Source organism: Cucumis sativus, unplaced genomic scaffold (assembly GCF_000004075.3).
Source record: "Cucumis sativus cultivar 9930 unplaced genomic scaffold, Cucumber_9930_V3 scaffold31, whole genome shotgun sequence".
In the NCBI taxonomy this organism is placed as follows: Eukaryota; Viridiplantae; Streptophyta; class Magnoliopsida; order Cucurbitales; family Cucurbitaceae; genus Cucumis; species Cucumis sativus.
In genome coordinates, this window is record NW_022279546.1 from 657,122 (window position 1) to 729,210 (window position 72,089).

At 34.1% G+C, this 72,089-nt stretch overlaps 5 long non-coding RNA genes across 6 annotated transcripts; 1 reads left to right on the top strand and 4 right to left on the bottom strand.

Annotated features, from left to right (window-relative positions):
* Positions 1-9,738: 9,738 nt before the first annotated feature.
* On the bottom strand, positions 9,739-13,079 carry LOC116405790. Its single transcript, XR_004218890.1, has 3 exons — positions 13,024-13,079; positions 10,251-10,386; positions 9,739-10,179 (listed from the first exon to the last, which is right to left on the bottom strand). It is a non-coding gene; the product is annotated as an uncharacterized LOC116405790 (long non-coding RNA).
* A 20,416-nt stretch (positions 13,080-33,495) lies between these two features.
* On the bottom strand, positions 33,496-34,997 carry LOC116405810. 2 transcript variants are annotated; one of them, XR_004218908.1, is made up of 4 exons: positions 34,887-34,997; positions 34,627-34,689; positions 33,716-33,788; positions 33,496-33,642 (listed from the first exon to the last, which is right to left on the bottom strand). It is a non-coding gene; the product is annotated as an uncharacterized LOC116405810 (long non-coding RNA). The 2 variants fall into 2 exon arrangements; XR_004218907.1 differs by lacking the exons at positions 33,496-33,642; positions 33,716-33,788 and adding an exon at positions 34,071-34,198.
* A 28-nt stretch (positions 34,998-35,025) lies between these two features.
* On the bottom strand, positions 35,026-35,956 carry LOC116405813. Its single transcript, XR_004218911.1, has 3 exons — positions 35,609-35,956; positions 35,261-35,536; positions 35,026-35,176 (listed from the first exon to the last, which is right to left on the bottom strand). It is a non-coding gene; the product is annotated as an uncharacterized LOC116405813 (long non-coding RNA).
* A 2,725-nt stretch (positions 35,957-38,681) lies between these two features.
* LOC116405812 lies at positions 38,682-39,806 on the top strand. Its single transcript, XR_004218910.1, has 3 exons — positions 38,682-38,814; positions 39,469-39,538; positions 39,620-39,806. It is a non-coding gene; the product is annotated as an uncharacterized LOC116405812 (long non-coding RNA).
* An 8,705-nt stretch (positions 39,807-48,511) lies between these two features.
* On the bottom strand, positions 48,512-56,159 carry LOC116405811. The gene is made up of 6 exons (XR_004218909.1): positions 55,975-56,159; positions 50,370-50,433; positions 50,120-50,262; positions 49,854-50,016; positions 49,600-49,747; positions 48,512-48,659 (listed from the first exon to the last, which is right to left on the bottom strand). It is a non-coding gene; the product is annotated as an uncharacterized LOC116405811 (long non-coding RNA).
* Positions 56,160-72,089: the final 15,930 nt, after the last annotated feature.

Here is a 72,089-nt window from a genome sequence, read left to right on the forward strand (position 1 = left end):
TTGTACAGCAATGATGTTCAATTCACGTCTTTTGCAGCGGTGCCCTAGACTAAACTTCTCGTCACATCTAAAACACAAACCTTTTTCCTTCTTAATCCGCACTTCGTTGTCAGTCATTCGGCGGTATGGTCAGACAACGTACTCTTCGCGCCCGATTCCTGCGATGAAGTAATCGTCGTGGACGAGTACGACGAATTTCGGCTAGGGTTAATCGTAATCGTTCGTGATGTAGCGACCCGATCTGAGGCCTTTGACCCAGTTTGACTTCTCGACCTGCTTGGCCCACTATTTGACATTTTAATTGATAAATTAGGGTTTCCACTTGCCCCATGAATTCTCTTCAATTGAACCACTCGATCATCTTCTCAATTATTTGGGCCATTAACATTTTAGCCTCTAGGCCCACTGGATTCAATTTTTAGATCTCACTTTGGATCTCTTCCTTCAGCCCAGACACAAACTTACTTTCTAGGGCTGCATCACTCATATCTTTAAGGCCGACCGAAAATTGTTCAAATCGCCGCCGGTAATCCCTCACGGTGGTCTCCTGCTGTAATTTCATCAACCTTGCGTGTTTATCTCCTTGGTCGGACGCTTTGAATCTGGCCCACAGAAGCTATCGGAATTCTGTCCAGCTGCCGATTTTCTTTCTATCCTCCTTCCATTGATACCAGTCCAAAGCTTCCCCCTCCAAGCACAGGACCGCCGCATCCAACTTATCTCTCTCCGTCAGATATTCACCACAAAATAGCGCTCCACACGTTGTAGCTATCCATCCACATTCTCTTCTTCCTCCCCTTTAAATATCGACACCTCCAGTTTTCGTAGCCTCATGTCAAAAAGGGGTATCTCACGGATATTTGGTGCACATGGTACTCCAACTCCCTCATCCACCACCGGGTTAGTTTTTTGTTCACTTTTTTCTTCTTGAACTTGTTCCTCATTCATTATTCCCTTTCCCTTGTCCGTAATCATTCTTTCACTAGACGTGGATCCTTTTGAAGCACTTCCCATCACTCCCATCCTGTGTATTAACAATTTCATATCCTCACTCAATTTTTACAGATTGTGTGGAATAAATTAATTAAAGTTGTTTCTACCAAAGAAAACAAAAATAATAAATAAAATTATATGTTTTTCAGATTTTATTTTATGTTTCTAAAAGTTGGATGTATTCTGATCATAACCTTTTTGACATATTGTAAAAGGCATTGATAAATTAAATTAAAAAAAAAAGCATTTACAAAAATTGTTGAAATTCTTTTAAACATTTAGGTGTAAAAATGAAACAAATAGATTAATGCGATGGAAAAATGGTTAAAAATAGTAAAATAGAAAGAAAAAAAAAATGAAAAAAAGAATGTCTCCTCATGTTTGTATAAACATTAACTATATATTTTCTATATAGATTTGGACTTTTTTGTTTAAGAATCTATTTAGATTCTTTCAACTCTAAAAAGTTTCAATTAACTTTATAATATGCTTATTTAGTTGTTTATCTTTAATATTTTTTAAAGTAAGGTTAATATGTTATAACTATTAGTCAAAAACTTTAATTCAGTCAACATTATTTATTTAATAAATCTATATAGTAAATACCCTATTAATATTGTTTATGCCATAAGCTACATTATTGGAATTTTATCCTAAGTTTGAGAAGAAGAAAAATAAAATCAAAAGTTATAACATAATCTCTATTTCTTCATTCTTCTCTAATTTGGAATTTGTTATAACTTCAACTATTCTCATTAGGATGTATTTGTGAGTAATAGTGGGAGTAGTAATTTTAGAAAAAAGATTTTAAGTAAAATTGATTTCTGAAAAATGATTTTCAAATGTTTAAAATTAATTTTGTTCCAAAAATGATTTTAGAATTACCGAATTATATTTATGTATCATATAAAATCAATATTTCAGGAATATTTGATCGGTATGGAGGTGGCAAATATATAATTGTATATTTAAAGTAGAGAAAGAAAATTAAAGATTGAAGAGAACATAGTCTCTTTCAAAATAATAATAATAATACAAGGACCAATAAATAATATTGAAAAATAATTTTTTTAAAAAAATTATTAAATTATTATAAATATTATACTCGTAAGTATGGTCAGTGTCCATAGCCACATGTCCACCCTTAACTATGTAATTCACCTCATGCTTGTCAAATTACCTATAAATAGTTGGATTTTGTCAATTTTAATGGACACCGAGGAATTCCAATAACGTGGAGAAAGTGTGAAATTTTGAGATTTTTCATCTTTATCTTTGTTATTTTCTTGTTGAATATTGTATTTCTGAGATAGGTGTTCCAATTAGTTTTTACAACAAAATCAATATCACATTTTTTTTAGAGATATCCACACATGAGTAGCATAACATAAAATTATAAAATTATGTTTCCAAATATAACAACTTAAATAAAAACAAAAAAAGATGATAATTAAATTTATGTTATGTTTGTAAGGGAATAAAGTACTAGCATTTTGTTTTAAATTATAAAATTACTAAAATAATTATTTACAATTACACCAAAATATTATATTTTTTCTTTATCAGTGACAGACTATGACAGAGTTAGCGATCGTGTCACAGAAAGTAGTCTATTGTTCATCGACTGTTATATTTTGATATATTTGTAAAAAAGTTGTTCATTTTGTCATATTTGAAAACAACTCTTTTAGGAGAAAAATTAATGAAATAAAACATTGGAGCATTTTCAAAGGTTCAAAATGTAGGAAAGTTTTCAAACACAAATATTTACGGTCCGTGTAACAAAAACAAAAAGTTCATAAAGTCGGTAAAATATTTTCATAAATTTCAAGTTTGTCTTTGATATTACGGACAATTTGTCATTTTTCTTTCTTATTCTTTGCAATATCCATATTTTCTTTTAGATTTCTTCGACTCTTTTTCCAAATTTTCTTCTACATTATTCATATTCTTTTCTTCTATTTTTTTCATCTTCTCTTTCTTCTAGATCCTCTTCCAAAACATCAAAGTCGTATGAATATCATTTTTATATGATCTAAACAATCTCTTACCTAGTCAACAAAATCGTATTTAGCATGGTCAACACAATCGTTTAGGTTTTAAATCATTTTTCCATCGTTTAAAAAAAAACTATAAAATCATGTGGATATGATCTAAATGATTGTTTACATAGTCAACACGATCATAAAGTGTGGTCAACACATTCGTTTAGATTTGAAGCATTTTTATGTTCGTTAGAAAAAACTATACGATTGTATATCATTTTCTACGTGATTGCATATCATGATCGTAGAAGAAAAATTACACGCGAGTATGTGACTGACCAATTAATCACGTGTTTGACTGGGATATTTTTTGTATTTTCTATTGTGGGCTTGCAAGCTTTTTTCGTTTTTAAAATTGTCCAATACAGTGTAATATTTTGCTAGTTTATTAGATTTTTTAAAAAAGAAAACCTATTTAAAATTTCATATGTGGATGGTAATTGAAAAAAAAAAAAAGTTAAGAATTCACTAAATTAGACTTTTATCTATGATTGTTACTTGAAAATTAGAAAATGACGAGGTCAATTATATAATTTACTCTAAACCCTATAAAATCCTACAAAAACCGATTATTTTGGCAAGAAAAATTTTCAAATAAAAACATGATTTGAAATCATTTCAAATTTTAAAATCCTTCTCTTTTATGTGATAACAAACAACGAAATTTATTTGAAATCTGTTATAAAATAAAATCACTCAGAATTTTGAGGCTTCAAACAAAGCTTTAAAGAGATGTTGACTGTGCATAGTTAAGTTAGGTTGGTAATTATTATTTGGAAAGTTAGAATGTCTGTGTTTGGATCTTTGGAGTAGTGAGTTGAGCTAAGTTAAAAGTTTGTGTAAAGTTATGTTGACGTATATGTGGTGCGTTTTTTCTAAAACATAATTGAGTTTGTATTGAGTTTTTTTTTTTTTTTCCTCCAAATGTACACTACTTTTTCTATAAAAAAAAATTACTAAAAAATGCTTTTTTTTCTTCTATTCCTTCAAATCTAACAAAACTTCTACCAAGTAAACATATATCATACTTTGACACCTTATATTTCAATAAAATGAACATTTTTCTCTACTCCCTAACCTTCAATTTTGAACTCTCAGTTAATTTTAACTCCATCATAAATGTTAGCTAAAAAGAGAACAATTCCTATCTTGTTTCGTTGTTTGTCCACTAGTTGGAGGAAATGTGCAAACGTCTATTTACGTGTTCACAAAAAATAGAGTTATCACTAACGGTCTCATTATAGGTGGCCTTCATCGAAGTTGGTCTCTTGATTATATGTTAGTGTTGGTTGCCAGAGATGGTTGTCATTGAAGTTGATCATCCAAAGTGATATTCATCGAAGTTTGTGGTTAGAGGTGGTTATTGGAGCCTAGAGTTGGTTTTCGGAGTTGGTCACCTAAAGGTGGCTGCTCAAAATATGTCAATGGAGTTGCTTGTGCAAAGGTAGTCATTAGAGTTAGTCACTAGGATTTTCGTCGGAGGTGGTTAGCGGAGCCCCAAGTTGGTTGATGAAATTGGCGACACGAAGGTAGAAGTCGAAGTATGTCACTGAAATTGCTTGTGTGAAGGTGATCATCAAAGTTGGTCATATAAGCTCAAAGTTGTCGGAGTATGTCACCAAAGTGTGGTAGTGGTAATTGTTAATGGAGGCCAATGGGGGAAACCATTTAAAACATTGAATGGACGAAGAATTGGAGAGAGTTGGAGTAAGTTGGTAAAATAACCAACTCAATTCCATCAACAAAATAATTTGACAAAATTAGCAAATTTAATTTTGTAAATATTTTATCAATTGCTATTTTTAAAGGCATCGAAAGCAAAATAATTGATTTTGAATAATATAAATTATTTTAAATGATATAACACTATAAATATTGTCAAATGAATAGAAGTATTAAATGAAAATGTTCCTAAATTTGTAAAAGTTTTGAAATCCAACCTCTCAAGATTGTTTAATGACAATTTTATTGTTGTCTTATGATAAATAACCTTATAATATATTTATTCTAAATGCAAATATAGCTATAAAGTTTTACACCCTTATTTGAAATTTTTGCATATATCACCTCAAATAAAATATCTCATACTTTTTTAAAACCAATTAAAAACGTTAACGATCGTATCACTATCTAAAATTATCACTTTTAACTTTAAATGCTTTTTTTTTCTTCTTTTTTGCTTTTTTTTTTTTTTCAAGTATAGAGCATCAAGTGATAAACATATATATAACATAAATAAAACGTAGAACATCAAGTATTGAACAGTGAGCATTAAAGCATCGAGTGAGTATCTAGTATCTAGTATCTAAAATATAAGATAGAGAATATAATATAAAGCATAGAACATAAAGTATCGAGCATTAAGTACAATAGATCGTGCATCAATTAGCGTTTTTCAATTATAAGTGTACTGCAAATTTATAAGGATGAATTAGTAAATTCAGTTCATTTTTGAGTCACTTCTAAAACTCTAGTCATTTTTATTAGATAGGCATTCAAATGATGTTACATCCATATGAATCACTCCTCATATTCGTCTTCCATGAATTATTTTATAAAAAAAGAAAAAAAAAGCATTAAGCATTAACAACTACTCTAAATTGAAATGTTGATACTTCTATTTCTATTAAAAGCAATGATTGCAACACTAATAAAAATGGGTTTATGAGAGCTTAAAGAAGAAGTGTGTTAGATGATTATAGATAAAAGGTAAGATTAAAGTTGGATAGTTCAAAAATGAAATGGACAAAAAGTTAGGAGTGGAGGAGATATTATATATTTTGTTGTACCAACATATTATTTGTCCTTTTGGCTCCCCATTCTAATAGCAATGATGCCAAAGCTATACTTTCAAACTTGAGCTATACTTTCAAACTTGTACTAAAGTCAATTTGTATGGACTTGTGCATTCATGACTTCATCAATCACAACAATTACTTCCCTTTTCTTTTCTTTTTCTTTTGTCTAATAGAGATGTTTATAGGTGAGGATAGTGATTTCTTATCCTTTATCTCTCTTTTGTTAAATTATAAGTTTGACCAAAACCATTACATCCCATATCTATATATGATTATAAATATCATCTTTCACCTTTATATGAAATAGGTTTTTTAACTTTTCAACAATGTCTAACATAGCATTGACACAATATTGAACATTGTTTTCAAAGTTAACATATAATTGAACTTTGTGTTTTATATGTCAATATTAAGTAACTCTCTCTTTCTCTAAATTTAGCCGCATTTTTAATTCAATTATTTATTTATTTACATTGTTATTATTTCTACCTTTCTTTTATGAATTTTGTTAGTGTTGTAAATTTAATTGCATTTATTGTCAAATAGTGATGAGAATGGTAACAGTAACAAGAAGCAATGGTAATTTAATCTTCATATATTGAATTGGATGAGCTTTGTGAGATGATGATGAGAAAGGCACATCAATAAAGGCTGCCTTTTTCTTTGTGTATTGCCCATCACATACTTCCCATAATTGGTCCCCTCAACCTCAACCTCAACCTCCCAACTTCCCAACTTCCCTTTTTTTTTTTCTCTCTTTTTTCTAACAACTTGTACAAATCCTTTTTCTCTACCTTTTATCATTTCAATTCTTTTACCTTTTTCTTTTTTTTCCCTTTTCCCAAAACAAATTCTATTTCCCTTTCTCTAAACCTTGCTTGGTTTAGGGTAACATGAAGCACTAATATAATATATCAATATAAATAAGAAGAGGGAGATGAAAGACGAAAGGGTATTGACGTCGAGTCCATATCAGTTTCAAGAGTAGTTTGGCTTTTACCATGATATACCTAATGATATAGAGGAAATGTCACTTGTGATTACACCAAATAACACATTATATCGGTGGAGATATGCACGAGGTGCAAATCTTTATTTGGGTTGTTCTTGCTTGCCCATACGTTAGAGTCTTGCAAGCATGTGACAACACGATTTAGAAATTGGTGGACAACAAAGCACAAGACATATTTTAAGGATAATAGACACCATTTGGTGAGCACCCAAACTACTCAAGAATTGAGGGAGTAACCTAGGTGGTAAACATATTCATTTGGTTAAAGCAATGGCTCCTACCCTCCAAAAGGAGGCCAAGGAGCTTAGAGATGAAAGTGATGGTAGCAGAAGTGATCGTCATTGCAAGAGACCTTCGAAGAAAGCAAAGGCATTAGGTGATGATTTCTATGGAAAGGGTTTGAGTGCTCTGAAAATTCCTAAAGTTTCGACACTACTAGTTCACATATTTTTCTTTTCTTGTATTATTATTATTATTATTATTATTATTATTATTGTTATTATTATTATTATTATTATTATTATTATTATTATTCTGTTAGTGGATGATTTATTCATTACTTATTTCTATAGTCACCTTTAGATGATCATCTTCAAGAGCTTGAGCAATGCAACGATGAATCTTTGACACGGCCTCATGTTGTGGATTTGGCCATTAAAGAAGTTGGTACCTAAAAACTACTAGTTGCTGAACAAGCTGAACAATCATGTGCTCTCCTCGAGGAGAATCGACGTGGTAAGATGAAAGTGAATGAAAAAAATGTTAAAAATTTGAATCCTCCATCTAAAGGAAATGTCTGCCCCAAAGAAACTTCAGAGAATGTCATATCCACACATGCTCTTCTCCAGATTTCTGAGTTGTCTTTAAACACTTCCAAGAAGCAGATGGTAGGACACCCTGTGCCTTCTCATGGGTTGGTGAAAAGATAGTTTCAAACATACTTCAGAAAACGGCTTTATGCATGTGAGAGGACATTCAAGACAAGATCATGTGCACTCTTTTTAAATATATCTCAAGATTTAGACAAAATATAACGACGATACTTTCGAGAATTGCGAAGATCTATGCAGACAACCTAACTCCTTGTTGAAGAATATTTAAACAACTATTTTAAGAGGGTAGACAATTTCAATGTTGTACAATCTTAGTATTTTGCGTAGTTGTCGTCGACAGACAAAGCTCATCAATTAGACAAGAAGCCTTAACTTTGATAAACCAATTACGAAAAGATGCCAAAGTTATTCAAGAGAGGGTTGCACAATTGGCTTTGGAAAAGATGGAACTAGAAAGCAGACTTCAAAGTATAAATACTGAGTCTAAACAGCTATCTATCTTATCTTGTGAGAAGAACGAAGACATAGACAAGAAAGAACTAGAAGTTGCAAAGATCCAGAATGAAGTCAACACTCCGGCTATCAAAGAAGAAGCCATCGAGGCTCTAGCTACAGTTCATAAGAGTATGGAGGCTACACACGAGGAATTTAAGAGCTTCACGTGGAAGATTTGACTTTGCTCCCCTTCCCTTTTTTTTATTCGTTTTCTTTTTTTAATTTCAGTAAATACAAAACTTTGCTTTAATGATAATGAAAATTTCTTATTTTATGTTGCTTACATACCATTTACTATGAGATTAAGTCATAATGTCGATTACTAAACTTTTTTCTTGCACATATAACTGAACTTAAAGTTAACATTAAGCTGCCTACGTACCATTTTTATAACATTGAGATCAAATAGTTTGATTGGGTTTTTTTTTTTTTATCACTCACCTTTTAAGCTCGTGTGGGTTTGGAGATTATGCAGTTTAAGCTCTTGCGATAAAGAGCTTTTTACATAATGACGTTACACATAAAATGTCTTGAGAATCCTATCATTGATTGGGGCAACTTTTAATCTATCTCGATCAACAATCTTGTATACTTCATTTGTGTAAACTTCTTTGACAATGTAGGGTCTATTTCATTTCATTTAGGTGTGAACTTATTCCCTATATACCTTATCGTGATTATCGATCTTCTTATAGCAAGGGATTCCTTGATGACAATCCCAACTTTAGGAAACTCCATCAATTGCTGGGATTCCTTGATGACAATCCCAACTTTAGGAAACTCCATCAATTGCTTAAGAATGCTCTACGCAATGACAGAACCTTGATTCTGCTCCTGGATGATTTCCCTTGAACACTGTGGGTACAGGTCCTAGTCCTGTGTAACCGTCGCTTGCAATAGAAGATGTGCAAGTGTCGCTTTTACAAGATTTGGATTAAGCTTTCTTTATTGTCATTGGTTTGCTTGTAGATTTAGATGATGAGAGAGAGATAAGAGGTAGAGATATCCCATCGAACGTGTCAATTTGACCAAACAATATTTCTAATATTTGATCCTTTAATTTTCTCTCGATTGAATGTCTATATGTTTGATTTGAGGAAGCTACAACACATAATGTTTTTCTTCAATCTTGGAGGGTGGTCGATGAGAGTCTTCTTGTTCTTAGGAGAATTCTCTTTAAACCCTATGGAGTAAAAATTTCTATCTCCACAGATGAGGAGGACTCTTCTATTTATAGTCCTCTTATGGGCTTGGACTTTGTTGATCCATGGATCAGACTCATGGATCCAATCACATATATTTTTGTCATATTTAGCTCTCCAACTAAGTTAACCTTATTACATAAATTTTTGTCATATTTAGCTCTTAGGCTAAAATTGTACAAATAAATAATATTTAATTGAACCTAAAATAGTTAACTTTAACTTGAACCAACGATGAAAATGCGTGGCATCATCTTTATGTCAACACATGTCAACTTTTAATTAGTCCTAAATTCAATTATTTGTACTTTTTCGTGATTGGTCCAAAAATTCTTAAACCAAATATCATATCCAACATCATATTTGAAAAGGCAACAAAATCTAAAATTACACACCTGTTTGTAGCTCACTTTTCAAAACCCTATACTCAAAAGATAAATATGATTGAATAATTGATAATTTTCTATCCAGGAAGAATAAATTAGTAACAAATAACAATTAAATGGTAATTCTATACCAAGGACATTGAACTTAACAAAACTATTTGCAAATAAATGTCTATAATCTAAGGTGTGAAACCATTGTTATCTTAGACAAGATGGGGGTTTCATATGCTACAAAAAGAGGGATACCACCATATGGGCGAGCCATGGCTGAAGAAGTTTAACCCAGTTCTGACCACCATGCCAGAGAGATCTCCTCCAAGTTGTTGCCTAGACTTCAAACTCTGTATCCCGATTCCATGCTGCGAAAGAACTCCGTTTTCTCTACTGCTAATCCTATCTGACTATTCGACTATTCCTGCAACAGCAACAAACATCAAGACTGATCTTGTCCGCGGAAGTTTGTTAGATAGAGGGAGGTGTCCATACATGAAAAAACTTAACGAAACTCATCGTGGAAATCATAATCGTCCTCATCATCTTCGTTGAAAATGGCACTGTAAAATACGTAAGGATGATCGATCATTTCTGCCAAGGTGAGACGTCCATCTTTATCTGCATCAGCCTGTAAAATAAAGACAGAATGAAGATGTTAATCAACAGATGTAGTTGCTGATAGAACTAAGTCATGCACAGCGGAAAAAGAATCGAATTTCTACCCTAATTACCACAATTAACATGTAACCATAAACTAATCAAATTAGGGTTTTAAGAAGTATTACCTTTGAAGCTTTCAAAAGGTTTGATGTCTTCTTACCAATTCTACCCGAGACCACCACTAGTACTCAACTGCTATCCTCTAGACAAAGAACCGGGTTGTGGGACCCAATTTTGGTGTAGAAAATAATGGAGATAAAATGAGATTGGAAGTTTTTTTTTTTCTTTGTTGAGATGATGAAAATGATAAAAGAGGCAAAAGTCCTTCAACATTTGAAAACACCTCTATTTATAGCCTAATTGCATGCAAAAATGCATGCAATTCATTTGCCAAATCTCAACACCTAATATTCCACTAACAATTAGTGGAACTTAGTGGGCTAGGTGTCTATATCTCATATAGCCACATATCCCACTAAGAGATAGTGGGATTATCCAACAAAATGTTGGATTTTCCCACTAACTTAGTCCAAGGGTAAAATGGTCATTAGATATTTCTAGTCAAAAGTCAAACTTTGACTTTTCTAAGTCAAAAGTCAATATTTTGACTTTTTACCATTTTGTCCGTCTTGACTAATTCCAACCTCCGAGCATGAATCCGCATTCATTTTTCCAAAATTCAAATCACATTTGAATATAAGGCCGGTCAAAGTTTGACTTCTCAAAGTCAAAAGTCAACATTTTGACTTTTTACTATTTTTGACCAATTCCGAGCTTCTTAGTATGAATCTGCATTCATACTTATAGTATGTAAAACATAAAGCTCTATTTCTAATTAGAAGACCGACGACTATATCACTGTATATGTCGGTTTCCCTTTCTTCTCCCAATTCGAACAATTCGACTTATTTCATCACACTTTTCTAAGTTTAATCCATATGAGCTAGCAGAGGAACCTAATGGACCTATAGATCATGGGCTCCAACGATTCAAGATTAACTAGCTAAACTCTTTTAAACCGAGTTAATCAACATTCGTTAACTAACGGGTCATTCCACTAAAGTCCCGTAGTTGCACTCCCCTCACTATAGATATATTTGTGTCCATTTGATAAAACCATAATTAGTAAGTTAATCCTTCACAGGTTGCTCGTAACCTTGGCTGGGTCAAAATACCGTTTTACCCCAAGATTACATCTTGCTCCTTAAGTCCCACTAATCCACTATTGAACAATTGGTTTAAGGTTCAACCTATAAACTTAATCCCTCTCGGGCCAATGAGAGGGTGGGGCCCCTTGTTCAAGACTTGGATTCAGTGCTTAAGAGAGCAACCTATCTACTAACCCTAAAGCGGGTAGGAGTGAATTCCATCTTGTACCCTATGTTCCCAGCTATCCACCCGATCTTACCCCTGAAATGGGAGGTTTATTGGGCCAACGCTGATGAGCTACCCTCACCTATGCAGATCTAAGGATAATCTCGTGTGAACAGGAGTTCATAGTTAACTCAGGATTAAGACTAAGTTACCTAGGTCATCAATAATTGAGATAGTCAGTTTTAAACAGTAAACGGTGTTATAACGTAAAAATGACTAATTCATGGTTCAGTCTTATGTAAACATTTTACATAGGATGCCCCCACTTTCATGTCTCTACATGAACGATTAGGATCACCTCGTTTGCACTACAAAGTGGGCTGCATCCATAGTTTCTCTAAATAAGGCGCCCAACCTTTATTTCATATACTATAGACTATTTAGGCTATATACTCGAACTTGATCCACGTTTATGTTTACACATAAAGTTCAAGTTTATTTAAAAATAGCCTTGGAACTTGATTTATTGGATTTAAGATTATAATATTTAATTTCTCAATAACAACTTTATTGAACAGAATATGATTTACAAACTACGAGTTTTAGGACAAAAAATTCCAACAGTTGCTCCCTCTGGAAGATGAAAATATTTTCCAGGCCTAGTTTAATTCTAGATCTTATGCCTTATGGTAATGTTTTCTCATTTAGAAAACATTTGCAAGAAAGTTCTTCCATGTAAAATGATAAGATAAATGACGTCATACTATATCTTATGTTCTGAGGCTGATAGAGAACACTTGGTCTATCTTATTAAAATCAATGAGGACCATAATAACATTAACAATTATGCTACAGTTTATTGAGTTAAAAGTCAGATGCAATAGATTCATAATGAAATCTGATAAAGGAACTTCCAAGAGAATAACCATTCAGTCCACAAAGTGCAAACAGAAAACAATTGGTGTAATGACTGCGTTTTAATATGACCGATTTTACTACTCGTAAAATGAATTTTACACAATATTACTTATATGTGATGGGTGGTCGGTCAAGTAAAAATTAAAATAACTGTACAGAGTATAAAACAATCCATGGACAACCCAGCAAGCTCTCACTGATAGAGGAAAAGAAAGAGTAAATTGTTTCTACAACCATATATAAGAATCATGAGATGTTTGTTGATGACATTAATATGTGCCACAATATCCAAGCAATATCTCAATCGTAAAAGTAAAGCTAAAAAATTCATCGACTTGCATATGGGTTTTTAAGATTCGTTATGGATGAGTACCTGCTGTATGATATATTCTGCCTGTTGTTTTGCATAGTAAAGCTAAAAACTGTAGAATCATTGCTATAATCTTTTAATGAAACCAGACCCGTTCCTAGTAGATGGGTATATATTGGTTAGTAGGTGCCAATAGGTTCTCTCTAAGAATTATCTTTGGTTAGGATTAGGAGAGATGGGGAGCTCTTGAAATGTCTGTAGAATTGTTATTTATGTTCTTTTTAAAAATTACATTTTGTCAAACTGATTTTTATCAATTTTTTGTTTCTTTAATCTTTATTCAAAACCACAATTTCTTGGAGAGAAATGAAGAACATAGAAGGGCACTCAAGAGGATAGAAAAGAGAGTTCAACCCTTCCTACAATAAAGGACTCCAATCCAAAGAATGATCCCAAAAGATCAAGACAACATATAAATACAATTTGGTTTTACAATTTGGTATGGAAGCAAAATAAAAAAATGGGATTACAATGCCTGGTTATGTGAACAATCATTGGCAGTTTATCACATTCTTTTATTTACTCCTGGGACAACCTAGTAGGCCACTCATATTATTTCTAGACCTATTCCTAAAGCATGATTGGTGACATCATAATTTCCTGCAACTTTTCCATCATCGTGTCATAATTGACATTTTTTGTCACTTAGCTGGAATGACGGAGGTTATGAGATCTGCTTGCTCATTAAATATCTAAGTTACTAATTCTCCAAGTTTGGCATTTTAATCTTCAGCACCAATTAGTGCTTGTATTTGTGTTCTCAAAACATGCCTTTTCTTTTCTCTCTTTTCTTTTTCAGGTTGATAGTTTGGATGAAGAGTTTGCAGATATAAATCGTAAAATGGAGAAAACAGGAACATTCACTATGGATAAGAAAAAGCTCCTTCAACTTGTTGGAAAGGCCAATTCAAATTTAGCAGATGTAATTCTCAAAGTTGGTCTTTTTGAGAGGTAAAACCCCGATAGTTGGTATTGGACTTATAGTATATTGGTCTAAACAGATAACTGTCTTTTTATTTTATTTATTATTGTTTTGAAAAGGATACAATATATATAAAAAACTGTTCATTAAGGAAATGCAAAGAGACTTGCAATGAAGAAACTAAAATGTTTGTCTCATGGCCAATCCAAGGGGTAATGGCAGCGGCATAGCTCTAGAAAGCGGCGGAATAAGAGACCAGCCACAACGCAGGACATTCTTAAAAAGGAAGACCATCTGTCCTTAAGCATTCTTATACATCGTTTACTCGGAATTGTGCAAATATAGGAATAGTCTGGTTCCTCACAGTAAGAGACTTCCTTGCGGAAGTTTCCCATCACATAAGGAAATGAAAACAAGTTTCCCATCACGTAGGGAAATGAAAAGAGATATACTCAAAATACAAACCAATAAGCAAACAAAGTAGAAGAAAAAAGATCCTCAAAACAAATAAAGAGGCAAACAAAATCCAGTAAACATCGCTTGGAATTAAGACTTCATTGATTTATGCTAAAATAATATATTTCTTGTTTATTTCACAAATAGAAAGATTTTACTTAAATAAAACAACTCATTACAAAAAAGGAAAAAATAAATTTGGCAAATATTATACAACCAACACAATAAAATATAATACAATAAAGGAAATAATCAACATTTCCCCTCAAGCTGGTTTGAAGATATCAGTCATTGCTAGCTTGTTCAATCAGTTTGTTGAATTGCCACTTTGGAAGGCCTTTAGTTAACACATCTGCAATTTGTTCTGTTGTCGGAAGGTAGGGTATGCATATTACTCCCACATTGGTCTTTTGCTTTATAAAGTGTTTATTGACTTCAGTATGTTACGTCTTGTTATAAAGGACTGAATTGTGGGCAATGGAAATTGCTGCCGTGATACTGCATGAGCATTGTTTGAGTGAATCCCAATTCTTCCAACAATCTTATTCATTTACACTCACAAATGCGTTGGGTTAAAGCTCTAAATTCTGCTTCTGCACTACTTCTTGCAACAGCACTCTGTTTTTTACTTTGCCAAGTAGCAAGATTTCCTCCAAGGAAGGGGCAGTAACCAGATCTCAGTCATGCAACCTGCCCAATTAGTATTAGTGTAAACGTTAACATTAGATGATCATGTCTTTGAAACAATGTGTCTTTTCCTCAAGTACCTTTCAAATACTTAGGATTCTATTCTATAAACGGCATAAAAGTGAGTTGGTCCAAGAGCATGCATGAACTAACTTTTGATACTAATTGCAAAAGCAATGTTAGGACGTGTGGGAAAGATATATGAGTCTTCCTACAAGTCTCTAGTACTTTTTCTCTTTCCTTTATCTCATTCTTGGTTGCAACTTTCAATTTCAAATTCTGCTCAATGGGAGTTTCTGCTACCTTGCAACCAAGTAAACCTATCTCTTTTAACAGATCAATAATATTCTTCCTTTGTTTGAAAAGAATGCCACTTTTGGACCTGGCAAACTTCATGCCTAGGAAGTACTTTAAAGTTCCTAGGTCCTTGATCTGGAAATCATCTGCCAACTTTTTCTTCACGAAAGTTTGTTCTGTCTCATCATTGCTTGTAAGAACGATATCATCAAATTAAACTATCAAAATCATAACCTTGTCATTTCCTGTATGTTTGTAGAATATCATATGATCGACTTGGCTTTGACTGAATCCATAGCCCGTGACTACTTTCTCGAATCAAATCAAGCTCTAGGAGAGTGTTTGTTCCAAGGAATATACAAGCGTTCAAATCAAGCTCTAGGAGACTGTTTGAGACCGTATAATGATCTCTTTAACTTGCAAACTTTGTTCATCCCGAGATCTACCTTAAAACTAGGTGGCAAGTCCATAATTACCTCTTCTTTCAGTTCCCCATTGAGAAAGACATTCTTAACATCCAATTGATAAAGAGGCCAATCAAAGTTAGCTACACCCAGACAACAAATTTCTAATAGAATTGATTTTGACAACTGTAGCAAATGTTTCTTGATAATCAACTCCATAGGTTTGAGTAAACCCCTCAGCAACCAATCCAACCTTGTACCTCTCGACACTACCATCAGCTTTACATTTTAGCGTAAACATCCACTTGCATCCAACTGTTTTCTTTTCTTTTCGTAGTTCAAGTATATCCCATGTAGAATTCATCTCTTCCATCACTGCTAATTTCCAATTCAAATCATTTAGGACCTCTTCTATATTCCTTGGAACAAACAGGTTCATTATTTTGGATGTAAAGGCTTTATGATTGTGAAAGTTTACGATAAGAAAGATAGTTTGCAATGGGATATTTGACAAACTTACTGGTACCTTTCCTGTTGGCAATTGTAATATCAAGATCAGAGATATTAGACAAGGAATTATGAGAAGAACGGGGAGAATTAGACGAAGTAAAAGGAGAATGTATGTTACCTGGATCTTCATAATCATTTATCGGGGTATTAGTTTGGTTTTGTGATAGATCATTCTCAATTCATTCGAGTCAAGTTTCTTTTATTATAAAGCTGTAGTTCAGGTTTTTACTTGTCAAGTCAGTCTATAGTGGTTCTCCCCCTAAAGAACTCTCCACACTTGACGTTAAGAGTTAGCTCATAACTTTGGAATCAATGGTGTTTGGGATAGGTTAAGTGTCCCAAAAATTATCTTAAGGTTAGGGGACTCCCTCTAAAGAGAATTTTGGCTAAAAAAAGGTTGATTTTCCAAAAACAGACATATCCATACTCTCAAAATACCTTTTTGTCGAAGTGTCAAAACATTTGTAAGCCTTCCTATAGGAGACAACCTACAAAAATGCATTTAACAGCTTTAGGATCAAGTGAAGTACGAGTAGAGTTGGGATTATGAACATAAGTAGTGCAACCAAATAATTTAATTGGTAAGTCAGAGAAAAACCGAACAATAGGAAATCCTTCTTATCGTATGTTGTTGGGTCCAAAACTACCCATAGCTCATTCCATTTCCTCAACTGCAAACATTGTAATAGAGAAAATCAGATTTGCTAGACATCATCATCATTCTTCGACTTGCCAGCGATTTTTGATGCCGAATCCAACAAGACTAGCAAATCTAAGGACGATGAGACATCCACACCTGCCGCTGTTGCAAAGTCCAACAAGCAAGATGTATCGAAGACGGGGAAGTCCAAACAAGAAACCCCAAAAACTCCTGTATCAAAAGGCAAGTCTACCAAAACAGGCGATAAGTCTAATAATACCAATCTCTCCACCAAGGTTAAGTTCACATCTTCAAAAGCAAAAGAAAAAGAAAGTGGAGATGTGAAGCATTCATCAACTTCTGGGAAAACAATGGAGAACCCAAAGGGAAAGTCACTAAATTCATCCAATGATCAGGGCAGTGAATCCAAGTCAGGAAAGAAAGAAGAAGAGAGTCAAAAGGTTGATAACCACGTCTATTCCAAAAAGGTTGGAGTTGTCTATTCTTGGCTCAGTTTGCACCACATATTTGCAAATTCTACTATGAGTAGTTCTTGGCAAACTTGATCTCTGGATCTGATGATGTCTCTCATTGGCACATTTTCGAGATTGTCGTATATTCTTAGTTAGGTAGGTTAGCAGCAATTATAGGAGTGTGGCAGTTCTCTTTGTAGTTGTTTGGCGCTATTCATGTCATCTGTGGAAGGTAAATGACCAATAAAAAATAATACGCAATAAAAAAGAATCAGAAAGAAAACAATATGCATTTTTGTTTTCAAATTCTTGGTGAAATCACAATTCAGAAATGAAATTTGGTTCATTCTCCACGATAATATGGTGACCTAAATAACATAAGTTTCAGAGTCATGGGAGATTAAAAGCCTTGCTAATTGCTCAAACTCTGAATGCAAAGGCTTTTCCCATGTGAAGGAACCCAGAGAACCAGCCAAAGCAGCATGCTTCTTCCCAATGCAAGAACATTCAGTGTATCTTCTGATTATGTACTGAATGCAGTAGGAAAAATGATATGATGTTGTAATTCAAGCTAAGGTTTTGTTGCATAAACCAAAAACTTAAATGGATAAAACACAAAAATGCATCCTATTCCCACCTTATGCCTACTACATCGCTAACAATACACTTACTGCAGCACCAAGAAACAGCTTGTAGCCAAATTTCAGAAGGAAAAAATATATTCAGATTTCTGGCATATCGAGAATTCGGTGAAACGCACCTGAGTTTATTTACTCAACTAATCCACAACAATTTGTGATATGAACACTCTTGGCAGAGGTCCATTGACCCCATCACCATCGGCAGCAGCATTAGAAATGAGCTGTTTCCACCAACATATTACTACATTGAACCAAGCAAGGAAGGACCAAAAACAGTGTAAATGGGGACGTATGGTTACTCCATTTTCCCTGTTGTTGGGTCCAAAACTACCCATAGCTCATTCCATTTCCTCAACTGCAAACATTGTAATAGAGAAAATCAGATTTTCTACAATGAAGGCTCATTGCCATAAAAAATGCTGTCTAAGAACAGAAACGCAGAAAATAGAAGGCTGATCAAATGTGACCACAATTCTGCATATGCGCACTACAGAACAATCTGAGAATACTATCACATCGACGGCCATATTCATAAACACAAATATGCCGACAGTTAGATCACGAACATGGGCATTTCTCACATTTCTAATCTCCTTGAAATCACAAATCCCGACGTCCTAATCTTAATAAGTACTTCTAGGTGATTTAATTAAGTCTTCAAATATCACTAAAACAGTCAGACACGATTTAAATGGAAGACCTAAAGGCAGCGCAATTAAGCAGTAACCATCAATTCAAAACAAAAGGAAAGACAGAAAGAGTTGCAATGCGTTAGTTTACTGTTTCAGATCGCTTTAGAAGGGGACCCTGCAACAATGGTGGCCTAACAGCCTCCTAAACTATCCACTCTAGACCATGTTAAATCACCAATTCATCCAAAAACTTACGAGGTAAATGTAATATTATATCTTCAACTTAAATATGCTTTTGACCATAACCAGTGGGTTTGCTGAAATTGAATGATCAATCCATAAAATAAAAATGAAGTTGGAAGTAGAAGAAATGGGAGGAAAGAAAAATACCCCAAAAGTTCTAAAAGCGATATGATCTCAACAAATTGTATCATGATGAACAGATCGAACAAGCCCCAAAACAGATTTTGCAATGGGATTCCGACTCGGATAAACTGACTCCATGCTCACCAAAACATTCCTAATAAAAGATTCAGCTTGCTATCAACATGCATCACAACCCATAACGTTAAATTCTTCAAAACCAATGCAATTAAATCAAAGCAGAAAAAAGCAGAACAAGAAGTCAAACCAACGATTAACAAAAGAATAAACCTTAACCGTTGATCCTTGCAGTCCATTGGGAGGTTCAGCACCGGGGACATGATCGACAACAATCGATTCCCAGCTGCAGGTTTCGGTATCAACAAAGAATTTCCAAGGAAATGAAAATTTTGGAAATGGGTAGTCAAGAAAAATAAGGTTGAGAGGATTTTGTGTGGAGAGTGGGAAAAATTCCGGCCGGTGGGGAGAAAAGGGAAGACATGGGGTTCGGTTTACAGGGATTTTTCTTAATGATTGTTGGAAGAACAAAGAGGTTGTGAGGACATTTAAGGGCAACCAAAAGAATGGCAGAATGTTTGATCTGGCTTGCATCTTTATGGAAATGTCGTAGAAACAGTAGAACGATGACATAGTTCCCTTTGTTTTTCTATTCACCAAATAACCAATGACTTAAAAGAAAGACATTGCACCACATATGAGCATTAGAAAACAATATACATAAGAAAGAATAAAAAATATGCAGAAATTAAAAATGAAATTGGAAGTAGAAAAAAAATGGAACGAAGAACAATACCCCAAAATTTCCAAATGCATTATGATCATAAAAAATTTGTATCAACATGAACTGATCGAATAAGCTCCAAAATGGATATTGCAGTGGGATTCCGACTCAGATAGGCAGTGTACAGTCTTGCCAAAACGTTCCTAAGAAAGGATCATCAAAACCCATAACTTTAAATTCTTCAAAAATAATGGAATTAAGTCAAGGCAGTACAATACAAAACAAAAACTCTAACCAACGATAAGAAAGAAATAAACCTTCACCCGTGATCCTTGCAGTCCATTCGGGGGTCCAGCACTGGACTTGATCAAGAAAAATCAGTTCCAAGATGCAGGTTTCGGCATAGACGATGATTTTCCAAAAAGCGAAATGAATTTTTTGGAAATGGGTTGTAAAGAAAAATAAGGTTGGAAAGATTTTGTTTCGAGAGTGGGCAAAATTCTGGCCGGCGTGGAGAAAATGAAAGACATGGGGCTCCGATTCTAGGTATCTTTCTCAATGATTGTTGGAAGAACAAAGAGTTTGTGAGGAGATTGAAGGGCAACGACAAGAATGGCACAATGTTAAATCCCAAAAGACTAAATGGCCAATTGAATGTTTAAGCAAATTGATATGCCTGTTAGGTGTTTTCTTGCTTCTTTACAGAAAAATAAGGTTGGAAAGATTTTGTTTCGAGAGTGGGCAAAATTCTGGCCGGCGTGGAGAAAAGGAAAGACATGGGGCTCCGATTCTAGGGATCTTTCTCAATGATTGTTGGAAGAACAAAGAGTTTGTGAGGAGATTTAAGGGCAACGACAAGAATGGCAATGTTAAATCCCAAAAGACTAAATGGCCAATTGAATGTTTAAGCAAATTGATATGCATGTTAGGTGTTTTCTTGCTTCTTTACAGAAATGGGGTAGAAAGAGTAGAACGATAACATAGTTCACTTTGTTCTTCTCTGTACAAAGTAGCCAATGACTTAAAAGAAAGGCATTGCACAACAAGTGACCATTAAAAAATAATATACATACGAAAGAATAAAAAATAAGCAGAAATTGGAAGTAGAAAAGAAATGGAAGAAAAATACCCAAAACTTCAAAATGCAATATAATCATAACAAATTTGTATCATCATGGACAGATCGAACAAACTCCAAAACAGATTTTGCAGTGGGCTTCCGACTCAAATAAACAGCCTCCATGCTCCCCAAAACGTTCCTAAGAAGTGACACCATTTCACAACAAGTAGCCAATGACTTAAAAGAAAGATATTGCACAACAAGTGACCATTAGAAAATAATAAACAGAAGAAAGAATAAAAAGATAAGCGGAAATTGGAAGAAGAAAAGAAATGGAAGAAAAATACCCCAAAACTTCAAAATGCAGTATGATCATAACAAATTTGTATCATCATGGACAAATCGAACAAACTCCAAAACAGATTTTGCAGCGGGCTTCCGACTCAAATAAACAGCCTCCATGCTCCCCAAAACGTTCCTAAGAAAGGATTCAGCTCCCTACCAACCAACATGCATCACATCCCATAACTTTCATTTCTTCATAAACAATGCAACTAACTCAAGGTAAAAAAAAAAAAAACAGAACAAGAACACTAACCAACTTCTAAGGAATCAGCTCCCTGCCAACATGCATCACATCCCATAACTTTAATTTCTTCAAATACAAAGGATTTAACTCAAAGTAAAAAAAAAAAAATAGAACACGAACTCTAACCAACAAAAATAGAAAAACCAACCTTAACCCTTGATCCTTGCAGTCCATCGAGAGGTTCAGCACTAGACATGATCGAGAACATTCGGTTCCCAGCCACAGGTTTGGCCATCGACAAAGATTTTCAGAGGGAAATGAAATTTTTGGAAATGGGTAGTGAACAAAAATAAGGCTGAAATGATTTTGTTTGGAGAGTGGGGAAAATTCTGGCGAGTGAGGAGAAAAGGGAATACATGGGGTTCGGTTTACAGGAATTTTTCTTAACGATTGTTGGAAGAACAAAGAGATGTGAGGAGATTTAAGGGTAACGACACAAATGCAGAATGTTAAATCCAAAATGGCGAAATGGCCAATTGAATGTTTAAGGAAGTTTGATCTGCCTGCTAGCTGTTTTCTTGCTTCTTTATGGAAATTTTGCAGAAAGAGTAGAACGATGACATAGTGCATAATGTGTTTCTCTTTACAAAGTAACCAATGACTTACAAGAAAGACACCACACAACAAATGACCATTGGAAAACAATATACATATGAAAAACTAAAAAATTTGCAGAAATTGAAATTGAAATTGGAAGTAGAAAAGAAATGGAAGAAAAATACCCTAAAAGTTGCAAGTGCAATAGGATCATAACCAATTAGTATCACCATCAATAGATCGAACAAGCTCCAAAATGGATTTTACAGTGTGATTCTGACTCACATAAGCAGCCTCCAGGACTGGGAAATCGTTTCTAAGAAAGAATCATCACAACCCATAACTTTAAATTATTCAAAAACAATGCAATGAAATAAAAACAGAAAAAAACAGAACAATAACTAAAAAATAAACCTTAACCCTTGATCCTTGATCCTTGCAGTGGATTGGAAGGTTTGGCACTCGACAAGATCGAGAACAATGGATTCCTATCAGCAGGTTTCGGCATCGACAAAGGATTTCGGAGGGAAATGATAATTTTGGAAATGGGTGGTGAAGAAAAATAAGGTTGAAACGAATTTGGATTTTGGGGAGTGGGAAAAATTATGGCCGATGGGGAGAAAAGGGAAGATATGGGGTTCGGTTTACAGGGATTTAACAAAGAGATTGTGAGGAGATTTAAGAGCAACGACAAGAATGGCAGAATGTTAAAACCCAAAAGACTAAATAGGCAATTGAATGTTTAAGCAGATTGATCTGCCTGTTAGTTGTTTTCTTGCTTCTTTACGGAAATGGGGTAGAAAGAGTAGAAAGATAACATAGTTCACTTTGTTCTTCTCTTTATAAAGTAGCCAATGACTTAAAAGAAAGACATTGCAGAACAAGTGACCATTAGAAAATAATATACAGAAGAAAGAATAAAAAGATAAGCAGAAATTGGAAGAAGAAAAGAAATGGAAGAAAAATACCCCAAAACTTCAAAATGCAGTATGATCATAACAAATTTGTATCATCATGGACAGATCGAACAAACTCCAAAACAGATTTTGCAGCAGGCTTCCAACTCAAATAAACAGCCTCCATGCTCCCCAAAACGTTCCTAAGAAAGGATTCAGCTCCTACCAACCAACATGCATCACATCCCATAACTTTCATTTCTTCAAAAACAATGTAACTAGCTCAAGGTAAAAAAAAAAAATAAAACAGAAAAAGAACACTAACCAACTTTTAAGGAATCAGCTCCCTGCCAACATGCATCACATCCCATAACTTTAATTTCTTCAAATACAAAGGATTTAACTCAAAGTAAAAAAAAAACAGAACACGAACTCTAACCAAACAAAAATAGAAAAACCAACCTTAACCCTTGATCCTTGCAGTCCATCGGGAGGTTCAGCACTGGACATGATCGAGAACATTCGGTTCCCAGCCACAAGTTTGGCCATCGACAAAGATTTTCAGAGGGAAATGCAATTTTTGGAAATGGGCAGTGAACAAAAATAAGGCTGAAATGATTTTGTTTGGAGAGTGGGCAAAATTCTTGCGAGTGAGGAGAAAAGGGAATACATGGGGTTCGGTTTACAGGGATTTTTCTTAATGGTTGTTGGAAGAACAAAGAGATGTGATGAGGTAAATGTAATATTATATCTTCTAACCATTGTCAACTTAAATATGCTTTTGACTATAACAAGTGGGTTTCCTGAAATTGAATGATCAATCCCACGAAAACTCTGAAATCGGGGGATCTCGGCGCGCATTTTACTTGACCTAAGCGGCTGGCTTGGCTCCCTCTTTTTTTTCTCTCTCCCTCTCTACCGGCTTGCCATGCTGGGTGAAGAACTCTAAGCACCTACTAGGCGGGATCGGGTTTTGCTTAGGCAAGAAAAGCGGAGAGGATCCCCACGAAAACTCTGAAACCGGGGGATCTCGGCGCGCGTTTTACTTGACCTTAGCGGCTGGCTTGGCTCCCTTTTTTTTTTCTCGCTCCCACTCACAGGCTGCCATGCTGGGTGAAGAACTCTAAGTACCTACTAGGCGGGGGTCGGGTTTTGCTTAGGCAAGAAAAGCCGGAGAGGATCCCCACGAAAACTCTGAAACCGGGGATCTCGGCGCGCATTTTACTTGACCTAAGCGGCTGCTGCTTGGCTCCCTCTTTTTTTTCTCTCTCCCTCTCTACCGGCTGCCATGCTGGGTGAAGAACTCTAAGCACCTACTAGGCGGGATCGGGTTTTGCTTAGGCAAGAAAAGCGGAGAGGATCCCCACGAAAACTCTGAAACCGGGGGATCTCGGCGCGCGTTTTTACTTGACCTAAGCGGCTGGCTTGGCTCCCTTTTTTTTTTTCTCGCTCCCACTCACAGGCTGCCATGCTGGGTGAAGAACTCTAAGTACCTACTAGGCGGGGGTCGGGTTTTGCTTAGGCAAGAAAAGCGGAGAGGATCCCCACGAAAACTCTGAAACCGGGGGATCTCGGCGCGCATTTTACTTGATCTAAGCGGCTGGCTGGCTTGGCTCCCTCTTTTTTTTCTCTCTCCCTCTCTACCGGCTGCCATGCTTGGTGAAGAAATCTAAGGACCTACTAGGCGGGATCGGGTTTTGCTTAGGCAATAAAAGCGGAGAGGATCCCCACGAAAACTCTGAAACCGGGGGATCTCGGCACGCATTTTACTTGACCTAAGCGGCTGGCTTGGCTCCCTCTTTTTTTCTCTCTCTCCTCTCTCTACCGGCTGCCATGCTGGGGAACTCTAGTGACCCACTAGGCGGGGGTCGGGTTTTGCAACCCTTAGCAGCTTGGTCGTATTGTTTTGTTTCTATCGGCTGTTATGTTGGGTGAAGAACTCTAAGAACTTGCCGACTTTGCTTTCTACCTGACCTAACAATCATATTTTGCTTTCAAACAATCTTATACAAATGTGTATGGCCAAAAGAGGGATTTAAAATTAATATAAAAAAGGCATTAGAATATGGCAAAAAAGGGGATTAAAATTGAGATAAAAAAGAGAACCGCACATATTATTATGTACATAATTCACAATATTCAGAAAATGAACCAAGTGTTCTACTCATTTCTAAGCTATCAATATATGCATTTTCAACATATGTAACATATTCAAAGAACAAATACAATCACAAATCCGAGCTCCGTTCTCATGCGTTAGGCATACATGCTTTTTTATGCTAAAAAGCGAAGTAGACATGGTACTTATTCTAAGCATAGAGCATTGCAAAAGTTTCTAAATTTTGACATTTTTAGCAAAATTTGCAAAATGAAAATTTCCCAAAGGACATGGAATGTGCAAGGCTACAACCCCACCCCCCACTTAAAAATATGCATTGTCCTCCAAGCATTTTAAGCAAGATTCTACGGATGGAAAAAAAAAGAAAAAAAAGAACAGAAGACCTCCCCTTGTAACCTAGTTTCTTCATGGAAGCTTGCTTGCAAAGATCCCAAGTTTGGTTATATTTCATTTTCCTTTATTCCTACAAAAAGAAAACAAGAATTTCCATCGAATTTTATTAAAAAGGTTAAACTAAAAATTTTAGAAAAATGTGCAGAATTGTTTAAGCTCGGTTGCATTTTCTAAGCATCACTTGAATTATTAAAACGACCTAACAAATATTCAATACAAGTTCGTAATTCATAACCTACCAAAAAGTTCAAAAAGATTGTTGTAGGTGTTCCACCAAACCTTTTGTAAATTACATACATCAATAAGAAAGAAGCAAGATGCCCAGTTTTTTTGAACTGCTGTTTTTCTCTTCTTTTTTTTCTTTAACTTGCTGTAAATTGGAGATGTTTTCCATAACTACTTTGGCTTATGTAATTTACCTTCTCCCTAAATGCAACCATAAATCAAACAAAGTAGATGAATAAATTTACACCACAGAAATCCATCCTATGAAGACTAGAGCGGAGAAAGATGGGATAAGGATAAAGCATAGGAAGAGCAAATACCCGATGGGAAGTAAACTGATAAAAAATACTTTGTGTTGAGAGTAATATATCCGGAACCAATTTTCTGGCAGCCATTAAGATTTACCCACTGCAACTCTGCACACAAATATTTTCTTATAAACAATAATTAACACAATCTAATTGGTATCTTATGGATATAAAAGACAGCATGGATCCATATTGGAAGGATTTCAAATTAGTCTACGAAACAAAGAATTTGGAAGGATTTCAAATTAGTCTACGAACAAAGAATTTGGAAGGATTTGTGATCAACTAAGGAGCTCTCGACTTTCTCCGCTGGAATTTACCTTCCTTGGGTACTTATCGACCAGAGACTGGAAGTAGTTGTGCTCTTCGTCCACAGTAGTCATCCAAAGAGCAAGGGAAAGACCACGACGCGCAGTGGAATAGGAAAAAGAGCGTCGAGCACAGCTTTCGTGTCACCAGCAATCGCTTTTCCTTTATTGGTAGACCGAAAAGGCTTTGTCAAGCAGGCAGGCATGTGATTGTCACTCGATCGACAGTTGAGAAATCCAGCGCTGTTAGGGCTAGGAGAAGAAGATGGCCGTGAATCGCGATTTTGAGGAAGACGAAGAAGATAAGAGAAGGGGAGAGGACGAGAAAGTAGAGAGAAAGAGCCGTTAGAGAAGAAGTAGGGGAAGAAATTCTTTTATTTAAAATTCAATTGCATTATTTATTTATTTATTTAATTTCTTTTTTTTATTTATTTAATTTAAATAATATACATAAATTTGCAAATTGGAATATATAGTTATATTACTTATTATAGAATATCAAATGAAAATAGTGATTAGAAGAAATGTCTAAAATAAACAAAAATAATAAATATTCAAAAAAAAAAATCTTTAAAATCTGGGGATAGGGATCAACAAGTTATTGAAAATTTTTTCCTCGCCAAGTAGAATTGCTTTATCAACGATTCGATGAATGTATCTATGTTCAATTCGTGTGTGTACATGTATGAATCAAGTTCATTTCGTTAGGATGAGGCTCATCAATTTAATTAGGGATCGGTCTTATGATGAAACAATTCATTGCATTGATAAATCCAATATAAAAAACCATTTTACCTATACTCATTAGATAAATCCAGTTCCTCAATGAGCGACTATGTGGATAAGATATATTTATGTACATATCTTATTATTTATAATTTATAAGAATTATATACACTAGACTCATCGTGGCTAGTGGCTTACTCAGAAATTGAATCAAATAGGCCTTTTTAACTCAGTGGTAGAGTAACGTCATGGTAAGGCGTAAGTCATCGGTTCAAATCCAATAAGGGGCTTTGGCTTTTTTCATAAAACTCCAGCCGTAGTATTCATATTTGATTGAGGGAAACGTGAGTGAGAGAGAAGGGGAGATGAGGGAAAAACTATAAAGGATTTAGTGAAGAAAAACCCATTTAAAATATATTTGAATTATTTGTGATAAAGCTCATTTAAAACCCAAAACAATTTCTTTATAACTAAAACAAATATTTTGTTTTTAAAATTTAGACTAAAAAAATCAAATTTTACTGCAAAAACTGAGATAAAATTGTCAGTAATGATAAAGCAAAAAAATATATTTTGTTTTTCAAATAATTATAATCCATAATTTTCAAGAAATGTGAAATTTCATTTAATAAGATAAAAAAAATTGTGAACATTAGTTTCCAACTTTGGCAATGGATGAAAGTATTAGAAATTGAAAATAATTGTTAGACATGCATGTTAGCCGTCACCACAAACCAATCCAATTTTTCATTCAAAAATGTTGAATTTATAATTAATGGTTCTCGAAACATTCATACAATTTTTTTTTTTAATTTGACTTACTTAATTTGAGTTTTCTTACGATGTTCATGTCGATATTATACGAAAAATTGTCTTAAATGATAAAATTGCTGAAGATATTCACAAATATAACAAAGTTTTACCGTCTGTTAGTTAGTGATAGAACATGTACTAGTGGTCTATCAATTATCCTCTATGGTTTTAGTTTAGTGGTTATTTATCAAGCTCTTAATAAATTAAATAGTGATTTAACAAATATAATGTAAAAGAATATTCCAAGAATAACCTTGGAGTATCACTTGAATTTTCAAAACGACCTAACAATGCTAAACTATAAGCTCATAACTCATAACCTATCAAAAAAAGTACAGATAAAACAAAAAAACTATTTAAATCTTGAAAAATGAAATATGAGAAAAAAAATGAAAAGAGAAGAAATAAATTTTAAAGTATATGTAAATTTTAGATATTAAGTAAAAAAGAGAATATGTAAGTTGAATTTTAATCGGTAAGAATATGGATGTCTAGAAACAAATTTTTAATTTTTTAAAAGTTGATTTATAATCATTTGATTTCTTTAAATTCAACAACATAAACATAAAATGATTTGATTTTGAATTTATCACACCTTACAAATATTTTTCAAATTTCAAATCAAGAGATACTATGTTTGTTGACCTTACCCACTTGATTGCCATTTTGAGACTTGTTTAATACTAAGTTTGTTTCACTTGCATACTTGGTTGTCATTTTAGGTCTCTAAGTGCATTTTGAACTTTTTATTTTAATGGGCTTTATCAAAAATAATTCAAATGGAATTGGCAGATGGCTGAGGGCCTTCGTGAAACGTGGGAGAGAAGCGATAAGAATATGGATGGCTTAATGGTCATAGAAATTTATTATGCTTGGTTTTTGCTTGAAATTTTTTCTATTATTTACTTTATTGAACACACACGAGCACCCGTACATCTGGATTTGTAAGAATATGTATCATTATAAGGTTTCCATCCATCTTTCTTATGCCATCGATGAAGTTTTCGCTTAGATCTTTATCTTAGTTCGGCCTCTTTAAAATGTTACTCCATACAAGGAAGATCGAAAGTTGTGATTACCAAGTGTAGATTTGTATTGTATAGTTGCCTTAGTTATTTTTTTAATTATTCTTTTTAGACGTTATTTTCTTTTATAATTAGTTCTCTTTAGTTAGAATTTCTATTAAATTATACTTACCTATTATCAAATCCTTTTTCCGTAATAAGAGAAAATAGAGTTTTTCTCAAATAACAAAAAGTGATTATTTAAGATAGTATGCTAAAGGGAACACATCCAACTACCATGTTCAGAATATTACCTTTGCCGATTGAAAGTCTTGGATTCTTGGTCAACTTTGAACGCAAATTTTTCTTAGTTGATTAATAAATATCAGGGTAAAAAGATCTTATATTGTAATATTGTTTTGCTTCACTTGCATCATACACTAAAACACAAGATTAAAAAAAAAATATTATATTTAGACTTTTGTATGGTTGATTAGGTGTTCTCTTTGAATTGGTGGTTGGTATTGGCTTTCTAATTATGATATGATTTTGGGAACCTTTGAATTATGTTCTTCAAACCTTCTCTCTTCGATTGAAGCTTATTATATTTTATCGTTGTTAGTATGTTTTTTTTCTCTCCATTTTTTCCCTTCTAATATTTTTATTTGATATATAATGTGCATAAAAGAGAAAGTAGTGAGGAGATAAACTGAGAAAGGGAGGTTTCATTTGCAAAACTTCTGCACAGTTCATAGTCCATTTCGCATTCTCCAAAGCGTGATATTCACTCTTCTAGGGCTTTCTGTCTTCCAAATTGTCGAGTACTTTGTTTTCAAGACTGTGTTAGAACATGTTTGGCTGATTAATAAATTAGTAGAACACACTATTTGGTGTTCTATCATTTTGGTATCGGAGAAATCGAATCTGTGAAGTTCTATATCATGGCTCAAAAGCGAATTGAGGAAAAGTTGGAAATGGTAGATCAAGAAATATCCGACATTCGAGCAGAATTACATGATCTGCCAACAATCAAGGAAAACATGTCATCTTTGGCGAAGAGTATTGAGAGGTTAGGAGTACAGGCTGAGAAGCAACAACAGCAACCAGAAACACTGTTGAAATATATTGAAGGAATGATCAAAGGGAAGACAACGATGGAAGAAGTACTAGAAGGATCATCAAGTGAGTTGGCAGCATGGTTGATGTCAGTGATTGGATGATGATGGGAGGAAAATATGAGGAAAAACATACCAAGTTGGAGGGTGAAGATTCTGCGGGCGACCGAAGCAAATTTAAAAAAATTGAAATGCCAGTTTTTGTGGGAAATGATCCTGATTCTTGGTTGTTTAGGGCTGAGAGATACTTTCAGATACACAAACTGAGTGAGTCAGAGAAAATGACTGTGTCCATTATTAGTTTTGATGGAGCAGCTTTGAATTGGTATAGATCTCATTATTAGTTTTGATGGAGCGAGATATATCCTATTAAAGTTGTCGTGTTACTTAATCGCATTATAACGCAAAGACATTCCTTTGCTCTTTCTTGCATACAAGTTAGTTCCCATTTCTATTTTGTCATCCATATTCCCTCTTATAGAATCTCTAAGCGTAGATATCTAGTGGTAGTTTGTTCTTGTATTTCTTTTTATAACCATTCGTTATTCTTTAATTCTTTTATACTGCCTAGATAATAAGTAATACCTAAAATTAATATCTTGAATCAATTCCTTATGTTCGACCCGGGATCACCCAAGTAAACCTACCATTTCACTTGCACTTGGACAAGTAGTAAGAAAACTTTGTACTCAAGAGGACTTAGTTGCCACACGATATGAAGGTCTAGTGAGCAATTTCACATGCAGTTAACATGCTTAGTGATATATCGCCTAAGATTGAGTATAATTTTCATTCACACATTTACTAACACTAAGTCCTGATTGTTGAAGAGAAACAACACCTCAATAACCGGAGCGATCGACTTCTATCTTTAGTTATTCGATCTTGAACCTTAATTGCACCGAGAGATGGCCTGGGATGAAACAAATTTACATTTATTTTATTCAGTCTCGAGCATACATTGTCCTAAGATGCTACATTATGAAAGACTTCTGCCTTTAGTTATTCGATCTCAGGCCTTAATTGCACTGAAATGGCTCGGGATGAAAGAATTCTGTCTTTATTCTATTTAATCTTGGGCATACATTACATTGAGATGCTCCGAAATGAAATTTTTTTGCCTTTAGTTATTCGATCTCGACCTTAATTGCATCGAGATGACCCGTTATTAATAAATCACAAAGAAGATATAAATCGCAAGGACGTCTATGGAATTTGTGAAAAAATAATCTCGCATCATGGACTTTTCTTATTTTGTTATACGAACCATAAATATTTTGGATTTTTCTACATTTATGTAAATTACTCTTAAATTAATCTAATTAATATTTAATTGGAAATCACCGCCACTTGGATATAGGAATACGGGAGCATCCCACATTCTCTAAATAACACCCACATATGGAAGTTATTATCTTAATTTAAATTAATGATCACAAATAGCAAAAAAGTTAAAACTATTTACAAAATATAGCAAAAAATTGAAACTATTTACAAAAAGACTCAAATGTGCTATAGAGAATTTAATTATTATGCTAATTAGTTTCAATTTAATTAGTATATTTGAAAATTCCACTTAAATTTGATTAACACTAAAATAATTAGTTAATATATAATAATTATTTAAATCACATTTAATTAATATTTCATTTAAATCACATTTAAATGAATATCTCTCACATAACCAATAGTTTGAATTTAATTAAATAGAATTAAACTAAATTATTAATTAATTCTTCAATTATTTAATTTCTAAATTAAATATTTTATATTTGATTTAATATAGATTTGAATCATACTCATATATGAATTTCTCTCATAACCTATTGTTTGAATTTGTATCATATACGTATTAAATTTTAATCTATAGTTTTATTACAAATTTAATTCATATTAAATTAATATTTGAACTCATTCAAATATTTATTATTTCATAAATTAATTTTAAATCATATACAAAATTAAATTTATATAATAAAGTTCAATTAAAAGATAAATTTTATATTATAATATATCACCATACATTATACTAATTTTCAAAGTAAATATGAACATTTCAAATTACAGTCAATATGTAATAACCTTAATACCCTTTACATACTAGGAAGGGACCTAATAAATTTACATTTCAAAGTGAAATCAATTTATTTACTTTAGTTGTCGTATTATCCTTAAGAGCACCTCATGCCTCCACATCAATAATCATTTTATCTCATTGCAACAATCACCCATATAAATATTGAATCAACATATGGTTCTGTACCTAATGATGAAAAACTTGGCACTGAGCCAAGTATCTCCCCCAATAATCGTAAAGTGATTCATCCTTTCCTTGTGTGATGCCATAGATTTTCTTCCTCACACTAGTAGCATAAAAGGTTGAAAAGAACTTTTCCAAATATTGTCTCTACATCTACTCCCATGAAATAATGCTCCCTGGTGACAAGTAATAGAGCTAATCTTTCACTTCTTCGTGTTACGAGAAGGGAAAAGCTCTCATGTTCGTCTGCTCAAGGGTTATAATGTGAGGACTCATTCCATTGCAAACAATATGGGGCTCGACTATCGAGAATAATATGGGGCTCGACTATCGAGACTGAACCCTAAGTGGAAGTCCATAAGTTCACTTTAGCAGTTAGCTAAATGAAAATCTACTTATAATATGGAGCAAGCACTAGAAGAAATTTGCTCTTTATTGTCAGTTTAGAACCGACATTAATGGCCTTCGGTGTCAGTTCGGAATTGACATCTATGCTAGCGTTATTAAAGGCCTTTAATGTCATTTTTGCTTTGATGTCAGTTTAAAAATGACATCAAATGCATCATTGATGGCCACTGATGTCGGTTTTAAATCAACATTTTTTATGGCGTAATTGTTGACCTTTACTGTTGGTTTTCCTTTAATGTCGTTTTTAAACCGACATCAAAGCCTTGTTTGTTTTTTTAATTTATTTATTTTAATTATTTTTCATGGTGTCGAAATCGACATTATTTGTTACGAATTACGACATGAAATGTTCGTCATCGAATATTAAAAAAGTATAAAAAATAATTGTTGCATGATTGCTAGCTGTCTACCACTCCATGGCAAACCTTATATATTACTTCCATATTTCACCTGCAAGGCAGAAGATCAACACCTACAAAACAAGCATACACTTCCACACATCCAATGGCAAACTAATACTATTTCTAGCTATATAGAATTCAAACCTACAAAACCAGCACATACACTTCCACACTTCGATGCAAACTAATAATATTTCTAGCTACAGAATTCAACACCTAAAAACCCAACATATATACATTTTTCCACACTTCCATAGCAAACCAATATTTCCATTTCACCTACAAGGAAGAAGATCAACACCTACAAAACCAGCATACACTTCCACACATCCAATGACAAACTAATATATTTCTAGCTATAGAATTCAACATGTAAGAAACCTACAAAACCAACACATACATTTCCACACTTCCATGGCAAACCAATATTTCCATTTCACCTACAAGGAAGATCAACCCCTACAAAACCAGCATACACTTCCACACATCCAATGGCAAACTAATACTATTTCTAGCTATAGAATTCAACATATAAAAGACTAAGTTTAGATAATTTATGTAATTTGTAACATATAAAAAGTGAAAGTAGAAACTTACAAGGCTAGTGATGGGAGTACTAGAATTATGCACGATTTCATGTATATACTTTTGGACATAATACCCACACCCAACCGAATCCAATTGACGAGGACACTGCATGTATATAAATTACATACAAATTATTCTTATGTTTCATTGAAAATAATTATGTGTCAATGCAAATTACCTTTATAGGTTTCCATTTCGGATTTGACCGATAATGTTGTAAATCATGCTTAGCTTGCCATGTTTTTAATCCTCTATACATTTGGAAACATTAGAATTAGAAGACAATGAAGTCCAAATAAGAAGTAAATCATAAGTCACATTTATGACTCCATGGATGTCTTCGTTAACTTTACTTCGAAGAGAGTCCAAAACATAAACACAGTTCTCTCGAAGATCGATGACATGCAACATCCAATGAAAACTACAATAAACATCTTCAATGTGAGTATACATTTAACCTCAATGAAAAACATAATAATGTGTTAATCTTATTTATTTACCCAGTATTATACGGAATTAGAACTATTTGTTCCAAGGTAGCCGCTTCTAACTGGTTGGCAAAATTTCTGGATCGGAGATCACGATCCTTGATATGTGATGTTATTTTTGCTTGGTCATAACAAAAAACTTGCTTCCACAATCACATTCATCCCAAAGATATCTAAGTAAAAGCAACCTTAGTTAAAAAGGAACAAAATAACTATAGCTATAGTATTGGACATAAAGATGAGTAAAAGATGTTTACTTACGTAATGTATGCTAGGATGCACATATAGCCTATTTCTACCATGCCGCAATAATGGAGCAAGTCCTAACGAGCTAAATAAATGAATTTGTTTTTACCGAATATTAGCTCGTTCATTAGGATGCGAACCATATCTACATCCTTCATATTGTTCACGACATGTCCATATAAGAGCTTAATGGTTCCATTAACATTTATGTAATTTGAAGAATACAGAACATCCTTTGGGGTTGAATGCTCCAAGCACAAACAAAATAATATCAAAACCTAAAGTACAATCACAAATAAATATCAAAGCTTCAATAGCACATAAACAAGTCAACGAGGTCATTCAACAATATTACCTAATGCTTGATTTAAAGTCTCTATCTTGCCCTTCACTGGAATAGGTAAACTACAATCTCCTCCTGTGAGCAAGTCCACCAAGATTTTAACATTGAGACCACCATTGCTATCATCAAGTACGGTTGCTATTGCAACAATATTATTAATTGTTCCTATAGCCAATTTGCACGGTGTTTACTTTACAAGTATTAAAAGCATCATTAAGAACAATTTATCCTATAAACATTAAAATTTTAAAACTGACAACAAAGTTAATTACCTTCACTTCTTCGTTCATAGGTGTGTTGCCCAAATCCTCATCGGCATAGAGATCTATGTTAACACTTCTGATGGACGATCTCAAGTGATTATGACCCTTTTTGTAACTTTTGCTTTTGAGTCATCTTCTACAACTTGAGAACTTGCAATTTTCTCTTTCCCTTTCACTGTCTTGAAATATAGTGATTGAGAGACAAAACCACCCATGCCACGTACACGTCCACCATGCTCCTTAGAGCCCAATGACTCAGTCAATATGTCCTCATCTCTATGTGTTTCAGCTAATGCATCCTATAGAACAATACAAGTATTCATCATTAACTAAGTTAACAAAAGATTAAATATTGTATATAAGTAAATCGCAAGCAAACTTACGATTCGAGAGACACAATCTCGAGTAGCATCATCAAAATAATCATTGTTTTTTCCTTTTCTTGCTTCTTTCCAAAGAGTTGAACGATAGGAAAGATCACACGTTATATTATGCAACCAAAGATATATAGTTAATTAGCATAAACATATTAAGATAAATTATTTCATTCAATTAGAAATACTTACTAATTCTTCGGCAGGATTTTCATATCCCTTACTAGCAATGTGATGATTGTATATGCATTTTGATCTTCTTTCCCTTTGAATACGACTATAATCCTATACAAAAAATTAGTTTGTAGTTACATACCAAACCAACATTAAAGTTAACATGTAATTAAATTTATTTACCTCACATTCTTCAGTCAGTCTAGCGTCCACAAAGGATTTCCAATCTTCTTGATTAATATGAGAATAGATCTTAGGAGGAAACTACAAACATGATGGTTGATCCTTAAACGGAAGTATATACAGAAGAGTTAACGTAGTTTTGAAAGTTCGATACTTTCTTGATGCAGACATTAGGATAGAATGTCTAACATTGGGATGTAACTCAAACGACATCCACACAAGAAAAAAGAAAAAAATATTTAGACTTAGGGAAATCAAACTACATTGTAAGAAAAATGTAATTATAGAATTCATACCGATATACAATCGTAGATTTTATCTTTCAACTCATTCGAAACTTGTTTCCAAGATTTGTATGTGATAGGAATATGCTGTCGAACACACACACCAATGTAACTTTGAATTTTCTTAGATATAGCTCTTACAAGTTGCCCATGTTCATTAAATTGAACGGGCAACAGTTGCCCAGAATTTCTTACATGCTAACTCTGGCATAGTCGTTGGGCCACATGGCACGAATGATTTGTTTTCTTGCTTTGGGAATCATTTTTCTTTCATCCTCACTTAAGTATGTGACTCCTCCATCTATGAATCTGCAAAAAAAAACATATATGTATTAGTAAGCACGTTACTGAGCAAAGTAAGGACATAAAATAAGCTTAGTAATTACAATCTCTGAACATAAATCTATTATAAAGGAAAGTAAATGGCATACCTTAATAAAACATTTATACAATTATTACTTATCAACCCATCTACCCTCACAATCATGTCTAATATATGATGAAGTTGTATCATCAATCTCGTGAGGTGTATTAACATTGGGCATCTTTTGAACAACTCCATAACCACACTCTAGTAGCATATCTCCTATTTTATCTTCAAAGAAATCTTCTTCAATAGTTCTACGTGGAGATGTTAAAACCACTGACCATTTAGGATTTGCAGAATCTTTCACATAGAATATGTGTTTTGCTTGGGAGGCTAAAACAAATGGGTTTGATTTATGTCCAATACGTTTGAGATCCACAATGGTAAACTCAAGCTCGTCCACTTTGACTCCACTTCTCATTATCAACAACCAATCACACTTAAATAAAACAAAGGATAATTGATGGTAATCAATCTCCCATATCTCTTGTATTACGCCATAAAATGTCATATCTGATATGACTGGGTTTTTGTCTTTAGAACTAGACACTTGCATTGTAGTGGTTGTTATACTAACTCCACTATTTTGAACTCTCCTAATATCATCGACGTCTTTTTGTGTGGTAGTAATAACCATTGATCATGTAATCAGAATATGTAGCCACATGTGGAGAAGGTCCATGAGCTATCCATCTTAAGGAAGGCGTGATGGAATTTTTAGGAACTTCGAGAGCGAGGGCAACCTACAAAATATATTGGATATGATTAGTTTAGATCTAAAATAAACATGGAAGTGTATGGTTCTAGTAATTACCCGTGTGGACAACCACCGACTGAATGTTCGATTATGCTCTTCTTGAATCCATTTTTTACTTCTATATTTGTTCCAAGGTAGCCGCTTCTAACTGGTTGGCAAAATTTCTGGATCGGAGATCACGATCCTTGATATGTGATGTTATTTTTGCTTGGTCATAACAAAAAACTTGCTTCCACAATCACATTCATCCCAAAGATATCTAAGTAAAAGCAACCTTAGTTAAAAAGGAACAAAATAACTATAGCTATAGTATTGGACATAAAGATGAGTAAAAGATGTTTACTTACGTAATGTATGCTAGGATGCACATATAGCCTATTTCTACCATGCTGCAATAATGGAGCAAGTCCTAACGAGCTAAATAAATGAATTTGTTTTTACCGAATATTAGCTCGTTCATTAGGATGCGAACCATATCTACATCCTTCATATTGTTCACGACATGTCCATATAAGAGCTTAATGGTTCCATTAACATTTATGTAATTTGAAGAATACAGAACATCCTTTGGGGTTGAATGCTCCAAGCACAAACAAAATAATATCAAACCCTAAAATACAATCACAAATAAATATCAAAGCTTCAATAGCACATAAACAAGTCAACGAGGTCATTCAACAATATTATGAACGCACACACACGAACACACGCATGAACGCACACACACATTCACACATGCACACACACATCTACACACACATGCACACACGCATACACGCACACACACATACGCACACACACATCAACTCACACGGGCAAACGCGCACTTGCACATATGCACACACACGCACACACGTACATATGCCACAAAGATGTGAAAATGAATTAAATTTAAAAAACAATTACATTAATTGTGTTTAGAATGACTTTTAAACTATATTCATTTAACTTAATAACATTAATTAAATTATAATTTCTATTAATATTGATTTAAGAGTGTCATTAGTGTAATTATATCAATATAATGCGGTCTTATCCAATTTTACCAACAAAAAACAAGTCAAATATGGACTAGTAAATCCACACTCTTTGTCATAAGAGATATAATAACGTTTTTATGGGTCATTTTAAAAAAAATGACAAAACAACTTTTTCTTTTGAATTTTAGCAAATAGCATTTTTTATTTGAAAAAGATACATCAACCCATAATAACACTACAACAAATCTGGGTTTGTAGTGTCAGGTGAAAAAAATGAAAAATTATCTTTATTGTCGTTTTTGAAAAGGTGGATCAAACCGACATTAATGATAAGGGTTTAATGTCGTTTTTAAATCGACATTAATGATCAGCCAGTTTTATTTTTTTTAATTTTTTGTATTTTGTAAAAACGGACATTAATTACCCCACATTTTTAATTTCTTTTTAAAAAATTGTTAGGTTTTAAAAACTAAATTTTTTCTTCTCTCTTCTTACTCTACTCTTTCCCTATCAATTTTTCTTTTCTTTCTCTCCAAGTTGGTTTCTAATTTTGTTCTCTTCTCAATCTGTGACCCTAGATCGCGAACGGCAACCAATCTTCATCGTGCTTCTGCCGCAAAAATCCTTGGGTTTCTTCATTTGATTGTTAACTTATGACTGCTAGGTAGCATTATTGATTATTAATTGTCTTTATTTTTTCAAATGTGCAGCCTTATTCATACTATCTTTTGTTAGAAAAATGAAAGAAGAGAAGGCATAGAAATGAGCTTGGTAACTAGCATTCTTGTAGGTGGATTTGCCAAAATGGAAAATGTAGAGTAAGTAATTTTGGTATAGCTATTTGGAGTGTTATGTGAAGCACAATATCTTCATAATGTGATGCGTTTTGGTTTTCGATTGAGATCAATCTTGGTAATTAATTGTTTTGAATTGTGTTTTATTTTATCTTTTAGTAGTAAATGTTTTTGTTTTCTTTAGTTTAGTTTGAGTATTAGTCTGTTTTGATATATTTGTAGGTTGCATCTATTTATCCACATATTTATCTTTGATCAATACCTAGCTAGTGGAGTCTCTTCTTTTTATGGGCTTCCTTATATTCCATGTTCTTTTACTATATATTTGAGATTTTCACCTTCCATAAATGAAATAAATTAACTATTTTCATTTGAAAAGAAAAACGATCCAATAGGAGTTTGTAAGATTATTTATCATCTCCATTGTTTAACTTTCTCTATAAAAACAATGTTGCTATTGATGGGTAAATTTATACAATTAAGAGTAAGAAGCCTATAGACTAGCATTGCTAAATTGAACATTCAAAATTTGCTTTGAAGTAAGAGTCGAGGATGGTATAATTATTCTTTAGTTGTATTCCTCTTTTTCTTATAGATCTTTGAAGAACCAAATTAGGTTATTTTCTTCTTCTTAATGAGTTGTTTGATCAAAGCTTATTTTCTTCTTTATTTTTGCAGCACTTTTGGGTTGCCATTTCAATTGTCTTCTTTGTTGCTGCTACATTATTTACTCTACTGAAACTTTGTGGTAATTTTTAATTTTCCACATTTAGATTGCAGTCTGTTTAGTTTGATTTTAAATAATATGTACTAATTTTGCAAATTCTAGATTTAATCTTCCCCAGGTTGTAAAGTATATTTTGGTCTTAGATAGCCAGCCAAGCTAAGCTAAGTAGATGGAAGCAATTGTTGAAGTTGAAGATTGTGAAAGCGTTTAAGATTTCTTATTTAAGTCTTGTATTAGGATCTAGTTTCATGTATTATTATAGAATGTATATACAAACGCAATATTAAGATTTCATTTTCTATATACAAATGTAAAAGAAAAATATTGTAGTTCCTAAAATAATATTAATTTTATTGATTTGTTGGTGTGAGAAAAAAATATTTATTTACACGTATCTAATGTCAGTTTATAAAAAATGAACAATAATGCAATAATTATATATTTTTTTTGTAAAAATAGATCCAAAAACAAGACTTTAATGTCGGTTTAAAAACGATATCAAAGGCAAACCGACACTAAAGGTCAACAATAGCACCATAAAAAATGTCGGTTTTAAACCAACATCAATGACCATACCGACATTACTGATGCATTTGATATCGTTTTTAAACCGACATCAAAGCAAAAACGACATTAAAGGCCTTTAATAACGCTAGCATAGATGTCAGTTCTGAACTGACACCAAAGATCATTAATGTCGTTCCGAACTGACACCAAAGATCATTAATGTCGATTTTAAACCGATATTGAATGGCAAATTTCTTCTAGTGTAACCAAATTTATATAATTTGAGAATCAACATTTTAATAATTTTATTCAATCTTACTAACTTCAAAATAACCAAATTGAATTTGAATTTCAAAATAACAAAATTATAATTTAATAGTATTTGAGAATCTCAATGATAGATTTTGTATCAAAATAACCTTAATTGAATTTCAAAATTAAAAAATATCAACTTGTTCGATATCTTTATCTCAAAATAATATTAATGGCTTGAATATCAAGAAAACTAAATTATTATTTTAAAATTGAGAGAATCTCAACATTAAAAAATATCAACTTGTTCGCACACACGAACACACACCCACATGTAGGAACGCACACACACACGCACGCACACACGCACACTCACACACACCCGCACACACACACATGGACAAACGCACGAACGCACGCATGTTGAATTTGAATTTTAAAATAACATAATTGAATTTGAATTTCAAAATAGCCAAATTGAATTTCAAAATAACAAAATTATTTTTTTTTTCAGAATTTCATAATCTCAATTATGTTATTGAATTTCAAAATTAAAATATATAAACTTGTTCACTATCTTTATCTAAAATAATATTAACGACTTGAATATCAAAATAATTAAATTATTATTTTAAAATTGAAAGAAACTCAACATTAAGAAATATCAACTTGTTCGTATACAAGCACACGCGCACACGAGCACACACAGACACACACACACGTGCACATGCGCACACACGGACACACACGCATACACATGCACACGCTAGCGTACACGCACACTCACCCACACGCACACGCGTACGCACACATATGCACAAAGATGTGTAAATGAATTAAGATTAAAAAACAATTACAATAATTATGTTTAGGAGTAAAAATCATGTTCATTTGACTTAAAAACATTAATTAAATTATAATTTCTATCAATATTGGTTTAAGAGTGTCATTATTTCAATATAATGCGGTTTTATGCAATTTTACCAACAAAAAATAAGTCGAATATGGACCTTTAGATCCACACTCTTTGTCCTAAGAGATATAACACTTTTCTATGGGTTATTTTAAAAAATGGAAAAACTATTTTTTCTTTTGAATTTTAGCAAATAACATTTTTTGCACGTGCATGGTATTTTACAAAATATCCACCTTCTCCAACTGTAATTATTTAGTTTCTACGTTGTAATTAATTTATGTCATTTATCAGCTTTTAATTAATTTTTACTTGAAAAATATACATCAATCCATATTGCAACTTTTTTTTAATATCTTGGGACTCAACTAATTGATTCAATATTTTAATAACTTTATTCAATCTTACTAATTTCAAAATAACCCAATTGAATTTGAATTTCAAAATAACAAAATTATTATTTTTCAGAATTTGAGAATCTCAACATAGATTTTGTATCAAAATAACCTTAATTGAATTCAAAATTAAAAAATATCAACTTGTTCGCTATTTTTATCTCAAAATAACATTAATGGCTTAAACATCAAGATAACGAAATTATTATTTTAAAATTGAAAGAATCTCATCACTAAAAAATATCAACATGTTCGCACACGCACGAACGATCATCACAACCCATAACTTTAAATTCTTCAAAAACAACGAAATTAAATCAAGACAGAAAAACAGAACAAGAACTCTAACCAACAATCACAAAAAGATCAACCTTAACTCTTGATCCTTGCCATCCATTGGGAGGTTCAACATTGGACATGATAGAGAATAATCGGTTCCCAACCGCAAGTTTTGGCATCGGAAAATATTTTCATAGGGAAATGAAAATTTTGGAAGTGGGTAGTGAAGAAAAATAAGGTTGAAATGATTTTGTTTGTAGAGGGGCAAAATTCTGGCCGGTGAGGAGAAAAGGGAACACATGGGGTTCGACTTACGGGGATTTTTCTTAATGATTGTTGGAAGAACAAAAAGATTATGAAGAGATTTAAGGGAAACAAAAAGAATGGAAAAATGTTAAATCCCAAAAGACTAAATGACCAATTGAATGTTTAGGGAAGTTTGATCTGCCTGTTTTAGCAGTTTTCTTGCTTCTTTATGGAACTGTTGTAGAAAGAGTAGAACGAGGACATAGTTCACTTTTTTTCCTCTTTACAAAGCAACCAATGACTTAAAAGAAAGACATTGCACACTAAATGCCCATTAGAAAACAATATACATCGAAAAGAACAAAAAATATGCAAAAATTCAAAATGAAATGCAAGCAGAATAAAACGGACTTGATTCACCATGAACAGATAGAACAAGCTCCAAAACGGATTTTGAGTAGAATTCCGTCTCAGATTTGCAGTCTCCAGGTTTTCCAAAACGTTCCTAAGAAAGAATCAGCACAACCCACAACTTTAAATTCTTCAAAAACAATGGAATTAACTCAAAGCAGAAAAAAAAAAGACAAAAACTCTAACCAACGATAACAAAAAAATAAACCTTAACCTTTGATCCTTGCAATCCATTTGGGGGTTCAGCACTGGACTTGATCGAGAACAATCAGCTCCCAGCCGCAGGTTTCTGCATGGACGAAGATTTTTCGAGGAGGGAAATCAAATTTTTGGAAATGGGTAGTAAAGAAAAATAAGGTTGAAAAGATTTTGTTTGGAGAGTGGGCAAAATTCTAGCTGGTGAGGAGAAAAGAAAAGACATGGGGTTCAGATTCGAGGGATTTTTCTTAATGATTGTTGGAAGAACAAAGAGATTGTGAGGAGATTTAAGGGTATCGCCACGAATGGCAAAATGTTAAATCACAAAAGACTATTGTTTTCTTGCTTCTTTATGGAAATGTTGTAGAAAGAGTAGAACGATGACATGGTTCACTTTGTTTTTCTATTTACAAAATAACCATTGACTTAAAAGGAAAGAATTTGCACCACAAATGACCATTAGAAAACAATATACATAAGAAAGAATAAAAAATACGCAGAAATTGAAAATGAAATTGAAAGTTGAAAATAAATGGAAGGAAGAAAAATACTCCAAAAGTTCCAAATGCATTACGATCAAGAGAAATTTGTATCAACATGAACTGATCGAATAAGCTCCAAAATGATTTTGCAGTGGGATTCCGACTCAGATAAGCAGTCTCCAGTCTTGCCAAAACGTTCCTAACAAAGGATCATCACACCCATAACTTTAAATTCTTAAAAAACAATGGAATTGACTCAAAGCAGAAGAAAACGAAAGAAAAACTCTAACCAACGATAAGAAGAAAATAAACCTTCACCCTTGATCCTTCCAATCCATTTGGGGGTTCAACACTGGACATGATCGAGAACAATCAGTTTCCAGCTGCAGGTTTAGGCATGGACGAATATCTTCCAAGAAGGGAAACGAATTTTAGCGAAGTTTGATCTACCTGTTAGCAGTGTTCTTGTTTTTGTACGGAAATGTTGTAGAAAGAGTAGAACGATGAAATAAATCACTTTGTTTTTCTCTTTACAAAGTAACCAATGACTTAAGAAGAAGACATTGCACAACAAATGACCAATAGAAAATGATACGCAATAGAAAAGAATAAAAAAGAAAACAATATGCATTTTTGTTTTCAAATTCTTGGTCAAATCGCAATTCAGAAATGAAATTTGGTTCATTATCGACGATAATATGGTGAACTAAATAACATAAGTTTCAGAGTCATGGGAGAATAATAGCCTTGCTAATTGCTCAAACTCTGAATGTGAAGGCTTTTCCCATGTGAAGGAACCCAAAGAACCAGCCAAAGCAGCATGCTTCTTCCCAATGCAAGAACATTCAGTGTATCTTCTGATTATGTCCTGAATGCAGTAGGAAAAATGATATGAAGTTGTAATTCAAGCTAAGGTTTTGTTGCATAAACCAAAAACTTAGATGGATAAAACACAAAATGCATCATGTTCCTACCTTATGCCTACTACATTGCTAACAATACACTTACTGCACTCTCAGAGAAGGAACCAGAAATGGTTCTTGATGATCTGTTAAAATCTTTTGATGAAAATGTAATTAGTGCAAAGAGCGTTGATGATTCTAAAACAGAGGCACCTCATGCTAACTCGGATGTGCAATGCTTCTCTGAAGATGAAAAAGTAAATGAAGTTTCGAAAGATGATGATTTTGTGGAGATTTCTGCTGAGGAAATCAATGAATCTGACAAATCTTCTCTGCCTACTGAAGACTTGGATGTTACTGAAGTTCACAAATCGAGCATTGCAGAAGAATTTGGTATGGAATTTGAATCTCAACAAAATGAGTCTACCTGTGAATTGGAACATAAAATTGAAGAAGATGTTGAAGAAGAAAACACACGTGAATAACTCTGCTGAAGAACTGTCTCTTCCCCACGAAAATGTGGAAGAAGAAACTGAAGTTGATGGAGATGATGCCTTGAGCAGTGATGAAGAATCTTTGGAAGTGAAAGACGATCAAGATGAAAATGATCAGATCCCACAACCGGAAATGTAGCATCAGATGCTGACATTGAAGGAGACAAGAAGGAAACAAAAATGGAGAAAAGTTCCGTTCAAGCTGAAGAAGATGATACAATTATCAATAAGTCCACGGAGGAGTTCCCCGAGAATGTTTCTGATGATTTGGTTGATGTCAAGATCCAATGGAAAATGGAAGAAGAAACTCTTCCTAAAGACATAATTGTCGAAGCTATCGACTCACAACCAGAAATCCCAAATGCCATTGTTCAATGTGAGGAAGCTTTGGTGGAAATCACTATCACATCCTCCAACAACAATGCAGTTCAATCATTGGCAAACCAATTCCCTAGGCCAACAATAGAAGCCAAATCTCCCGTTGAAGAACAAACCATTAGTTTGCTAATGGACAACCCAGATGCTGAGGAAGAAGAAGCTGAAAAAGAACAGAACAAAGCAAAGTTCATTCAGTTAGTGGTGAAGAATGATAATACTAGCCTAAGGCAGCTGAGGAAGTTGTTCAAGGAAAAACTCCAACTTAACCATAAGAAGATGGAAAATAATAACATCAACACAAAAGTTGTTGGAGGTGGCGTGAAAGTGAGAACTGCTTTACAACCAGTGCCGGAAAACAGAATGACCGTGCATTAAAAGTCTAGAAAGAGAGAGCATTGTGCATGGTTCAAACTGTGGTTTGCCTCATGTTATTGATTTTGTGTTTGTTTTATTCTTTCCATGATGTATTTTGAGAGGAGGGAAAAATGAGGTAAATGATTAGTTTGTCTGAATTTTTGTTCATCAGTTCAATAATAAAAATGCTAGTAGTTTGTGTTTAAAAAAAACAATACACTTACTGCAGCACCAAGATACAGGTTGTAGCCAAATTTCAGGAAAAAAATATATTCAGATTTTTGCATATCGAGAATTTGGTGAAACGCACCTTGAGTTTATTTACTCAACTAATCCACGAGAATTTGTGATATGAACACTCTTGGCAGAGGTCCATTGACTCCATCACCATCATCAGCAGCATTAGAAATGGAGGGAGGTGAAAACCAAAATGCTTTCAACTTTTTGGCTGGGAATGATAATTCTTCTTTTTGAGTATATCCAAAATACAGGTAAAATCTTGCTAATGAGTCAATCCCACGCCCATCCATCTAGTTCATCACAGAATACAAACACAACTTCAACATTAGTTACAGTAAAGAATTGATTGTTGACTCAACCAACATCAAGCAGCTTTTTTTATTTAACAATGTTGACTCAACTTAATTAGTATGCATTGTACAATAGAAGTAGAAGGCATTGTACAAATGAAGTAGAGTACATTGTACAAATGAAGTAGAGTACATTGTACAAATGAAGTAGAGTACATTGTACAAATGAAGTAGAGTACTATTACAACTTCAACCATAATTATGTTCTACAGCCCAGCATTAGAAATTGAATAAAGAACCTTTGTTCACCTTTACCTAAAATACTAGCCTTTGTGTCCTCTCCACTTGATTTCTACTTTGGAATCATATTATTGTTAAACCATTTAATCACCCAAAAGCTTAAGCTGATGGGTTAAGATAAATTTTATATTGTATCACCTAGAATTCACTTCACTTTTGAACATAAGGACCTCCTCAACTATCTACTCACTTTTGAACATACAACCTTGATAGAACACAGATGTGGTGTTTCTATTATATTGATATTTGAAACTCAATGTTACAATAAAAAGAAAATTACATAGAAATTACAAACAACAAACAAAGAAACCCTCCTACTCCAAAACACAAATAAACAAAATTAAAAATACTACAATTAAAACCAGAAAAGGATCATGAGCCTTCTGCTTCCCCTATCTCTCATGGAGTATTGCAGGCCCTTCCTTTTACTAAAAACTGCCTGCCCTTTCCCATCTCCCTCTCGTTCATTTAACTTCCTGTTTTAGATAACTGTCATCTTTTTTAAGTAACTATTGTTGGTTCCTAAAGTGCCTTATTTTTCTTTCTTCTATTATAAGTAAATAACAATGGTGGCCTAACAGACCTCCTAAACTATTCACTCTAGACCATGTTAAATCACCAATTCATCCAAAAACTTATGAGGTAAATGTAATATTATATCTTCTAACCATTGTCAACTTAAATTTGCTTTTGACCATAAGCAGTGGGTTTGCTGAAATCGAATGATGAATCCATAAAATAAAAATGAAGTTGAAAGTAGAAAAAATGGAAGGAAGAAAAATACCCCAAAAGTTCTAAAAGCAATATGATCATAACAAATAATGGAAGGAAAAATTTTGGCCGGTGGGGAGAAAAGGGAAGACATGGGGTTCGGTTTACAGGGATTTTTCTTAATAATTGCTGGAAGAACAAAGAGGTTTGTGAGGAGATTTAAGGGTAACCACAAGAATGGCAGAATGTTAAATCCCAAAAGACTAAATGGTCAATCGAATGTTTTAGGCAGTTTGATCTTTAGCTGTTTTCTTGCTACTTTATGGAAATGTTGTAGAAAGAGTAGAACGATGACATAGTTCACTTTGTTTCTCTACGTACAAAATAACCATTGACTTAAATCAAAGACATTGCACCACAAATGACCATTAGAAAACAATATACAATAGAAAGTATAAAAAATATGCAGAAATTGAAAATGAAATTGGAAGTAGAAAAAAAAATGGAAGGAAGAAAAATACCCCCAAAGTTCCAAGTGCAATATGATCATAACCAATTTGTATCACCATGAAAAGATCGAACAAGCTCCAAAATGGATTTTACAGTGCGATTCCAACTCACATAAGCAGTCTCTAGGAATGCCAAACCGTTTCTAAGAAAGGATCATCACAACCCATAACTTTAAATTCTTCAAAACAATGCAATGAAATCAGAGCAGAAAAAAACAGAACAACTCTAACCAACGATAACTGCAAAATAAACCTTATGGAAATGTTATAGAAAGAGTAGAACGATGACATGGTTCACTTTGTTTTTCTATTTACAAAATAACCAATGATTTAAAGGAAAGAATTTGCACCACAAATGACCATTAGAAAGCAATATACATAAAAAAGAATAAAAAATACGCAGAAATTGAAAATGAAAGTGAAAGTAGAAAACAAACTGAAGGAAGAAAAATACTCCAAAAGTTACAAATGCATTACGATTCGGAAAAATTTGTATCAACATGAACTGATCGAATAAGCTCCAAAATGGGTTTTGCAGTGGAGAGTGGGAAAAATTCTCGCCGGTGGGAAGAGAAGGGAAGACATGGGGTTCAGTTTACACAGATTTTTCTTAATGATTGTTGGAAGAACAAAGAGATTGTGAGGAGATTTAAGGGCAACGACAACAATGACAGAATGTTAAATCTCGAAAGACTAAATGGCCAATTGAGTCTTTAAGCCAGTTCGATCTGCCTGTTAGCTGGTTTCTTGCTTCTTTATGGAAATGGGGTAGAAAGAGTAGAATGATGATATAGTTAACTTTGTTTTTCTCTTTACAAAGTAGCCAATGACTTAAAAGAAAGACATTGCACAACTTGTGACCATTAGAAAATAATATACATAAGAAAGAATAAAAAATAAGCAGAAATTGAAAATGAAATTGGAAGTAGAAAAGAAATGGAAGAAAAATACCCCAAAACTTCAAAATGCAATATGATCATAACAAATTTGTATCATCATGAACAGATCGACCAAACTCCAAAACAGATTTTGCAGTGGGCTTCCGACTCAAATAAACAGCCTCCATGCTCACCAAAACGTTCCTAAGAAAGGATTCAGCTCCCTACCAACATGCATCACATCCCATAACTTTAATTTCTTCAGAAACAACGTAGTTAACTGAAGGTAAAAAAATCAGAACAAGAACACTAACCAACTTCTTAGGAATCAGCTCCCTACTACCTCCGAATGCGTCGGGTTCGTTCAGGATCAAAAGTTGCGTAGGGAAATCTTCACTCTTGGCTGAAGCAACAATAGCATGTAGAAAGTAGAAGAGTAAAGCTGGTTAGATCAGAATGCATCGGGTTCCTTCGGTATCAGAATTTGCGTAGGAAACTCTTCCCTCTTGGTTGAAGCAACAATTTCCAATAGAAAGTAGAAGAGTTAAACCAGTTAGATAAGAATGCGTCGGGTTCCTTCAGAATCAATACTTGCGTAGGAAACTCTTAACTCTTGGAGGAAGCAAAAATAACATGTAGAAACTCAAAAAGTTAAGTCGGTTAGGTCAAAATGCGTTCGAGTTCCTTCGGAATCAGAATTTTCGTAAGGAACTCTTCACTCTTGGTCGAAGTAGGAATAGCCCGTTGGAAATAGATGAGTTAACACTTCAAAAATACTTCCTATAAAAAGTTATTATATATAGGGACAATCTTCCTTTGTGTTTGGACTGCACCCATGCATTTATAGCACAGGAGCATTCCTTTAGATCACATCGTATCCTTTAGAGATCGCAGTTTGCTACCTTGATTTTCAACTTTTGTCGAGCCCTTTAGAGTTAGTTTGGTTTGAAATAGAGATTGTTGTCTTATGCGATCAAGGTTGTGAAATATCTCACTATATTTTTTTTAATGGAACATTTGATTAGAGAGTAAGGGTTTTGAGAGGTCTTGGGAGGAGATTGAGACCATTGCTGGTTTAAGGCATTTGTTAGTTAAAAACATTACTTTATCCCGTATATCTAAGACAAGCCAAGCTTATTTTCTTCTTAAAACATACTATAATTAGTCAAACAAAAAAATGTTAATAGTCAAATACATTTTTTATTTGACAATTAATTGTGTTAATTACAACAATAACTATAAAAATTGGTTATCATCCTGTTTTGTTTAAAAATCAAATCAAGAGTTTAACTAAATGGAATGCACTACAATGATGATTCTGCTATTATCAGTAATACACAAACCTTGCATATTGAGTGATGAGGATCTCGAAGATTGACCAGTAGATTATCACTTTCAAAATCAAAGTGCACAATATTCTTTCTGTGCAGGTGTTCCATTCTAAAAGCCGCATCCATAGCAATCAAGAGGCGCTTCCACTTTTCAAGACTCCTGCATCAATTGTATTTATGCTTAATCTAAGGGTGAAGATACATTATACTGCAACTAACTTCTAACAAATTAAATTAAACGTATGAAAAATGAGAACAATTGTTACTTTTCATTCTTCAACAAAGCATTTTTGAGCGAACCATTGGCCATATATTCTGTTACTGTGGCCACAGATCTCCCAGGCCCATCAAGCACGACACCATAAAAAGTACCACATTTGGGTGGTGCAAATCAGCAAACTTAATTGCTTCATTCTAAAAATCTTCTCACTGGTACAATATAAAACAACAAAAAGGACTTGAGTCAAGGAACAAAAAGAAAAATGCACGAATAACAAAAGAAAAGAAAAGCCAGTTGCTTAAAATGAACAACCTTGCGATCTTGTTTAGAAGGTTTCCCAGCAAAACACCTCTCATTGATTCGTTTTATAGCAACATCAGTCCCCTCCATTTTCCATGGTAAAAAGTGCCAAAGGTGCCGGACCCCAATTCTCTTAATTCTTCAAGGTCACTATTCTTTATTACCCGAAGGAAAGAAGAAAAAGAAAAAAAAAAGATGTTCGGATGGACAATTTAAACATAAAGTGCAACCTTAAGGTTAAAAATGGAAAACTAAGTATTACCTGCAAGCGGCCAAGGCCTTTTGACATTGGAAAACCAGGATTTGCTTTACCTAAAAGTCTTGTCCTGCCATCGTGGGCAAACATGAAACAAGAATAATTATGGCAAAAAACGTGACATATTCCCGTTGAATAGCCAAATGAATGATGTGTATGTTGCATCTTGTTTTGGAGAATGTTCAGCATTGTATTGGTGTCTTATTTACACTTTGTATAAATCAGTCAGATGTCTTGAATGGTGCTTTTGCATTGCTTTGTTTGCATTCCACTCTCAGATAATGGAAGACAATAAAAATAATCCTCTTGTTTTACTTGTGTTTTAGTATGCTTCCTTTTATCCATTGTTTTAGTAAATGGTTCTGGTGTCAAAGTACCATCACATTTGTTGTAATTTATTGAGCTCTTTAGTTATTTTATTACTCTAGTTGAATGGCATAACTTTCGTTTAAATATACATTCAAATCTAATCTTACTTTAACCACTAGTATATGTATGTATACGTGTAAACAAAATCTTGTAATATTGTGTTATCTTATTAACTATGTTGTGAAGTTTATGTAACATTTCACTTGATTGTACTTTTTTTTAAAATAGGACATTTTTTTCATAATTTTTCAAACACAACTAATATCTACTTGGACTCCTTGTACTCCTTGTAAATGGAGTGTATTCTTGATTAACTTAAACACTTAAATTTTTTTACCACACATATCAATTACTAAAATTTCATAATATCAAAAATTCAACATATCCATAAGTTAAAAAACATATTTTGTAATAATACTCGAAATTTGGGATGGGTAGTCTGGGTTGTTAGTGTTGTCAGTGTTAGAATACCCCTAGTGGTTTGTGTCAAAAAAGTATCCTTTTAAAAGTTGAAAGATGCCCTTAAACTTTCGAAAACGGTTCAAAAATACCATTGTCTTTGGTTTTAGATGAAAGTCGCTAAAGTTTTGTTTAAAAAATAATCATCAACTATTGAAAAGTTCTGTTTAAAAAATATTGATGAATTATTGAAAGTTCCATAAATATCCTTTTAAGCTTAAAAAAAATTCAAAAATATGTTCATCAATCCAATTCATACACCTATTTCTTTACACTTATAATAAAAAGCCCATAGAAAGTAGAGAACTTTTCACTCTTGCCTGAAGCTACAATAGCCCGTAGAAAGTAGGAGAGTTAAGCTTGTTAGGTTAGAATGCGTCGGGTTAGTTTGGGATCAAAACTTGCATCAGAACTCTTCACTCACGGTCGAAGCTATAATAGCTGGTAGAAAGTAGGAGAGGTAAGCCTATTAAGTCATAATGCATTGGGTTCTTTCAGGATCAAACTTTCGTAGGAAACTCTTCACTCTCGATCGAAGCCACAATAACTTGTAGAAAGTAGGAAAGATAAGTTGGTCAGGTCAAAATGCGTCGGGTTCCTTCCGTGTTAGTATTTGCGTAGGGAACTCTTCACTCTTGGTGAAAGCAACAATTTCCTGTAGAAAGAAGGTGAGTTGAAGCGATTAGATCATAATGCGATGGGTTCCTTCGGGATCAATACTTGCGTAGGGAACTCTTAACTCTTGGTGGAAGCAAAAATAGCCCGTAGAAAGTCGAAGATTTAAGCCAATTAGTTTAGAATGTGTCGAGTTCCTTCGGGTTCAAAATTTTCGTAGGGAACTCTTCACTCTTGGTCGAAGCAACAATGGCCTGTTGAAAGTAGAAGAGTTAAGCCAGTTAGGTCAGAATGCATGTTTGGTTCTTTAGATATCCGAACTTGCACAGGGAAATCTTCACTCATGGTCGAAGCAACAATAACCTGTAGAAAGTTGGAGAGTTAAGCTGGTTAGGTCAGAATGTGTCGGCTTTCTTTGGGATCAGAACTTGTGTCGGGAACTCTTCACTCTCGATTGAAGCCACAATAGCTCGTAGAAAGTAGGAGAATTAAGCCGGTTAGGTTAAAATGCATCGGGTTCTTTGGGATCATAACTTCTTCGACAACTCTTCACTCTCGGCCGAAGCCACAATAGCCCGTAGAAAGTACGGGAGTTAAGCCATTTATGTTAGAATGCATCGGGTTCCTCGAGAATCAGAACTTGCGTAGGAAACTCTTAACTCTTAGTCAAAGCAACAATAACGCATAGAAAGTCGGGGAGTTAAGCCGGTTAGGTCGGTATGCATCGGTTTCTTCGGAATCAAAATTTGCTTAGGGAACTCTTCACTTTTGGCTGAAGCAACAATAGCCCGTAGAAAGTAGGAGAGTTAAGCTGGTTAGGTCGGAATGCGTCGGGTTCACTTCGTATCAAAATTTTCGTAGGGAACTCTTCCCTCCTGGCCAAAGAAATAATTTCATATAGAAAGTAGGAGAGTTAAAGCGGTAAGATCAGAATGTGTCGGGTTCCTTCGGGATCCATACTTGCGTAAGGAACCCTTAACTCTTGGCTGAAGGAAAAAGAGCCTGTACAAAGTCGGATAGTTAAGCCAATTAGGTCAGAAATGCGTCGATTTCCTTCAGGATCAAAATTTTCGTAGGGAACTCTTCACTCTTGGTTGAAGCTTCAATAACCCGTTGGAAGTAAAAGAGTTAAGCCAGTTAGGTGAGAATGCGTTTAGATCTTTCAATATAAGAACTTGCGTAGGGAAATCTTCACTTATGGTCGACGCAACAATAGCCCGTAGGAAGTAGGAGAATTAACTCGAATAGGTCAGACTGCATCGAGTTCCTTTGGGATCAGAACTTGTGTCAGGAACTCTTCACTCTCAGTTGAAGCCACAATAGCCCATAGAAAGTAGGAGAGTTAAGCCGAATATGTTAAAATGCATCGGGTTCCTTCCTGACCAGAAATTTCATGGAACTCTTCACTCTCGGCTAAAGCCACAATAGCCTGTAGAAAGTAGGAGAGTTAAGCCAGTTAGGTCAAAATGCATTTGGTTCCTTCGATATTAGAACTTGCATAGGGAACTCTTAACTCTTGGTCGAAGCAACAATAGCCCATAAAAAGGTTGAGAGTTAAGCCGGTTAGGTCGGAATGCGTCGGGTTCCTTCAGGATCAAAATTTGCGTAGGGAATGCTTTCTTGGCCGAAGCAACAATAACTTGTAGAAAGTAGGAGAGTTAAGCTGGTTAGGTCAAAATGTGTCAGGTTCCTTCAATATCAGAATTTCCATAGGGAACTCTTCCCTCTTGGCCGAAGCAATACTATAGAAAGTAGGAGAGTTAAAGTGGTTAAATCATAATTCATTGGGTTCCATCGGGACCAATACTTTCGTAGGGAACTCTTAACTCTTGGTGGAAGCAAAAATAGCCTGTAGAAAGTAAGAGAATTAAGACGGTTAGGTCAGAATGCATCGAGTTCCTTTGAAATCAGAATTTTCATAGGGAACTCTTTACTATTGGCCGAAGCAACAATAGCTCGTTGGAAGTAGAAAAGTTAAGCCAGTTGGGTCAGAATGCATTTGGTTCTTTCGATATCAGAACTTGCATAGGGAAATCTTCACTCATGGTGAAAGCAATAATAGCTCGTAGAAAGTAATAGAGTTAAGCTGGTTAGGTTAGAATGCATCGAGTTCCTTTGGTATCATAACTTGTGTCAGGAACTCTTCCCTCTTAGCTGAAGCCACAATAGCCCATAGAAAGTATGAGAGCTAAGCAAAATAGGTTAAAATGCGTCGGGTTCCTTCCAGATCAGAACTTGTGTTGGGAACTTTTCACCCTCGGTTGAAGCCACAATAGACCATAGAAAGTAGGAGAGTTAAGCCGAATAGGTTAAAATGCATCTAGTTCCCTCGAGATCAGTACTTTCATCAAAATCGCTGGCAAGTCGAAGAATGATGATGCCGAATCCAACAAGACTAGCAAATCTAAGGACGATGAGACATCCACACCTGCCGCTGTTGCAAAGTCCAACAAGCAAGATGTATCGAAGACGGGGAAGTCCAAACAAGAAACCCCAAAAACTCCTGTTTCAAAAGGGAAGTCTACCAAAACAGGCGATAAGTCTAATAATACCAATCTCTCCACCAAGGTTAAGTTCACATCTTCAAAAGCAAAAGAAAAAGAAAGTGGAGATGTGAAGCATTCATCAACTTCTGGAAAAACAATGGAGAACTCAAAGGGAAAGTCACTAAATTCATCCAATGATCAGGGCAGTGAATCCAAGTCAGGAAAGAAAAGAAGAAGAGAGTCAAAAGGTTGATAACCACGTCTATTCCAAAAAGGTTGGAGTTGTCTATTCTTGGCTCAGTTTGCACCACATATTTGCAAATTCTACTATGAGTAGTTCTTGGCAAACTTGATCTCTGGATCTGATGATGTCTCTCATTGGCACATTTTCGAGATTGTCGTATATTCTTAGTTAGGTAGGTTAGCAGCAATTATAGGAGTGTGGCAGTTCTCTTTGTAGTTGTTTGGCGCTATTCATGTCATCTGTGGGAGGTAAATGACCAATAAAAAATAATACGCAATAAAAAAGAATCAGAAAGAAAACCATATGCATTTTTGTTTTCAAATTCTTGGTGAAATCACAATTCAGAAATGAAATTTGGTTCATTCTCCACGATAATATGGTGACCTAAATAACATAAGTTTCAGAGTCATGGGAGATTAAAAGCCTTGCTCTAATTGCTCAAACTCTGAATGCAAAGGCTTTTCCCATGTGAAGGAACCCAGAGAACCAGCCAAAGCAGCATGCTTCTTCCCAATGCAAGAACATTCAGTGTATCTTCTGATTATGTACTGAATGCAGTAGGAAAAATAATATGAAGTTGTAATTCAAGCTAAGGTTTTGTTGCATAAACCAAAAACTTAAATGGATAAAACACAAAATGCATCCTATTCCCACCTTATGCCTACTACATCGCTAACAATACACTTACTGCAGCACCAAGATACAGCTTGTAGCCAAATTTCAGAAGGAAAAAATATATTCAGATTTCTGCATATCGAGAATTCGGTGAAACGCACCTGAGTTTATTTACTCAACTAATCCACAACAATTTGTGATATGAACACTCTTGGCAGAGGTCCATTGACCCCATCACCATCGGCAGCAGCATTAGAAATGAGCTGTTTCCACCAACATATTACTACATTGATGAACCAAGCAAGGAAGGACCAAAAACAGTGTAAATGGGACGTATGGTTACTCCATTTTCCCTGTTGTTGGGTCCAAAACTACCCATCGCTCATTCCAATTCCTCAACTGCAAACATTGTAATAGAGAAAATCAGATTTGCTACAATGAAGGCTCATTGCCATAAAAAATGCTGTCTAAGAACAGAAACGCAGAAAATAGAAGGCTGATCAAATGTGACCACAATTCTGCATATGCGCACTACAAAACAGTCTGAGAATACTATCACATCGACGGCCATATTCATAAACACAAATATGCTGACAGTTAGATCACGAACATGGGCATTTCTCACATTTCTATTCTCCTTGAAATCACAAATCCCGACGTCCTAATCTTAATAAGTACTTCTAGGTGATTTAATTAAGTCTTCAAATATCACTAAAACAGTCAGAACGATTTAAATGGAAGACCTAAAGGCAGCGCAATTAAGCAGTAACCATCAATTCAAAACAAAAGGAAAGACAGAAAGAGTTGCAATGCGTTAGTTTACTGTTTCAGATCGCTTTAGAAGGGGACCCTGCAACAAATTCCGACCAGACCCAGAGGCCAGCTGCCGCTTGATCTTCTCCAAACTGTCCCCGGCATCTTCCGCTCTCTCCACCAACAACAATCATAAATTAAAAACATGTCGAGCCAACAAAGATACACACCAGCAAACTTTTGAACATAGGACCCTCCTAAAACCATCTACTCACTTTTGAACATTGGACCTCCTCAACTATCTACTCACTTTTGAACATACAACCTTGATAGAACACTGATGTACTGTTTCCTATTATATTGATATTTGAAACTCAAAGTTACAATAATAAGAAAATTACAGAGAAATTACAAACAACAAGCAAAGAAACCCTCCTAATCCAAAACACAAATAAACACAATTCAAAATACTACAATTAAAACCAGAACAAGATCGTGAGCCCTCTGCTTCCCCTATCTCTCATGGAGTATTGCAGGCCCTTCCTTTTACTAAAAACTGCCTGCCCTTTCCCACCTCCCTCTCATCCATTTAACTTCCAGTTTTAGATAACTGTCATCTTTTTTAAGTAATTGTTGTTGGTTCCTAACGTGCCTTATTTTTCTTTCTTCTATTATAGGTAAACAACAATGGTGGCCTAACAGCCTCCTAAACTATCCACTCTAGACCATGTTAAATCACCAATTCATCCAAAAACTTACGAGGTAAATGTAATATTATATCTTCAACTTAAATATGCTTTTGACCATAACCAGTGGGTTTGCTGAAATTGAATGATCAATCCATAAAATAAAAATGAAGTTGGAAGTAGAAGAAATGGGAGGAAGAAAAATACCCCAAAAGTTCTAAAAGCGATATGATCTCAACAAATTGTATCATGATGAACAGATCGAACAAGCCCCAAAACAGATTTTGCAGTGGGATTCCGACTCGGATAAACTGACTCCATGCTCACCAAAACATTCCTAATAAAGGATTCAGCTTGCTATCAACATGCATCACAACCCATAACGTTAAATTCTTCAAAACCAATGCAATTAAATCAAAAGCAGAAAAAAACAGAACAAGAACTCAAACCAACGATAACAAAAGAATAAACCTTAACCGTTGATCCTTGCAGTCCATTGGGAGGTTCAGCACCGGGGACATGATCGACAACAATCGATTCCCAGCTGCAGGTTTCGGTATCGACAAAGAATTTCCAAGGAAATGAAAATTTTGGAAATGGGTAGTGAAGAAAAATAAGGTTGAGAGGATTTTGTGTGGAGAGTGGGAAAAACTCCGGCCAGTGGGGAGAAAAGGGAAGACATGGGGTTCGGTTTACAGGGATTTTTCTTAATGATTGTTGGAAGAACAAAGAGGTTGTGAGGAGATTTAAGGGCAACCAAAAGAATGGCTGAATGTTTGATCTGGCTTGCTTCTTTATGGAAATGTCGTAGAAACAGTAGAACGATGACATAGTTCCCTTTGTTTTTCTATTCACCAAAAAACCAATGACTTAAAAGAAAGACATTGCACCACATATGAGCATTAGAAAACAATATACATAAGAAAGAATAAAAAATATGCAGAAATTGAAAATGAAATTGGAAGTAGAAAAAAAATGGAACGAAGAACAATACCCCAAAAATTTCCAAATGCATTATGATCATAAAAAATTTGTATCAACATGAACTGATCGAATAAGCTCCAAAATGGATATTGCAGTGGGATTCCGACTCAGATAGGCAGTGTACAGTCTTGCCAAAACGTTCCTAAGAAAGGATCATCAAAACCCATAACTTTAAATTCTTCAAAAATAATGGAATTAAGTCAAGGCAGTACAATACGAAACAAAAACTCTAACAAACGATAAGAAAGAAATAAACCTTCACCCGTGATCCTTGTAGTCCATTCGGAGTTCAGCACTGGACTTGATCGAGAACAATCAGTTCCAAGATGCAGGTTTCGGCATAGACGATGATTTTCCAAAAAGCGAAATGAATTTTTTGGAAATGGGTTGTAAAGAAAAATAAGGTTGGAAAGATTTTGTTTCGAGAGTGGGCAAAATTCTGGCCGGCGTGGAGAAAAGGAAAGACATGGGGCTCCGATTCTAGGGATCTTTCTCAATGATTGTTGGAAGAACAAAGAGTTTGTGAGGAGATTTAAGGGCAACGACAAGAATGGCACAATGTTAAATCCCAAAAGACTAAATGGCCAATTGAATGTTTAAGCAGATTGATATGCCTGTTAGGTGTTTTCTTGCTTCTTTACAGAAATGGGGTAGAAAGAGTAGAACGATAACATAGTTCACTTTGTTCTTCTCTTTACAAAGTAGCCAACGACTTAAAAGAAAGACATTGCACAACAAGTGACCATTAAAAAATAATATACATACGAAAGAATAAAAAATATAAGCAGAAATTGGAAGTAGAAAAGAAATGGAAGAAAAATACCCAAAACTTCAAAATGCAATATGATCATAACAAATTTGTATCATCATGGACAGATCGAACAAACTCCAAAACAGATTTTGCAGTGGGCTTCCGACTCAAATAAACAGCCTCCATGCTCCCCAAAACGTTCCTAAGAAGTGACACCATTTCACAACAAGTAGCCAATGACTTAAAAGAAAGATATTGCACAACAAGTGACCATTAGAAAATAATAAACAGAAGAAAGAATAAAAAGATAAGCGGAAATTGGAAGAAGAAAAGAAATGGAAGAAAAATACCCCAAAACTTCAAAATGCAGTATGATCATAACAAATTTGTATCATCATGGACAGATCGAACAAACTCCAAAACAGATTTTGCAGCGGGCTTCCGACTCAAATAAACAGCCTCCATGCTCCCCAAAACGTTCCTAAGAAAGGATTCAGCTCCCTACCAACCAACATGCATCACATCCCATAACTTTCATTTCTTCATAAACAATGTAACTAACTCAAGGTAAAAAAAAAAAAACAGAACAAGAACACTAACCAACTTCTAAGGAATCAGCTCCCTGCCAACATGCATCACATCCCATAACTTTAATTTCTTCAAATACAAAGGATTTAACTCAAAGTAAAAAAAAAAAACAGAACACGAACTCTAACCAACAAAAAGAAAAACCAACCTTAACCCTTGATCCTTGCAGTCCATCGAGAGGTTCAGCACTGGACATGATCGAGAACATTCGGTTCCCAGCCACAGGTTTGGCCATCGACAAAGATTTTCAGAGGGAAATGAAATTTTTGGAAATGGGTAGTGAACAAAAATAAGGCTGAAATGATTTTGTTTGGAGAGTGGGGAAAATTCTGGCGAGTGAGGAGAAAAGGGAATACATGGGGTTCGGTTTACAGGAATTTTTCTTAACGATTGTTGGAAGAACAAAGAGATGTGAGGAGATTTAAGGGTAACGACACAAATGCAGAATGTTAAATCCAAAATGGCGAAATGGCCAATTGAATGTTTAAGGAAGTTTGATCTGCCTGCTAGCTGTTTTCTTGCTTCTTTATGGAAATGTTTGCAGAAAGAGTAGAACGATGACATAGTGCATAATGTGTTTCTCTTTACAAAGTAACCAATGACTTACAAGAAAGACACCACACAACAAATGACCATTGGAAAACAATATACATATGAAAAACTAAAAAATTTGCAGAAATTGAAATTGAAATTGGAAGTAGAAAAGAAATGGAAGAAAAAATCCCTAAAAGTTGCAAGTGCAATAGGATCATAACCAATTAGTATCACCATCAATAGATCGAACAAGCTCCAAAATGGATTTTACAGTGTGATTCTGACTCACATAAGCAGCCTCCAGGACTGGGAAATCGTTTCTAAGAAAGGATCATCACAACCCATAACTTTAAATTATTCAAAAACAATGCAATGAAATCAAAACAGAAAAAAACAGAACAATAACTAAAAAATATAACCTTAACCCTTGATCCTTGATCCTTGCAGTGGATTGGAAGGTTCGGCACTCGACAAGATCGAGAACAATGGATTCCTATCAGCAGGTTTCGGCATCGACAAAGGATTTCGGAGGGAAATGATAATTTTGGAAATGGGTGGTGAAGAAAAATAAGGTTGAAACGATTTTGTTTGGGGAGTGGGAAAAATTATGGCCGATGGGGAGAAAAGGGAAGACATGGGGTTCGGTTTACAGGGATTTAACAAAGAGATTGTGAGGAGATTTAAGAGCAACGACAAGAATGGCAGAATGTTAAAACCCAAAAGACTAAATGGCCAATTGAATGTTTAAGCAGATTGATCTGCCTGTTAGTTGTTTTCTTGCTTCTTTACGGAAATGGGGTAGAAAGAGTAGAAAGATAACATAGTTCACTTTGTTCTTCTCTTTATAAAGTAGCCAATGACTTAAAAGAAAGACATTGCACAACAAGTGACCATTAGAAAATAATATACAGAAGAAAGAATAAAAAGATAAGCAGAAATTGGAAGAAGAAAAGAAATGGAAGAAAAATACCCCAAAACTTCAAAATGCAGTATGATCATAACAAATTTGTATCATCATGGACAGATCGAACAAACTCCAAAACAGATTTTGCAGCAGGCTTCCAACTCAAATAAACAGCCTCCATGCTCCCCAAAACGTTCCTAAGAAAGGATTCAGCTCCCTACCAACCAACATGCATCACATCCCATAACTTTCATTTCTTCAAAAACAATGTAACTAGCTCAAGGTAAAAAAAAAAAAAAACAGAAAAAGAACACTAACCAACTTTTAAGGAATCAGCTCCCTGCCAACATGCATCACATCCCATAACTTTAATTTCTTCAAATACAAAGGATTTAACTCAAAGTAAAAAAAAAAACAGAACACGAACTCTAACCAACAAAAATAGAAAAACCAACCTTAACCCTTGATCCTTGCAGTCCATCGGGAGGTTCAGCACTGGACATGATCGAGAACATTCGGTTCCCAGCCACAAGTTTGGCCATCGACAAAGATTTTCAGAGGGAAATGAAATTTTTGGAAATGGGCAGTGAACAAAAATAAGGCTGAAATGATTTTGTTTGGAGAGTGGGCAAAATTCTGGCGAGTGAGGAGAAAAGGGAATACATGGGGTTCAGTTTACAGGGATTTTTCTTAATGGTTGTTGGAAGAACAAAGAGATGTGATGAGGTAAATGTAATATTATATCTTCTAACCATTGTCAACTTAAATATGCTTTTGACTATAACAAGTGGGTTTGCTGAAATTGAAGGATCAATCCCACGAAAACTCTGAAACCGGGGGATCTCGGCGCGCATTTTACTTGACCTAAGCGGCTGGCTTGGCTCCCTCTTTTTTTTCTCTCTCCCTCTCTACCGGCTGCCATGCTGGGTGAAGAACTCTAAGCACCTACTAGGCGGGATCGGGTTTTGCTTAGGCAAGAAAAGCGGAGAGGATCCCCACGAAAACTCTGAAACCGGGGGATCTCGGCGCGCGTTTTACTTGACCTAAGCGGCTGGCTTGGCTCCCTTTTTTTTTTTCTCGCTCCCTCTCACAGGCTGCCATGCTGGGTGAAGAACTCTAAGTACCTACTAGGCGGGGGTCGGGTTTTTCTTAGGCAAGAAAAGCAGAGAGGATCCCCACGAAAACTCTGAAATCGGGGATCTCAGCGCGCATTTTACTTGATCTAAGCGGCTGGCTAGCTTGGCTCCCTCTTTTTTTTCTCTCTCCCTCTCTACCGGCTGCCATGCTTGGTGAAGAAATCTAAGGACCTACTAGGCGGGATCGGGTTTTGCTTAGGCAATAAAAGTGGAGAGGATCCCCACGAAAACTCTGAAACCGGGGGATCTCGGCACGCATTTTACTTGACCTAAGCGGCTGACTTGGCTCCCTCTTTTTTTTCTCGCTCCCTCTCTACCGGCTGCCATGCTGGGGAACTCTAGTGACCCACTAGGCGGGGGTCGGGTTTTGCAACCATTAGCAGCTTGGTCGTATTGTTTTGTTTCTATCGGCTGTTATGTTGGGTGAAGAACTCTAAGAACTTGCCGACTTTGCTTTCTACCTGACCTAACAATCATATTTTGCTTTCAAACAATCTTATACAAATGTGTATGGCCAAAAGAGGGATTTAAAATTAATATAAAAAAGGCATTAGAATATGGCAAAAAAGGGGATTAAAATTGAGATAAAAAAGAGAACCGCACATATTATTATGTACATAATTCACAATATTCAGAAAATGAACCAAGTGTTCTACTCATTTCTAAGCTATCAATATATGCATTTTCAACATATGTAACATATTCAAAGAACAAATACAATCACAAATCCGAGCTCCGTTCTCATGCGTTAGGCATACATGCTTTTTTATGCTAAAAAGCGAAGTAGACATGGTACTTATTCTAAGCATAGAGCATTGCAAAAGTTTCTAAATTTTGACATTTTTAGCAAAATTTGCAAAATGAAAATTTCCCAAAGGACATGGAATGTGCAAGGCTACAACCCCACCCCCCACTTAAAAATATGCATTGTCCTCAAAGCATTTTAAGCAAGATTCTACGGATGGAAAAAAAAAAGAAAAAGGAGAACAGAAGACCTCCCCTTGTAACCTAGTTTCTTCATGGAAGCTTGCTTGCAAAGATCCCAAGTTTGGTTATATTTCATTTTCCTTTATTCCTACAAAAAGAAAACAAGAATTTCCATCGAATTTTATTAAAAAGGTTAAACTAAAAATTTTAGAAAAATGTGCAGAATTGTTTAAGCTCGGTTGCATTTTCTAAGCATCACTTGAATTATTAAAACGACCTAACAAATATTCAATACAAGTTCGTAATTCATAACCTACCAAAAAGTTCAAAAAGATTGTTGTAGGTGTTCCACCAAACCTTTTGTAAATTACATACATCAATAAGAAAGAAGCAAGATGCCCAGTTTTTTTTGAACTGCTGTTTTTCTCTTCTTTTTTTTTCTTTAACTTGCTGTAAATTGGAGATTTTTTCCATAACTACTTTGGCTTATGTAATTTACCTTCTCCCTAAATGCAACCATAAATCAAACAAAGTAGATGAATAAATTTACACCACAGAAATCCATCCTATGAAGACTAGAGCGGAGAAAGATGGGATAAGGATAAAGCATAGAAAGAGCAAATACCCGATGGGAAGTAAACTGATAAAAAAATACTTTGTGTTGAGAGTAATATATCCCGAACCAATTTTCTGGCAGCCATTAAGATTTACCCACTGCAACTCTGCACACAAATATTTTCTTATAAACAATAATTAACACAATCTAATTGGTATCTTATGGATATAAAAGACAGCATGGATCCATATTGGAAGGATTTCAAATTAGTCTACGAACAAAGAATTTGGAAGGATTTCAAATTAGTCTACGAACAAAGAATTTGGAAGGATTTCAAATTAGTCTACGAACAAAGAATTTGGAAGGATTTCAAATTAGTCTACGAACAAAGAATTTGGAAGGATTTCAAATTAGTCTACGAACAAAGAATTTGGAAGGATTTCAAATTAGTCTACGAACAAAGAATTTGGAAGGATTTGTGATCAACTAAGGAGCTCTCGACTTTCTCCGCTGGAATTTACCTTCCTTGGGTACTTATCGACCAGAGACTGGAAGTAGTTGTGCTCTTCGTCCACAGTAGTCATCCAAAGAGCAAGGGAAAGACCACGACGCGCAGTGGAATAGGAAAAAGAGCGTCGAGCACAGCTTTCGTGTCACCAGCAATCGCTTTTCCTTTATTGGTAGACCGAAAAGGCTTTGTCAAGCAGGCAGGCATGATTGTCACTCGATCGACAGTTGAGAAATCCAGCGCTGTTAGGGCTAGGAGAAGAAGATGGCCGTGAATCGCGATTTTGAGGAAGACGAAGAAGATAAGAGAAGGGGAGAGGACGAGAAAGTAGAGAGAAAGAGCCGTTAGAGAAGAAGTAGGGGAAGAAATTCTTTTATTTAAAATTCAATTGCATTATTTATTTATTTATTTATTTTCTTTTTTTTATTTATTTAATTTAAATAATATACATAAATTTGCAAATTGGAATATATAGTTATATTACTTATTATAGAATATCAAATGAAAATAGTGATTAGTAGTGATTAGAAGAAACGTCTAAAATAAACAAAAATAATAAATATTCAAAAAAAATATTCTTTTTTTATTTAAATAATACGAAGGCTACTACCCTTCGGGAAGTGATTGGTCTGTCATATGCTATAAACAGGATTAAACTCCATTTCTCATACTTTCACTCATTGATTAACTCATTGTTAAGATTAGGTTAGGTATATTTCGATTTCACACTAAGCCAAGAAATTCAAGAACGATAAATTTTAAAATTTGGGGATAGGGATCAACAAGTTATTGAAAATTTTTTCCTCGCCAAGTAGAATTGTTTTATCAATGATTCGGTGAATGTATCTATGTTCAGTTCGTGTGTGTACATGTATGAATCAAATTCATTTCGTTAGGATGGGGATCATCAATTTAATTAGGGATCGGTCTTATGATGAAACAATTCATTGCATTGATAAATCCAATATAAAAAACCATTTTACCTATACTCATTAGATAAATCCAGTTCCTCAATGAGCGACTATGTGGATAAGATATATTTATGTAGCGTATCTTATTATTTATAATTTATAAGAATTATATACACTAGACTCATCATGGCTAGTGGCTTACTCAGAAATTGAATCAAATAGGCCTTTTTAACTCAGTGGTAGAGTAACGTCATGGTAAGGCGTAAGTCATCGGTTCAAAATCCAATAAGGGGGGGCTTTGGCTTTTTTCATAAAAACTCCAGTCGTAGTATTCATATTTGATTGAGGGAAACGTGAGTGAGAGAGAAGGGGAGATGAGGGAAAAACTATAAAGGATTTAGTGAAGAAAAACCCATTTAAAATATATTTGAATTATTTGTGATAAAGCTCATTTAAAACCCAAAACAATTTCTTTATAACTAAAACAAATATTTTGTTTTTAAAACTTAGACTAAAAAAATCAAATTTTACTGCAAAAACTGAGATAAAATTGTCAGTAATGATAAAGCAAAAAAAATATATTTTGTTTTTCAAATAATTATAATCCATAATTTTCAAGAAATGTGAAATTTCATTTAATAAGATAAAAAAAAATTGTGAACATTAGTTTCCAACTTTGGCAATGGATGAAAGTATTAGAAATTGAAAATAATTGTTAGACATGCATGTTAGCCGTCACCACAAACCAATCCAATTTTTCATTCAAAAATGTTGAATTTATAATTAATGGTTCTCGAAACATTCATACAATTTTTTTTTTAATTTAACTTACTTAATTTGAGTTTTCTTACGATGTTCATGTCGATATTATACGAAAAATTGTCTTAAATGATAAAATTGCTGAAGATATTCACAAATATAACAAAGTTTTACCGTCTGTTAGTTAGTGATAGAACATGTACTAGTGGTCTATCAATTATCCTCTATGGTTTTAGTTTGGCGAAGAGTATTGAGAGGTTAGGAGTACAGGCTGAGAAGAAACAACAGCAACCAGAAACACTGTTGAAATATATTGAAGGAATGATCAAAGGGAAGACAACGATGGAAGAAGTACTAGAAGGATCATCAAGTGAGTTGACAGCATGGTTGATGTCAGTGATTGGACGATGATGGGAGGAAAATATGAGGAAAAACATACCAAGTTGGAGGGTGAAGATTCTGCGGGCGACCGAAGCAAATTTAAAAAAATTGAAATGCCAGTTTTTGTGGGAAATGATCCTGATTCTTGGTTGTTTAGGGCTGAGAGATACTTTCAGATACACAAACTGAGTGAGTCAGAGAAAATGACTGTGTCCATTATTAGTTTTGATGGAGCAGCTTTGAATTGGTATAGATCTCATTATTAGTTTTGATGGAGCGAGATATATCCTATTAAAGTTGTCGTGTTACTTAATCGCATTATAACGCAAAGACATTCCTTTGCTCTTTCTTGCATACAAGTTAGTTCCCATTTCTATTTTGTCATCCATATTCCCTCTTATAGAATCTCTAAGCGTAGATATCTAGTGGTAGTTTGTTCTTGTATTTCTTTTATACCATTTGTTATTCTTTAATTCTTTTATACTGCCTAGATAATAAGTAATACCTAAAATTAATATCTTGAATCAATTCCTTATGTTCGACCCGGGATCACCCAAGTAAACCTACCATTTCACTTGCACTTGGACAAGTAGTAAGAAAACTTGTACTCAAGAGGACTTAGTTGCCACACGATATGAAGGTCTAGTGAGCAATTCACATGCAGTTAACATGCTTAGTGATATATCGCCTAGATTGAGTATAATTTTCATTCACCATTTACTAACACTAAGTCCTGATTGTTGAAGAGAAACAACACCTCAATAACCGGAGCGATCGACTTCTATCTTTAGTTATTCGATCTTGAACCTTAATTGCACCGAGAGATGGCCTGGGATGAAACAAATTTACATTTATTTTATTCAGTCTCGAGCATACATTGTCCTAAGATGCTACATTATGAAAGACTTCTGCCTTTAGTTATTCGATCTCAGGCCTTAATTGCACTGAAATGGCTCGGGATGAAAGAATTCTGTCTTTATTTTATTTAATCTTGGCATACATTACATTGAGATGCTCCGAAATGAAATTTTTTTGCCTTTAGTTATTCGATCTCGACCTTAATTGCATCGAGATGACCCGTTATTAATAAATCACAAAGAAGATATAAATCGCAAGGACGTCTATGGAATTTGTGAAAAAATAATCTCGCATCATGGACTTTTCTTATTTTGTTATACGAACCATAAATATTTTGGATTTTTCTACATTTATGTAAATTACTCTTAAATTAATCTAATTAATATTTAATTGGAAATCACCGCCACTTGGATATAGGAATACGGGAGCATCCCACATTCTCTAAATAACACCCACATATGGAAGTTATTATCTTAATTTAAATTAATGATCACAAATAGCAAAAAAGTTAAAACTATTTACAAAATATAGCAAAAAATTGAAACTATTTACAAAAAGACTCAAATGTGCTAGAGAGAATTTAATTATTATGCTAATTAGTTTCAATTTAATTAGTATATTTGAAAATTCCACTTAAATTTGATTAACACTAAAATAATTAGTTAATATATAATAATTATTTAAATCACATTTAATTAATATTTCATTTAAATCACATTTAAATGAATATCTCTCACATAACCAATAGTTTGAATTTAATTAAATAGAATTAAACTAAATTATTAATTAATTCTTCAATTATTTAATTTCTAAATTAAATATTTTATATTTGATTTAATATAGATTTGAATCATACTCATATATGAATTTCTCTCATAACCTATTGTTTGAATTTGTATCATATACGTATTAAATTTTAATCTATAGTTTTATTACAAATTTAATTCATATTAAATTAATATTTGAACTCGTTCAAATATTTATTATTTCATAAATTAATTTTAAATCATATACAAAATTAAATTTATATAATAAAGTTCAATTAAAAGATAAATTTTATATTATAATATATCACCATACATTATACTAATTTTCAAAGTAAATATGAACATTTCAAATTACAGTCAATATGTAATAACCTTAATACCCTTTACATACTAGGAAGGGACCTAATAAATTTACATTTCAAAGTGAAATCAATTTATTTACTTTAGTTGTCGTATTATCCTTAAGAGCACCTCATGCCTCCACATCAATAATCATTTTATCTCATTGCAACAATCACCCATATAAATATTGAATCAACATATGGTTCTGTACCTAATGATGAAAAACTTGGCACTGAGCCAAGTATCTCCCCCAATAATCGTAAAGTGATTCATCCTTTCCTTGTGTGATGCCATAGATTTTCTTCCTCACACTAGTAGCATAAAAGGTTGAAAAGAACTTTTCCAAATATTGTCTCTACATCTACTCCCATGAAATAATGCTCCCTGGTGACAAGTAATAGAGCTAATCTTTCATTTCTTCGTGTTACGAGAAGGGAAAAGCTCTCATGTTCGTCTCCTCAAGGGTAATGTGAGGACTCATTCCATTGCAAACAATATGGGGCTCGGCTATCGAGAATAATATGGGGCTCGACTATCGAGAATATAACGACTGAACCCTAAGTGGAAGTCCATAAGTTCACTTTAGCAGTTAGCTAAATGAAAATCTACTTATAATATGGAGCAAGCACTAGAAGAAATTTGCTCTTTATTGTCAGTTTAGAACCGACATTAATGGCCTTCGGTGTCAGTTCGGAATTGACATCTATGCTAGCGTTATTAAAGGCCTTTAATGTCATTTTTGCTTTGATGTCAGTTTAAAAATGACATCAAATGCATCATTGATGGCCACTGATGTCGGTTTTAAATCAACATTTTTTATGGCGTAATTGTTGACCTTTACTGTTGGTTTTCCTTTAATGTCGTTTTTAAACCGACATCAAAGCCTTGTTTGTTTTTTTAATTTATTTATTTTAATTATTTTTCATGGTGTCGAAATCGACATTATTTGTTACGAATTACGACATGAAATGTTCGTCATCGAATATTAAAAAAGTATAAAAAATAATTGTTGCATGATTGCTAGCTGTCTACCACTCCATGGCAAACCTTATATATTACTTCCATATTTCACCTGCAAGGCAGAAGATCAACACCTACAAAACAAGCATACACTTCCACACATCCAATGGCAAACTAATACTATTTCTAGCTATATAGAATTCAAACCTACAAAACCAGCACATACACTTCCACACTTCGATGCAAACTAATAATATTTCTAGCTACAGAATTCAACACCTAAAAACCCAACATATATACATTTTTCCACACTTCCATAGCAAACCAATATTTTCCATTTCACCTACAAGGAAGAAGATCAACACCTACAAAACCAGCATACACTTCCACACATCCAATGACAAACTAATATATTTCTAGCTATAGAATTCAACATGTAAGAAACCTACAAAACCAACACATACATTTCCACACTTCCATGGCAAACCAATATTTCCATTTCACCTACAAGGAAGATCAACCCCTACAAAACCAGCATACACTTCCACACATCCAATGGCAAACTAATACTATTTCTAGCTATAGAATTCAACATATAAAAGACTAAGTTTAGATAATTTATGTAATTTGTAACATATAAAAAGTGAAAGTAGAAACTTACAAGGCTAGTGATGGGAGTACTAGAATTATGCACGATTTCATGTATATACTTTTGGACATAATACCCACACCCAACCGAATCCAATTGACGAGGACACTGCATGTATATAAATTACATACAAATTATTCTTATGTTTCATTGAAAATAATTATGTGTCAATGCAAATTACCTTTATAGGTTTCCATTTCGGATTTGACCGATAATGTTGTAAATCATGCTTAGCTTGCCATGTTTTTAATCCTCTATACATTTGGAAACATTAGAATTAGAAGACAATGAAGTCCAAATAAGAAGTAAATCATAAGTCACATTTATGACTCCATGGATGTCTTCGTTAACTTTACTTCGAAGAGAGTCCAAAACATAAACACAGTTCTCTCGAAGATCGATGACATGCAACATCCAATGAAAACTACAATAAACATCTTCAATGTGAGTATACATTTAACCTCAATGAAAAACATAATAATGTGTTAATCTTATTTATTTACCCAGTATTATACGGAATTAGAACTATTTGTTCCAAGGTAGCCGCTTCTAACTGGTTGGCAAAATTTCTGGATCGGAGATCACGATCCTTGATATGTGATGTTATTTTTGCTTGGTCATAACAAAAAACTTGCTTCCACAATCACATTCATCCCAAAGATATCTAAGTAAAAGCAACCTTAGTTAAAAAGGAACAAAATAACTATAGCTATAGTATTGGACATAAAGATGAGTAAAAGATGTTTACTTACGTAATGTATGCTAGGATGCACATATAGCCTATTTCTACCATGCCGCAATAATGGAGCAAGTCCTAACGAGCTAAATAAATGAATTTGTTTTTACCGAATATTAGCTCGTTCATTAGGATGCGAACCATATCTACATCCTTCATATTGTTCACGACATGTCCATATAAGAGCTTAATGGTTCCATTAACATTTATGTAATTTGAAGAATACAGAACATCCTTTGGGGTTGAATGCTCCAAGCACAAACAAAATAATATCAAAACCTAAAGTACAATCACAAATAAATATCAAAGCTTCAATAGCACATAAACAAGTCAACGAGGTCATTCAACAATATTACCTAATGCTTGATTTAAAGTCTCTATCTTGCCCTTCACTGGAATAGGTAAACTACAATCTCCTCCTGTGAGCAAGTCCACCAAGATTTTAACATTGAGACCACCATTGCTATCATCAAGTACGGTTGCTATTGCAACAATATTATTAATTGTTCCTATAGCCAATTTGCACGGTGTTTACTTTACAAGTATTAAAAGCATCATTAAGAACAATTTATCCTATAAACATTAAAATTTTAAAAGTGACAACAAAGTTAATTACCTTCACTTCTTCGTTCATAGGTGTGTTGCCCAAATCCTCATCGGCATAGAGATCTATGTTAACACTTCTGATGGACGATCTCAAGTGATTATGACCCTTTTTGTAACTTTTGCTTTTTGAGTCATCTTCTACAACTTGAGAACTTGCAATTTTCTCTTTCCCTTTCACTGTCTTGAAATATAGTGATTGAGAGACAAAACCACCCATGCCACGTACACGTCCACCATGCTCCTTAGAGCCCAATGACTCAGTCAATATGTCCTCATCTCTATGTGTTTCAGCTAATGCATCCTATAGAACAATACAAGTATTCATCATTAACTAAGTTAACAAAAGATTAAATATTGTATATAAGTAAATCGCAAGCAAACTTACGATTCGAGAGACACAATCTCGAGTAGCATCATCAAAATAATCATTGTTTTTTCCTTTTCTTGCTTCTTTCCAAAGAGTTGAACGATAGGAAAGATCACACGTTATATTATGCAACCAAAGATATATATTTAATTAGCATAAACATATTAAGATAAATTATTTCATTCAATTAGAAATACTTACTAATTCTTCGGCAGGATTTTCATATCCCTTACTAGCAATGTGATGATTGTATATGCATTTTGATCTTCTTTCCCTTTGAATACGACTATAATCCTATACAAAAAATTAGTTTGTAGTTACATACCAAACCAACATTAAAGTTAACATGTAATTAAATTTATTTACCTCACATTCTTCAGTCAGTCTAGCGTCCACAAAGGATTTCCAATCTTCTTGATTAATATGAGAATAGATCTTAGGAGGAAACTACAAACATGATGGTTGATCCTTAAACGGAAGTATATACAGAAGAGTTAACGTAGTTTTGAAAGTTCGATACTTTCTTGATGCAGACATTAGGATAGAATGTCTAACATTGGGATGTAACTCAAACGACATCTACACAAGAAAAAAGAAAAAAATATTTAGACTTAGGGAAATCAAACTACATTGTAAGAAAAATGTAATTATAGAATTCATACCGATATACAATCGTAGATTTTATCTTTCAACTCATTCGAAACTTGTTTCCAAGATTTGTATGTGATAGGAATCTGCTGTCGAACACACACACCAATGTAACTTTGAATTTTCTTAGATATAGCTCTTACAAGTTGCCCATGTTCATTAAATTGAACGGGCAACCGTTGCCCAGAATTTCTTACATGCTAACTCTGGCATAGTCGTTGGGCCACATGGCACGAATGATTTGTTTCTTGCTTTGGGAATCATTTTTCTTTCATCCTCACTTAAGTATGTGACTCCTCCATCTATGAATCTGCAAAAAAAACATATATGTATTAGTAAGCACGTTAGTGAGCAAAGTAAGGACATAAAATAAGCTTAGTAATTACAATCTCTGAACATAAATCTATTATAAAGGAAAGTAAATGGCATACCTTAATAAAACATTTATACAATTATTACTTATCAACCCATCTACCCTCACAATCATGTCTAATATATGATGAAGTTGTATCATCAATCTCGTGAGGTGTATCAACATTGGGCATCTTTTGAACAACTCCATAACCACACTCTAGTAGCATATCTCCTATTTCATCTTCAAAGAAATCTTCTTCAATAGTTCTACGT